The sequence below is a fragment of the Schistocerca nitens genome, chromosome 1, assembly GCF_023898315.1.
Source record: "Schistocerca nitens isolate TAMUIC-IGC-003100 chromosome 1, iqSchNite1.1, whole genome shotgun sequence".
Classification (NCBI taxonomy): Eukaryota; Metazoa; Arthropoda; class Insecta; order Orthoptera; family Acrididae; genus Schistocerca; species Schistocerca nitens.
The window spans coordinates 192667809-192739897 of record NC_064614.1 but is presented as its reverse complement, the minus strand read 5'-3'; positions in this window follow the sequence as shown (position 1 = coordinate 192739897).

Genomic DNA, 72089 nt, shown 5'->3' with positions numbered 1-72089 from the left:
TTTAGCATTTGTGAGGAGGCAAATGCGCCTATAGCATCTGTCAATATGATAATTCAGTTCACCTTATGCACCGAGAAAGGTGGCGTATCACAGGTTCTACTTGCTGGAGACTCTGTGGCGGTACAGGCGATGCTTGGCAGTTACTTGTAGCGCAGGACCACGCAACAAAAATTATTGTTCGTTATCGTCTACGGGAAAGCAATGTAATACGTTCAGGTCAGAAACTGAAAACCGTTCTCAGGCGAACGAGGTTAGCGCACCGAAAGTAGCAAATGACAATGTGCTACTGCAGTTGTTACAGAGGATGGATAGAGATAATAAGGAGAGAGGTAGGGAGAATAAGGAAAGATTTGAAGCAACTAAGGAAAGACTGGAGGCAATGGATAAGGGAAATAAAGAGGCAATGAGTAAGCTACACACAGTTATCGATGAGCGTCTGCCCGCAGGTAATAATCGGTTAGATGAGGGGGAGAAGAATCTGGGGGCGTTGAAGCAAGTATGTGACGCCGTGAAAGAAAAAGCCAGTAATTTGGAGGTACGAATAAGTGCAATAGAGAGCGATATTACAGAACGTAGGGACGTGTTGCCGGATGTGCGAATCAAAGAAGTAGTGGTCAGAATGAATACGATTAGTGTAGAGGTAGAAAAGATCAGTATAAGAGGCGAGACAGGCTCTGACAGTACGCAGCGAGAGGTTTATACCAACCAGGGGGAGATACAATCGCTATTACAGCTTAAAGAGGCGCAATTAGAAATAAGTAGGAAACATAGTGAAGAACTAGCACAGTTGCAATTAGCGTGCTGTAGCGAAGGTGACACACCACCAGGTAGATTGCAGAGGGAGAGTGAGATAAATTCAAAAAACGAAAATAGGCAGAAAGAGGAAGACGAATTCAGAGAGTCAGAAGTACGGTTGTGTCGGATAAAACAGGTGGCAAACTCAACTGGGTATAGTCCAAGGTCGGAAAACATAAATGCGGAAGAAGAATGTAGGAGGCACTTCGTGTCGGTACAATCGTACACCTGTTTTCCGGATCCTGATAATTACCAACATCCATGCCTGTGGCTGTCTCAATTTCAAGATTCATTACCTTCATCGTGGGGACCGCTCCTCAAAATGAAGTTTGTGTGTAACCATTTGAGGGACGAGGCTAGAGCGAAAATGCAGGAAGTTATTAAAGATTGTAGTAGCTACAAGATATTTTGTGACAAGTTTTTAAATGAATTCTGGTTGAAAAGTAAGCAGGACCAGGTTAAGCAAAGCATATTGATGATGCCAAATTGTAACGAAGGTGGTATAAGAGATCCAGTGTCGTGCTATCAGGAAATGTTGAGACGAAATAGGTATTTGGATGTGCCATACGAAACTGGGGAGCTCATTAGGATCTGTATAACGAAGTTGCCAGTGAGATTGCGCAGAGATATAGTGATAGCAGGCAGAGGCTTAGACGATTCCGCGTCATTTCAGCACTTGTTACAAGAATTGGGTAATGAGAGCAATATCGTGAACGGAGACACGACTCATAGGTCAGACAGAGTCGAGGATAGGAACGGCAGAAACTATCAGAATGACAGGAGGGCATGGAATCCCGGCATTTCATTCTTGTCATAATGGATTGAAGGATAGGAATGCAAATACCATACTTCTGATCAGAGAATAAAACACCAGTAATGGCATCTGTTAGGCTGGTCTCTCAAAGCAAAAATTTGCAAATTTTTATTTCGAACAGTAAAGTAAAAGGACTGTTTCCTCAAAGAAACCAGTTGCTAAAATGTTAGGTAATAATGCCAATGAGTCCAGTTTAATTAGAGTGATTTGACTATTGCAGGTACTTAACACGTAATGTAAAAAGTAAACATTGTGATCTGTATGGAATAGGGTACGTTTATACTGCTGTTACAGGTAACATCAGTAATGTGATCGAAGTTTTTAAATTAGATGCCATCTGATCTATAGTATGTCATAGTCGTGGTGACAGTTATAATGAGGTGCTGTGTATGGTTGTTCGGAATCTGGTGTTAGTGAAAGAGGCCACTAGTACCAAAGTTTCTAACACTTGGGCTGTCCCATCTCTCCCAGCTTGTATATTCTCTGCACACATTTAATTTTCATGTAAGCTTAGATTTCTAACTAGCAAATTCTTTACTGTGTATAGTGGACCATTCAGAGTGAGGCGGATTGTCCATGAAAATGCTGTACTGATTGAGACGATCAAGGGAAAACAATCATGTAGGCTTCATCACATTTCTAACATCAAATTATGAAAAAGTGAAGGATAGATCGAAAGTAGGCAAGTTATGGTAGATAGTCAGTGTATTTATTTGTGGTGTGTAACGTTGTGCAGGGGCAAATCGAACATAAGAATTTTCAGGCGGGATGTCAGGAAGTATGACGGAATAGACTGGTCGAATGAGCCATGAACAGGAGTCGACAGAGTGGTGTATGTACGTATTTTTTGTCATATGAATAAGGATCAAGCAGAAACGACGTGATGATTAATGAGTGGATAAAGATGGTAGATAGAGAAGCGACGTGATAAATAGTAGTGCATAAAGGTGATATTTAAGGAGAGAAGCGACGTGAAGCAGTGTGATTGATAAAGAGAGATTCGACGTGATGAAACAGTGGTAAATAAAGGTGAGTAGAATTAATAATGTGGAGATGTCTTAGATGTATGTTACAGAGAGGCCTGTGTATGCTGCAATAGAGATTGATGGAGTAATGGACGGATGGAGAGCCGAAATACGAATGAAGAGATGAGGACAACTGCACAGTGTGAAAGGACATAAAGGGAGTATGAGACCCAGATGAAATGCCGCAATTCTAAGATGATATTTAGCAGGATGAATAATCGGTAAAGTGAATGCAGAGGTAAGCCGATGGAGAGAGGTGCCAGAGTGAAAGGACGAATTCGGAGACTGGAATGCTATCTCCGAAACAGCTTCATGTGTTATGTGGTTGAGTATAAGGCAGCAAAGGTATGGTATGTTGTCGTGAGAGTGGTGGTGTTATGAGTATAAGGGAGCAAAGGTATGGTATGTTGTCGTGAGTGTGGTGGTGTTAAGGTTAGCTGACTTCTAGACCTATTCTGTTAGTGTATTAATGGATTGAATGAGAAGGAAAATGTGATGTCTGGTGAGTGAGAGTTGTAGAGTAGTGTGATCAATGCGCACACTCCTGTAAAGGGGATGCTACCGATCGTTAACTAAAACATTATTGTGTATTGTTTGATTGGGATGAACCTCGATGTCAGGTCAGGATCTGACATGTGGATGGTACATACGTGTCCTAGAAATGTTGTTATATATAATAAAATGTAAAATATATAAAGAGATACTAATTTCAGTCTGTCACAAGCACAAAGGTGCATTGTATGTTGTAGATTTAGAGTCACGAGTTTCTAAAATGTTTATTGTGTTAGGATGTTAAAGTAGTTTACTATTTAACAACATGTGGTAGGTAATTGTGAGCTGTGTAGATTATTTCTTATTTTTTTGTTAGAACACTTTCAAGGGGTATTAATTTGAGTCTGTCACAAGCACAAAGGTTCACTGTATATTGTAGTTTTAGAATAAACAGTTTCTAATATTTTCACTGTGATAGGATGTTAGAGTAGCCTACTATTTGATATTGTAATTATGAGCAGTATAGAATGCTTATTACTCCTTTTGTTTTTTTTTTTTACACTTTCATGTTTTGTATGAGGGACGACAGGTGCAATCAATAGCACAAGTGTGGGCTGTATATAGAAAAGGGATAAATGTTGATGTTGTATGTGTAGAAAACTAGGGTGTATAATTTTATGTTTTTTAGAACAAAGATACTTTTATTACCAATGTGTCTAATAGATCATACATGTAATCAATGAGTATTTAAATACTGTAAGAATATCCTTTTGTCTATAATGTTGCGAGATGCACGGAAGGGTCTGACTGATTGGGTGTCGTAGCGCTGAGGGCTACACCGAACGCGCCCGAACCACATAAGCCAAGCAGACGTCGGCAACAGAGCCGGTGCGCTCCCCACTCCACTGCCGGTTAGGGTACACTCCACGCGCCCGCTACAGCAGGTCAACGGCCTGGGGCGACACGCACGTACCACTGGCCATTCATAAGTTCCGCTACCCTTACGACGGGGGAAAGTATCCCACGGAGGCAGCAGCGGGTGGTTTCTGCAGAAAAGATTTTGTCTTTAGCAGACAGGACGATTGCTTTGTTTTGTCTTGACCACTCAACGGTGGGATCCATAAACTTTTGGCAGTGACTTGTCAAGTGTGCTTTGTGAATTGCATGTGGAACGCTTGGTATACTTAAAGAGGACATTTGTCGTTTGGTGACTAATTATTGTATGAACGTAAGAAACTAAAGTGGGACATTGACATTTGCACTTGTAGTAGGAGACATTTCTTGAATTGGTGCGGGAATAAGTGCTGTTTGTTGGAATGTACGACTTTTAATTACACCATGAACTGAAAGGACAGAACCGTGGGTAATAGTAGTTGTAGGGCCATTTCTGGATGACCAGATTCGTGTGGATGGTACGCTGAGAGTGACTATGACATTTGTGTTTAATGTGAGATACAGTTTACTGTTCAGTGCGTGTTCAAAATGCCGATTTGAGTGACTTAAAGACTTTAGTCCGGGTAACCATGGGAGAGCTTTGACACCGAGACAGTGTTTCTAGGAAAACTATCAGCAACTTTTTGACCCCAAGAAAATCACAGAATGAAATGTTTCCGTGTGACTCGCAAGATAGGGAATAATGTATTTGTTCCTGTAATTGTGTAAATTTTTTTATGTTTCATTCCTGAAGGGACAGCAAGTGTAATTGTATGTCATTAACATTTGTGTTTAGAATAGTTAGTGTTTGTTTTTTGTTTGTTCAAGGGATATCAAGTTCACGTAGCATGTTTATTAGAATATTTGGTACAATGATGCTTTAATTATTAGCCAGTGGCGTAATACTAACGTAGCGGCTCTTGTAGCATTGATCAGTAAGGTTGTCACAGGGGAGAAGAGTTGGCATTGCACAACAAATATCGGAATTAATTGATGCATTTTGATGTCGTGGACAGTAATGATCTTGTTGGTGTGTTGACTGAAGCCACTTATTTTCATTATCACAGTGGTGATATTTCACATTAAAGTGTAACGAAGGCTAGTCGAAGTGCAAGTTCTTGTCGTCTAAATGTGTGAAGTAGAGAGGATATAAAATGTAGACTGGCAATGGCAAGGAAATCGTTTCTGAAGAAGAGAAATTTGTTAACATCGAGTATAGATTTAAGTGTCAGGAAGTCGTTTCTGAAAGTATTTGCATGGAGTGTAGCCATGTATGGAAGTGAAACATGGACGATAACCAGTTTGGACAAGAAGAGAATAGAAGCTTTCGAAATGTGGTGCTACAGAAGAATGCTGAAGATAAGGTGGGTAGATCACGTAACTAATGAGGAGGTATTGAATAGGATTGGGGAGAAGAGACGTTTGTGGCACAACTTGACTAGAAGAAGGGATCGGTTGGTAGGACATGTTTTGAGGCATCAAGGGATCACAAATTTAGCATTGGAGGGCAGCGTGAAGGGTAAAAATCGTAGAGGGAGACCAAGAGATCAATACACTAAGCGGATTCAGAAGGATGTAGGTTTCAGTAGGTACTGGGAGATGAAGAAGCTTGCACAGGATAGAGTAGCATGGAGAGCTGCATCAAACCAGTCTCAGGACTTAAGACGACAACAATATTTGAGTAAGGTAACATTAATTTCAATATTTTTCAAGTTATTAACTAAGGTGTACAGTTGTAATATAAATCACTAAAACGTTACAAATTAGGTTTAACATACAGATCATATATTTCAGCATCATATTTATTACATAATATAATAAAGCTGCACTAGTTTTCGTGCTTGTAATTGCAGTACTTTTGAAAGAGTACAGTACCGCCCGACATTGAAAATAGGTACAACATACTTCATTATTTTTGTCAGAACAACACATTTTTTTTGTAAAATAACTCAATTTCAATTAATACAGCGAAGCTGGATACCAGTGTGGGAAAGAATGACAATTTATTTATTTAATTGATCACATGTGCACTCCCACAAAGTAAATCCCTACATCCAGTTTGGTGAGATCTGTGAAATGAATGAATGTATGGTTGTCTGCTAACCGCAGATGGTGAATGTGAATATATGATCATCTTTGAGACGATCCTTTGGCCACCTTTGGTGGGACCAAAGAGATGAAATTTCCCTGAGCTTTGAGCGCCTGAAATGTGGCTGACCAATACGGTAGCAAGGTGCTCCCCCACTTCGACAGAGGTGTGAGAGGACCGGTAGAACGGCCATGTTTCAGGACTCTGCCGCTGGATCTTATGCTGTTAAGACCTTTTTTAGTTGTGCTCCGTAATGACAAAATAGTGGAGACATGGTATGCATGTGGAATATTTAAGAGTAGTTTGAAATAATAATTTCTCTATTTCAGGAACTTTTGTGGGGAGAATTAAGTGTCAGGCAGGTAATATTAATGGGATTGTAGTAATCTTCGGAAGTGACCAACGGTCACAATGAAACCACATGTAGTAATAAGTTGAAATACTTCCGTATGCTTAAGTTAAGTTGAATTACTAGCGTGTGTACAATAAGTTGAAATATTTAAGAAATAGCGTGTGTACCATAAGTTGAAATATTTAAGAAATGGCGTGTGCAGGACTTGAAATTAGAGACGAGTACTTCCACGTGGTGAGTACTGTGTGAGTCTCAAACTGTGTATGAGACAAAAGATAAAGAGAAGTACTCGTCCATGGTATCAGTTGAGGACTCGCGTGTGTGATGAATACGTTCTTAATATTACTTTGCGTGATATGATTCCGTGTGACGCTAGATTCAAACTCTGAGAGAGAAGCAAGGTGAGTCAGCCGTCTATCCAGCAACGCCACTTGGCTTGCATTGCACAGGAAGACGTGCAAATATCTCCAGAGTTCATAGTAGGAAAGTAGAATTACAAAGTGGGGCAGTGTCGTGTGAAACTGGGATAAATACTAATTGAAGTGGGAAAGCTGAAAGTGATAGTGTTGTGACTATTTAGTGTTTTGTATTTCATATTGCAGTGTGATGTATGTCATGTAATTTGGGTATGTGTGGTTTGCATGGGAGAGTAGCAAGGTAGTTTCAAAAGATTAGTGGGTTATGCTTGTTCCTTCTGTACTGCTCGGTCCGGAGGATAGTTTCGTGATGATGATTGTGAGAGTCGAAGTGTGAGAAATAATAAAAGATCCACCATCCTATCCAGAAAGTGCACTGTAGTGTTAAATAATTACGAGACCATAATATAGAGATTCACCAATGTAAAGCCATGCCCACTGGGCGGAATTTCTCATGTGTTATTGTTGTAGGTTATAGAATTTGTGTGTTTAGGTTAGAGAATTTATCGGAATAAATAAGATAGTGAAAAGAAAAAGATTGGTGGACTTTCCCTTCGAATTGTATGTTGTCATAATGTCCCGAATTTATAATGTGTGCGCCATTCATATTCAGTGCGGTGGCCTCGTGTTGACAAAAGCCGATAAATAAAAAAAAAAAAAGGAAAGAAAATGTGGTATTGCCAGTGCGTAGTGTACAGTCAGAGTTCTGTAAATTACTGATAGTCAGATGCGTGTTTCCGTTGCGTATTAATCATATAGGAGGATAACTTGTAACTTAAGTGTGAGTACTAGAGTTCATGTTACTCGATAAATAAGAATGAATCCACTCGCTTGGCAGACCACTCATCTTGCAGGCCTGACTGCTTGATGCCACAGTATGAGCAAGGCATGTGGGTGCCTCTCACTTTAAGGTAAAGGGAATTTTCAATCGCCACATTCGGAAGTGCATAGTTCTAATGAACATCGTAGAAGATGCTGGAAATGGCCACCGCCGACGTCGAAGCAGTGCTGAGCTGGTTTAATCACACTGAGACTTGCATAGCAGTTCTGCCTGAGCGATGACAGCAATAACATTTTCAGTGTTCTTCCAGCGTGTGAGGATTATTTGAGTACTCCTGACCCTGTAATGCGCCCCACAGGAAAAAAAAAAAAAACACGGGAAGGAAGATCTGGCGATCGATGTGGACAGGAGATTGCACTGCTTCTGCTGATTGTCCTCTCCTGATCGAACACCTCCCGTACTCGTGACAGGTCCGCAGCTCGTGGTCGTGCGGTAGCGTGCTTGCTTCCCGCACCCGGGTTCGATTACCGGCGGGATCAGGGATTTTATCTGCCTCGTGATGACTGGGTATTGTGTGATGTCCTTAGGTTAGTTAGGTTTAAGTCGTTCTAAGTTTTAGGGGACTGACGACCATAGCTGTTAAGTCCCATAGAGCCATTTGAACTTTTTTTTTTTTTTTTTTAACTCGTGACAATGTTGTCAAGGCGGTGTGTACTGTTGCTCCGTCTGCGGACACCAGACTTACATATCAAACACTAATCTTCAGAATATTCAATGGCTCTTAAGAGTACTGACGGGGATTTTGTGAAGCATAACGGCGCATGTTCTGTGAATTCACATACCCTGGCAAGAAGAACAAGCCTCATTTGAAGAAACTGAAAACTTGGGATCCAAAAATCCCGATTCGCTTTCACTTACAATCCGCTGGCAGAACTCAACACGCGAAAGTTCGAACTCACTGTTTTCAGCATTTTCTGTGACGCGCAGTTCCCCTGCTCATTAATGAGAGTCAGTCTTATAAACGTTTCCCGGGTTCGTTTTACCTTGTTCACCCTGAAGAAGTTAGAAACACGGGCCTCGGTTGATTGTTTTGGTAAAGGTAGTACAGTCTCAGACTTTCACGCCAGGTGCTGCTTGATTGTGCTGTTAAGCGGCTTGCTTACGAAAAGATTGTATTTCAATTTTATCATCTCTTTTTGTGTTGTAAAGCTGCTTGCTTACGAGAAGATTCAGTATATTTCAATTTACATGCTCGAACATCACCCAATTTCTCGAAAAGCATACCTTAATATGAGTTACCACACTAAAGGCAATGTGTTTCAGTATGGAGATGAGATATCAACAAAGTGACTGAAGATTATAGGTCAAGCTTTTAGACTGTTTTCGTATTACCTATTCGAGTGATCTGCCACTCTTTATTATGTGGATGGAAAAAAAGTTTAACAAACAAAAACTTTAGGTAAGTGAAAGTGAGCACTGACTAGAACCAATTGTGTAACGATATTTGGCCATGGTTGAGTGACTGAACAATAAGTGACTCCCCATTTCACAGGCAGAATCGCCTGTACGAAACGAAGAGTCACCACCCTACACCTTGGTTCCTGTGCAACTGCAACAAATAAACGGCTAAAACGGTGAAATTTCTAAGTTGCAGGTTGCCTACGTAACTTCTTCCAGAGGCAACAAAAATTTATTTTTCGATATTTAATGTAATTACTGACCGAATTTAAAAATTTAAAATGTTGTCATAATCTACTTATTAAGCATATACGTTAAGTTTTAAACTGTCTACATGTCTTTTGAGGACAAGGAGCAAAAATTACTCATACCATGTTCATGCAGTATTTGAGAATGAAAGAACTTAGCTAACACACAACAAACTTTACACACAACTTCCAGCGTTAAACAGCCTTTCTTTTGCTGAAACACCCGACAAGACACTGAAAGGAAAAATGTTCATCACTTACTACATTTTCGCAGTTGGTGCTGTAAAAGTTCAGCACAAGGCTTGACGTTTTAATTTAATGATTCTTTGCTATAAATCTATTCGCAACACATTTTGCAGACAGTATACACATATACCACTGAATGTACCTGCAATGAAATATATGCAGGGTGTAACTAAATTCCCTTTACAGACGTTGAGGACTTGTAGTGGGGACCAAGTCAGTCAGCTTTAGCGTAGGAACTCATGTCCGGAAACGAACTGTTTTCCCACATCACGCAAAATACCACAACACACCCTGTTCCCTGACTCCTGCTTGTCGTCTGGATCCATTTACAAGTAGGGTTCGATGTGACGACCACCGACGTCAACACAAATGCCTTATCTCTGTACCGTGTTATGAGAAACACGATTATCAGTGCCTGGTCCTCCAGCATCCACCGGCGCCATAACCTGAGCTAGTAAGTTTTAATCGGACGCCACAGGGGTCTCGAAAATCAAGGATTTTATGTGATCCACATGTAGTAGTCTAGCCAGTTCAAGCCGGCAGAACGTGCAGGCTAAGCAATCGGAGTACCATGACTTATCTACTGTTACCCAAAAAATGAGCTGGTGTGCCATAGTGCTGGAACCACATGCCCATGCAGTACGCCTTCAAGGAATTGCAAACACATCACCCGTGCGATGTGGTGGAAGAAGGTACGGCCCAATCACACGCCCATCCAAAACCCTACCCATTCGTTCAGACTGTATCGTTCCTGAAACCCATGGCGGCGCGCAGTATACGGGTTTCCATCATCCCACACATAACTCTTGTGGAAAAGAGAAAGCTTCGCTGGCGAATTGGGCACATGAAGCAAAATCCTGTGATTGCACTGCGTATACTTTCTGCGGGTGGTACTGGTGTAGATGCATCTCATGCAGAACACGCCAGACAGTTTGGTGATGCACACCCAGTCTACCTGCTATGTTTCTGGTATACGTCATTGCGTCTTCTTCCACTACATGGAGTACAGCCTCTTCAAACTCGGGTGTGCGGCGCCGCAGTGTAGCACACAGTCGGCCCTGTTGGTAGTGTGTGTACCTGCTGGTACACCATAGGAAAGAGGGAGTGTGGCGGAGTGAAACACGATCCGCTTACAATTGATGAGCAGCCCTTCTATTGCACCGAGTTTCTCCGTACAATCGTCGGCGTATTATACAAACGTGTAGTTCACCATGGCCAACACCAACACACTAAAAACGAAACGTACATACAGTTTGCATCCTGTACTTTAGCGAATTATTACTACTGTATGGTAGTACAGTATGAACAAAGATCCAAAACGGAAAAGCAGGTTCAAACATTTCTGAGTATATCACAAACTTACATGAATGGCATGTAAAGAAGCCCGTAGCGAGCATGAGACATCAGGTGATCGATGAATGACGTACAAAATATCCTAGTCAGCGGCCCAGAGAGTGCAGGAGATTTGAATGACTGTTGTGGTATTTTGCGTGTAGCGAGGAACCAGTACATTTCCGGACATAAGTTCCTTTGCTAAACTTAACCGTCTTAGTATCCACTAGAAGTGCTCAACGAGTGTGAACGGAATTTAGCTACACCGAGTATAACAGTGCAAGAGCTATTATGTCATAAACAATAAGATGCGTGAGAAACTAGCTTTTCTTAAAACGGAGTAAAAATTACCTACACTAGACTCATCCAAGGTTTGAATATGAGGGCACTTAGCGCCTTCCAAAATGCTGTTAACATAATTTTTAACCTTTTGTAAACTTTTTCCTACTAACATTTTTCACGTCTGTTATTCAACGCATTAACTCATTTGTAAAGTAATCTGATGTTTGTTTTGAAACATATATGGGAGTTCGATTCAATAAAGAACCAGGGGTAGAGGATGACTCTTATTTCTCTAGACCATGATGTATGACGTCCATAGGGCATCCTGTTGTTGTTGTTGTTGCTGTTATCTTTAGTCTGAAGAGTGGTATGATGCAGCTCTCCATGCTATTCTACCCTGTGCAATTTCTCAGCAACTACTGCAGCCCACATCTTTTTGAATCTAATCTGCTTACTGTATTCATCTCTTGGTCTTCCTCTACGATTTTTTCTCCCAGCACTTCCCTCCTAAAGTCGTGATCCCTTGATGTCTCAGAATGTGTTCTCTCAACTGATCCCTTCTCTTAGTAAAGTTGCGCCACAAATTTCTTCTCTTCCCAGTTCTATTCAGTACCTCCTCATATTTTACGTGGTCTAACCACCATTTAATCGTCAGCATTGTTCTGTTGCACCACATTTCAAAGGCTTCTATTTTATTCTTGTCTAAATTGAATATCGTCCACGTTTCACTTCCATACATGGCTACATTCAAGACAAATACGTCCACGAAAGAGTTCCTGACAGTTAATTCTACCTTAGATGTTAACAACTTTCTCTTCTTCAGAAACGCTTTCCTTGCCATTGCCTGTCTAAATTTCACACCGTCTCTACTTCGGCTACCAACAGTTACTTTGCTGCTGAAATAACGAAACTGATCTACTGCTTAAACTGTCTCGTTTCCTAATCTAATTCCATCAGTATCAATAGACTTAATTTGACTACATTTCGTCTTGCGTTTGTTGATGTGCATCTTACATCCATCTTTCAAGACACTGTCCGCTCTGTTCAACTGCTCTTCCAAGTCGTTTGCTGTCTCTGACAGAAATACAGTGTCATAGGAAAACCACATGGTTTTTATTCCTTCTCCCTGAACTTTAACTGCTACTCAGAATTTTCCTTTAGTTTCCTTTACTGCTTGCTCAGTGTACCGATTGAATAACATCGGGGGTAGGTTACAGTACTGCCACAATCTCTTCTCAACCACTGCTTCCCTTTCATGGCCCACGAATGCCGTCTGGTTTCTGTACAAGTTGTAAATAGTCTTTCGCTCCCTTTATTTTACCCCTGCTACCTTTAGAAGCTGAAAGAGAGTATTCCAATCAACCATTGTCAAAAGCTTTCTCGAAGTCTACAAATGCTATTAAGAGACTCTTGGCTCTCCTACTCCAACCTACTCCCAGGGCCTTGATTCGAGTTCAGTCTTTCAATGCTCTGTCAAATTCTTTTCGTAGTATCATATCTCCCATCTCATCTTCATCCACGTCCTCTTCCATTTCTATAATACTGCCTCCAAGTTCAGCTCCCTTGTATAGACTCTCTACATAATCCTTCCATCTTCCAGATTTCCCTTCTTTGCTTAGGACTGGTTTCCATTTGAGCTCTTGATATACGTACGGCAGCATCTCTTTACTATCAAGGTCTTTAATTTGTGTGTAGACGGTATCTATCGTTCCCAAAGTGCAATATGCTTCAAAGTCCTTGCTTCTGTCGTCCAGCCATCTTGCTTAGCCATTTTTCTCTCCCTATCAATCTCAATTTTTAGACATTTGTATTCCCTTCCGCCTGCTTCATTTGTTGCATTTTTATATTTTCTACTTTCATCGATTAAGTATAATATCTCCAATGTTATCCAAGGATTTCTGCTAGGCCTTGTCTTTTTACCTATTCGATCCTCTGGTGTCTTCAGCTTTTAAGTTACCCATTCGTCTTCTGCTGTATTCCTTTCCCCTGGGCCGGCCGGGCGGCCGAGCGGTTCTAGGCACTACAGTCTGGAACCGCGCGACCGCTACGGTCGCAGGTTCGAATCCTGCCTCGGGCATGGATGAGTGTGATGTCCTTAGGTTAGTTAGGTTTAAGTAGTTATAAGTTCTAGGGGACTGATGACCTCAGAAGTTTAGTCCCATAGTGCTCAGAGCCATTTGAACCATTTGAACCTTTCCCCTGTTCTAGTCAACAAGCATACAGATCCAAAACACAACTTGGTAATTTCGGTTGCAGAATGCAGATCGGAGTTCAAGGAGTTTCACAAACAGCTCGCACCTTACGGCGCTGGCAGTGAAAGCGCCAGATGGTAATTTACGGCCGGAGGAGTGTCCGCGGCGGGTTGCGGTGAGCCGGCGAGATAATCCGGCAAACACGCGGCCGTGTGTGCGCTGCCGGCGGCGCGGAGCTGAGGGCCGCCTGATAGCCTTATCGCCGCCAGCGGGGCCCGGCGGGCGCGGCGCGAGAGCTGCCCAGATAAATCAGGCGGGCGCAAACAGCGCGGATAGGACGCCTTAAGAGAGCCTTCCGTCTTATCTGCGGCCGCGCCGGTTAACACGCGAGCAGCGCCGCCTTATCCTGCGCGGCAGCCGCGCACCGGGTCGGCCCGTATCGGCGGCGACGACGCCCACGCAGTTTACACACGGGGAGCAGCTCTCCGGGTCTAACAGCCTAGATGCCGCGGTGTCACATTGATGATAGGCCGAAGCGCTGAGGGACGCAAACCAACCATTTTACGGTTCTCATTCGATAAATTTAAACCACCTTCGGGCACACTACATTGTCAGGACTCGTAACGTAGGAAAAGCTAAATGTTTTCACTAAAAAGGGTATTAGACAGAGATGTTGCCTTTCTCCGCTGCTGTTCAATCTGTACTCGGTGGTGAATATTTGCAAAACACGACTCTTCTGTAGCAATAACAGAAAGATAGATGAATGACGGTGGGAAACGTCTGAAAGTACAGTAAGATAGACATTAGACCTCTTTCTTGGTATTTAACCAGTCTGTGTTGTCTTCTGATTCTTCATTCATTCTACACTACTGGCCATTAAAATTGTTACACCACGAAGATGACATATTACACACGCGAATTTTAAGCAACAGGAAGAAGATGCTGTTATATGCAAACGCTTACCTTTTCAGAGCATTCACACAAGGTTGGCGTCGGTGGCGACACCTACAACGTGCTAACATGAGGAAAGTTACCAAACGATTTCTCATACACAAACAGCAGCTGACCGGCGTTGTCTGGTGAAACGTTGTTGTGATGCCTCGTGTAAGGAGGAGAAATACGTACCATCACGTTTCCGACTTTGATAAAGGTCGGACTGTAGCCTATCGCGATTGCGGTTTATCGTATCGCGACATTGCTGCTCGCGTTGGTCGAGATCCAATGACTGTCAGCAGATTATGGAATCGGTGGGTTCAGGAGGGTAATACGGAACGCCGTGCTGGATACCAAAGGCCCCGTTTCACTAGCAGTCGAGATGACAGGCATGTTATCCGCATAGCTGCCACGTCCCGATCCCTGAGTCAACAGATGGGGACATTTGCAAGAGAACAACCATCTGCACGAACAGTTCGACGACGTTTGCAGCAGCATGGACTATCAGCTCGGAGACCATGGCTGCGGTTACCCTTGACGCTGCATCACAGACAGGAGCGCCTGCGATGGTGTACTCAACGACGAACTTGGATGCACGAATGGCAAAACGTCATTTTTTCGGACGAATCCAGGTTCTGTTTACAGCATCATGGTGGTCGCATCCGTGTTTGGCGACATCGCGGTGAACACATATTGGAAGCGTGTATTCGCCATCGCCATACTGGCGTATCACCCGGCGTGATGGTATGGGGTGCCATTGGTTACACGTCCCGGTCACCTCTTGTTCGCATTGACGGCACTTTGAACAGTGAACGTTACATTTCAGATGTGTTACGACCCGTGGCTCTACCCATCATTCGATCCCTACGAAACCCTACATTTCAGCAGGATAATGCACGACCACATGTTGCAGGTCCTGTACGGGCCTTTCTGGATACAGAAAATGTTCGACTGCGGCCCTGGCCAGCACATTCTCCAGATCCCTCACCAACTGAAAACGTCTGGTCAATGGTGGCCGAGCAACTGGCTCGTCACAATACGCCAACCATTACTCTTGATGAACTGTGATATCGTGTTGAAGCTGCATGGGCAGCTGTACCTGTACACGGCATTCAAGCTCTGTTTGACTGAATGCCAGGCATATCAAGGCCGTTATTACGGCCAGAGGTGGTTGTTCAGGGTACTGATTTCTCAGGATCTACGCACCCAAATTGCGTGAAAATGTAATCACATGTCAGTTCTAGTACAGTATATTTGTCCAATGAATCCCCGTTTATCATCTGCATTTCTTCTTGGTGTAGCAATTTTAATGGCCAGTAGTGTATCTTGCACCACCTGTGTGTCTCGGAGATGAATGCATTGTAAAGTAAGTCTGAGCGTATTTTCTAGGGCTGAAGGGGAGCATGTCCTAATGCACGTTTACATTTTTAGAATATTACTGCGTGGACAGAGAGTAACCTGTACAACTCGTTCGGGAAGTAGACAACGGGCGTTTTTACTAACTGGTCAAGACGAGCGAAGCTTCCGTTACCCGTTCACGGCCGTGCGCGGCGTGCGAACGGAAACCGCTTTGAAAGAGCACTTGCGGCTCGGAGACTAGATAAAACAGAAGTGGATAAGCTCCAGTCCTCTTTTAAGATTATCTAGGTATTCGAATTCTTACTTCAGTGCGTTAATACTTTGTTTAATCATTTTTATTTCAGTGTTCAAATATTAGTCGAGGTTTCGGTGTTAAGTTCTGTTCAAATGAGGCACTTAGGGGAACTTTGGGTTTTATGTAAGATTGCTTTGTGTAGCGGACCGTACAGCCACGTGTAGTCACCGTACAAAAGAAGTTATTGCAATAAACCCATTCAAAGTTCTTAGGTGTAATGAATGCGAAGTAATGCGTTTCACCCGAGTCCATAATTCGTAGTCTGTTTGTGTTACCGAAAAGAGGAATTCACGGTCATCGTGCCTTTGTACGATCCTTGATTAACCTGTGCCACAGCTCGGATTAACTGACCAAGGACAGATTAGTAATACAGAGTTGACCTATCCGAGTTGTGCACACAGTACGAGCTGTTATACATTTTGTATCGGAACTTCAGGTGGTATCTTTGTGATAGTGTGGTAATGAAAGTCCAGGTATCCTTCAGTCCATCCGCCGGCATCCACAGTACCAATGGTGACATAGAATCCTCCCTCATGTTTGTCAGTTAATTGCGCACAACCGAAGGATATGTTTAAATAGCGATTTTTTGAGATATTACGATATTTTCGGGAACTTTCCATATTTTGGCAGGGTTGTACTAGGAATGAAGGGATACACTTTAAATTCTCTGAGGCTGTAGATACTGCGATAATGAATAGCTCAGTGAGCAGTTACGTTAAAGAGGAATGAACATCTATAACAAGGGCAATCACAGAAGTTGGAGACAAAAACTTAGGTGGAAGGAAGGTAACTGCGAAAAAGCCATACATAACGGACGAAATACTTCAATTGACAGACGAAAGAAAGAAGCACAAGAATTCTATAGGAAATTCAAGAATACAGAAATATAAGCCACTTAGGAATGAAATAATGGATGGAAGCTAAGCCAAAATGATTAATTATGACTGATGTTAAAGGTTGCCAGAAGAGTTTCTGTGAAATTTGGAAGGTAGGAGACGAGGTACTGGCAGAACTGAAGCTGTGACGACGGGTCGTGAGTCGTGCTTGGGTAGCTCAGATGGTAGAGCGAAAGGCAAGAGTCCCGATTCGAGTCTAGGCCAGACACCTATGTTTAATCTGCCAGGAAGTTTCATATCAGCGCAAACTCCGCTGCAGAATGAAAATTTCATTCTGGATGACTGATGTTTCTTCCCTTCAGGTGATGGTGTTACACCAGACGCACTGAAAACGTACTATCCAACGCCACCCAGACAGATCATCCATTACCTACAATGCGGTGATGGTGCTTCTCGTAAAATTCTGTGAAACTGGCTCTGTCGCGGACCAATGGAAAGCTGGACCATCACAAACAGCTATGGGCAAAAAAAAAGTTGTTCTGGCATTGTTAAGTAACAGATCAGAGCGCAGTATTCGCCCATCTCGCCCATCTCGCCCGAAACTGCGGCCAGAGATAGATTTGTTGATGCCAGAGATCGTGTTTCAGTACATGAGAATGCGTGAAATGGATACCAACAGCCGTACAATGCACTGGACAAAGGGTCGAACATATCGTATAGACTTTGTGTTACCACTAGCATTTGACAGCTCTGTACAGCACGTGTCATAGCTCGAGAGTGAATAAAGCTATTCTCAAATGAAAGACCCCTTTCTTCTCTCGTGTAATTAAAAAAAAAGTGTGTGAAATCTTATGGGACTTAACTGCTAAGGTCATCAGTCCCTAAGCTTACACACTACTTAACCAAAATTATCGTAAGGACAAACACACGCACCCATGACCGAGGGAGGACTCGAACCTCCGCCGGGACCAGCCGCACAGTCCATGACTGCAGCGCCCTATACCGCTCGGATAATCCCGCGCGGCTTGTAATTCAATATGCCCATTTACAACATAAGAGTTATAACCAAAATGGTTGTTTCCAAAATGACTGTTATGTTGCTAACATGACATTTCACACAACTTCACTTTAAACTTCTGTTGACCTCTCATTTCTGCTTCAGAGTGGCATGGGCCGCCCTATACTTTGAGGAAGTAACAACGTAAATAAAACGCAGGTGAACAGATATCCATTATAACACTCGCTGTTACATTACTACCCCCAGCGACAGTGAGAAAAAATTACAAGACCTGTCCAGTGAAATGAATGAGAGCAGAATACGGACTGAGAATAAACAAAAACGAAAGTAATGAGAACTAGCAGAAATAAAATTAGCGATAAAATTAACATGAGAATTGAGGACCACGAAGGAGACTAGGTAAAGGAATTCTGCTACCTTGGAAGTAAAACTACGCATAACGGACGAAGCGAGGAGGATAGAAGAAGCAAGCTGTCTGAGGCAATCAGTTCATCCCTCTCCAAAAGAAGTCAACTCGTTTCAAACACAGGCCTTAACGTGAGGTAGAAATTACTGCGAACCTTTTATAAAAGGACTCATGGAGTATGGGAAAACCGAAAACAATAGAATAGAGGCCTTTGAGATGTGGTGCTAGAGAAGTATGCTAAAAATTAAGTGTACTGATAGTAGAAAATTTGAAGAGGATCCTTGCAGAATGATCTAGGAAAGGAGAATGTGGAAAGTACCGACTAGAAGAAGGCGCGGCAAGAATGAACACGTATAGCGACAGCAGAGAGTAACTTTCACGGAATGGGAGGAGCTATAGAGGATGAAAATTGTAGGGGAAGACAGAGATCGGATTGTATCCAACAAGTAATTGAAGACATTTGGTATAAGTACAACTCTGACATACTGCGCTTAATCGTTCCGTGACATAAATGCTCGCGTTGGTCGGCGTCCCACAACTGTCATGCTGGTATGGAATCGATTACATTGCAGGGTCTACGTGGCCCCATGCGCCTAGCGCCCTAGAGGACAGACGTTGTTCTCTCGGACTGCCACGTCATGTACACTATGTGATCAAAAGCATCAGGACAGCTGGCTGAAAATGACTTACAAGTTCGTGTCGCCCTCGATCGGTAATTCTGGAATTCAATATGGTGCTGACCCCCACTTAGACTTGATGACAGCTTCCACTCTCGCAAGCATACGTTCGGTCAGGTGCTGGAAGGTTTCTTAGGAAATGGCACCCCAGTCTTCACGGACTGCTGCACTGGGGAGAGGTACCTATGTAGGTCGGTGAGGCCTGGCACTGATTCGCAATTCCAAAACATCCCAAAGGTATTCTGTAGGATTCAGGTCAGGACTCTGAGCAGGCCAGTCCATAGGGATGTTACTGTCGTGTGACCACTCCGCCACAGGTCATGCATTATGAACAGGTGTTCTATCGTGTTGAAAGATGCAATCGCCATCCCCGAATTGCTCTTCAACAGTGGGAAGCAAGAAGGTGCTTAAAACATCTGTGTAGGCCTGTACTGTGATTGTGCCACGTAAAACAACAAAGGGTGCAAGCCCTCTCCGTGAAAAACACGACCACGCCATAAACCATCCCCTTCGAATTTCACAGTTGGCACTATACACACTGGCAGATGACGTTTACTGGGCATTCGCCATACCCACACCCTGCCATTGGATAGCCACATTGTGTACCGTGATTCGTCACTCCACACAACGTTTTTCCACTATTCAATCGTCCAATGTTTACGCTCCTTACACCAAGAGAGGCGTCGTTTGGCATTTACCGGCGTGATGTGTGGCTTATGAGCAGCCGCTCGAATGAAATCCAAGTTTTCTCACCTCCCACCTAACTGTCATAGTACATTTAGTGGATCCTGTAGCAGTTTGTGTGATGGTCTGGATAGATGTCTGCCTTCTACACATTACGACCCTTGTCAACTGTCGGTGATCTCTGTCAGTCAACAGACGAGGTCGGCCTGTACGCTTTTGTGCTGTACGTGTCCCCTCATGTTTCCACTTTACTATTACATCGGAAACAGTGGACTGAGGGTTGTTTAGGAGTGTATAAATCTCGAGTACAGACGTATGAACAAGTGACACCCAATCACCTGACCACGTTCGAAGTCCCTGAGTTCCGCGGGAACGATACACTCTGCTCTCTCACGATGTCTAATGACTACTGAGGTCGCTGATATGGAGTACCTCGCAGTAGATCGCAGCACAATGCACCTAATATGAGAAACATATGTGTCCGAATATGTTTGATCAAATAGAGTACGTTGAGCGAACAAATAGTTCCATAGTGCTACCAGCAATCCAGCTAACATAATGTCTGGGTGTAGAGTGTAAAAAGAAGTGGGGTGGAATGGTCGACCAGCTCTTCATAAACCACACATTGCTGTTGTAAAGAGAGACGCCACTGGACTGGAAACGAATGATTTGCAGTGACCAATCACAATATAGACTGTGCCAATCCGATGAAAGGCAGAAACAAAACTACAACTTCAGCCAAGATCGCCATTGTACAGCATCCTTTAAAATGACCGGTTTCAGCAAACATCTTCAAGCACAGTGGGATCAGATGTTAAGGGGTGTAATACATTTAACATAAACATGTACTATACCATGGAATATAACGTACCATCTGCAGTACATATAACTGAATCTTCGCCAAGTGAATCTTATAGTATCATATCACTTAACGATATTTCGTGAACACGGAACAACAGTATATCAGCAAGCCAAACATAAAATAGCTATTACATAAAACAACGTGCATACTGCACTGACTAACAAGCTCATATTCGTACATTATGAGAACCTCGGGTAAACACCATAGACATTACAGCCAGCCACCAGGTGGTACTATATAAGTAGTTAAAAATAAAAATACATCTCGAAATATAAAGACAAACCAACGATCCAAGAATGTTACGCTGCAGACGTACAACAAATAAATAATCCATATCAGAGTATGTTACACTTACGTTGTTATAATAACCGTAAATTAATATTACACAAAATTACTCCACGTTTATGCTAAATTTTATTAAACCCCTTTATATCTGATCCCAATGCGCTTGAAGTGTTGATCTATGCCTTACGGATCTGATGACGGCAAGGTGATTTGCTGAAACCGACCATCACAATAAATGCTCTACATTAGCGATATTGGCTGTCTGAAGTTGTACTTCTGTTCCTGCATTAATCTTGGATTTGGTGAACTCTTTAAGAACATTTCCTGTCATCATGTGTAGCGCCATCAGTGAAGCGGAGGCGCTGTTACGTTATGGCGGTGATTTGCGTGGTTAGGGAATGGTCATCTTATTGCACTGAAGAAAATGCTAAATATGGAAGGATATGAACATATTCTACAGCAGTGTGTACTGCGAACAGCAGAGGATTTGTACCTAGAATATGACTGTTTGTATCGGCATGACTATGTACTCAGTCATAAGGCAACATCGGTGAGACAATTGTTTGCAGACATAACTTTCCTGAAATCCACTGGGAGGCCTAGAGTCACGATGTGAGCCCAATAGAACATGTTTGTGGCGAGTTAACGTCGACTGCGCTCTAGACCCTACGACAGAGCAGGTTCATTCCAACAATCCTACTGTGTATGCACTCCTATTTCATAGATAAAGATCTATATAATATGTTGCTAATTTTATTTTCGAAATTCCGTTGTTAAAGTTCCTACATTAAGCACATATCAGGCAAATTATCAGAATGGTAGAAACAAATTCCCTCCTCAAAACTATGTTCTTCAGATCATTCCATTTGTTGCCTTGCTTGCAATGAGCTAATTATTTTCGTCAGGATTGATGGCAATCGAAACGTATTCTAATTATAAAATTTCGTACATCTATCCATAGGGAATATGTTATGAACTAATAGGTAAATTCGGAAGGAACGGCCACTTCGGAATTAATGAACTATTTTCTCTTTTTTCAGTGAAGTATTTACAGTAATACAAACTTAATTAGTTTGGAAGTTATTGTTAGTTAAAGATTTCACCGGGTCCGAACTCTCAGTGCCAGTTATATACAAATTACTGTAGATTTCCGGTGCTTGAATTGGTATACTTCTGCTCGTCTGATTTCCTGATTTCTTTTCTTTCTTTTTTTTTTTTTTTTTTAATCTATTGAAATCCATATCAACGAGCAAGAGACCTCCGTTCAAAATGTCTAAATTTTAAGTAACTAAATTTTAACATACAAGAGGAATTCCGTGACCATAAATCCAGGATTCCCACTGCGTGGACACAAATTAATACTGCATACTTTAACAGATGCTGCTCATTAAATATAATATACAGACAAAATATAATGACAAAATCAATGGCCAATAAAAGATGAACTTTCTCACCGTATTCGGCAGGTATAGTTAGTGTGTTCTGTAGTCCAGCCTCGGGAACATTTTGAGTTGCATCTCCCTTAGTGTAAACTGGGCTGAGAGGACATGTTTTATGGAAATGAGTAATAGACAATCATAATGTGTGTTTTGGGTCATCTGAAGAATATTTGTGACTAACAACATTTCCGTGACTTTTTCTACTCAGTTGCGTGAGAAACAACACATGCTCACTTCATATGTTCTGTTCAAGTTTTAGTTTTTGAAGAAATAGGAACTATTATATGGGAAAAAGCACCACCACAACTGTATCTTGCGAATGTCTGTATTCGGTCACTTGACTAGTTTCGACAGCACATTACCGCCATCCTCAGGCCCCACCACTGCCAAAAGAGTGTTTGATTTCCTTGGCCGATGAGGGCTAGCTTTCATCAGGAGTCTATAGTCGACACCGTGTTGTCTCCAGTACCCAATATAGACAACACGATTTTGCGTAGTAACAAGGATCCCACAGCAAATGCGCCAAGGAAATCAAATACACTTTTGGCACTGTTGGGGCCTTAGGATGGCGGTAATGTGCCGCCGAAACTAGTCGTATGATGGAATAAAGACGTTCTCAGGGTACAGCTGTGGTTGTACTTTTTCTTATATATATCATCAGCTAAAGTTCCTCGTCCATGTAATACGACAGATGTCCATAAAATAAGAACTATTATGCTCCGCGTATGTCTGTACTAGCTATCTGTGCGTAAACAAGAGACTGCAAGAGACCTGCCCATCATTGGTAGTATCTTACAAACGTAATGGAAGATTGCTAAAAATCCAGTTTTGAACTTAAAAAGAAGTTCCTGGCAATTCATTTTAAGGGTAAGTCCCACAATAGCACTTACAGGTGGTGATCCAGTGAAACTGCGCAGCTAATAACGCTTTTTCATAAAAAGTAGGACTAATTAACGTAACAACCTTACCTTTTTGTGGTTTCGGCTCTTGGGGAAGGATGAGTTGCCATTCCTCCATAGACCTCAGACATCCCATTAAACGGGTCCTTCACTGAGTTAAAGCCGTCATAAAGGCGAAAGGTGCTATTTCTACTACCGGATCAGTTCCACACGCATATCTTATGTAGTGTAATTTCGTTGTGTTCGAGAAGTCAGTTTGTCAGGAACATAATAGAACTCTATTTTGATTCAATGACTGATAGCTGTTTTTATTTTAGTTGTTAATGGCTCTGAGCACTATGCGACTTAACTTCTGAGGTCATCAATCGCCTAGAACTTAGAACTAATTAAACCTAACTAACCTAAGGACATCACACACATCCATGCCCGAGGCAGGATTCGAACCTGCGACCGTACCGGTCGCTCGGCTCCAGACGGTAGCGCCTAGTACCGCACGGCCACTCCGGCCGGCTTTTAGTTGTTACTGACTAGTGTCAACCAGTGAAGGGAAAGCCAATACAGAGACGTAGTATTATGATTCTGAGATACCCGGTGGCAGCCAGGTCAGCCCGACGCGTTATATGGGTTTTATAATCACTACTACGATGTGTTCAAATACCTTGAAACATCATAATGAAGATGAAAACGGCAGAAGAGGCCTATGTTCAGAGATGAAATATTGTCTTGGAATGCTTCATTAATCTGGTAAGGCATTGCTTAAGGTGCGTAACGTGCATTAATGAATCCGGAAACTTTAGATCAGATAGTGTACTTTCGAGACCATAAATCACGTTTTCAAAGATTTGTGCTTCAATTCCACCATCAGCTCCTTCAGTTTGTATGAAACCTTTTGAATCACTTTGTGCATACCTATTTGGAAACTCACCTGCAGCATGACCACCAAAAATTTACGAAGTGACTGGAGTACGCGACTAACATGTAGCAAGTCATGTCTGTCTGACGACTGAAGACGTTCGTTCTTCGATGAAAGCGTCGTGCGACTGCCGCTCTCACGAGACCTTTAGCAGGCCAGCTGTGCGCGACTCGCAGCTCTGCCTAGTGCTGTGCGCAGCCCACGTCGGCGAGAGCGTCCTGGCGCCCTAGTGGCAGAGGCACGTCGCATCGCCGGCTTGCCGAAGGAAAGGCAGCCGCCAGTGTGGCTTCTCTGCTGTCCTCTCCCCTTCCCCCTCCCCCCCCCCCACCCTCTTCAACACTGCAGGGCTGTCCACTAATCCTGGGCGGCTTAGCCCGAGGTGCCCTCCTCAGAAGCCACTCGGCAGTGAAGCGCTACATTACTGGCTAGGAGCTAAACACCTATGGTCCATAGAACGCTAACACAACAGTACTGGCGAGCCCCTGCAACACAGTTATTACTGGAAACCCAGATGTGCGACTAGCCGAAAAACAGGCAACCGCAGGGAAACCATACTGTACACAGCACGCAAACAAGCCACACACACCCCCTACACCGTCTGTGAGCCGATCTATGACCGATCGCCCACTAATCTACAACGACCTTGAACTGTTGCAGGGACGCAGCAACTGCAGCAAGCGCCGCAACAAGCTCCAACAACGACAAAGGTAACCATGCACGATACCTCGAACTAACACAACCACACCTTGCATGCACTGTCGCAGATAGCAAGCCGCTACTGCCCTTAATACCCGTCCTACTGTCGCAGAGGTTTTTTTTCCCTTGGCTCTTGCCTTGGCACTTTTTTTCCTCTGCCCTCACAACCGCTACCCTTCAATCGTTTTCGACCACTTCTATCTCCTGATGGACCATGTTAATGAGTAATCTTACCCAGACGCATGGACAACATCACAGCCCGCATCCTGTGACGCCTGATTAAAAAACTAACATGTTTACGGAGGTGACAGTAGAACTTTTGGTTTGGTCACCACGTTGGTGTGGGCGTGGAGGGGCCCCATCCTTTGTGTTTGCGTGCGGGAAGCTACTGAAAGCGCCACCGCGATGACAACGCTTTACGTCAGCAGTGTCGAAGCCGACTGCCTCGTCCTTCACTGCGACGGCTGTAGCACACGCACGTCTCACGTAGCTCTATACAGTGTTGCACGGACGTGGAAATAACAGGGATAAAGGGCCCCTGTTGCGCAAAATGTGACTTAAAAGTACGCACTGAGGGCTGACTTCGAACAGTTAGGAGTATAACTATTTGACCTTCTACACTTTCGTACACTTTAGTCGCTACAACAAACAATTCGAAATGATGGATATTTAACCTTCATATAAACTGAGCTACCCCCATGAACCATAGACCTTGCCGTTGGTGGGGAGGCTTGCGTGCCTCAGCGATACAGATAGCCGTACCGTAGGTGCAACCACAACGGAGGGGTATCTGTTGAGAGGCCAGACAAACGTGTGGTTCTTGAAGAGGGGCAGCAGCCTTTTCAGTAGTTGCAGGGGCAACAGTCTGGATGATTGACTGATCTGGCCTTGTAACACTAACCAAAACGTCCTTGGTGTGCTGGTACTGCGAACGGCTGAAAGCAAGGGGAAACTACGGCCGTAATTTTTCCCGAGGGCATGCAGCTTTACTGTATGGTTAAATGATGATGGCGTCCTCTTGGGTAAAATATTCCGGAGGTAAAATAGTCCCCCATTCGGATCTCCGGGCGGGGACTATTCAGGAGGACGTCGTCATCAGGAGAAAGTAAACTGGCGTTCTACGGATCGGACTGTGAAATGTCAGATCCCTTAATCGGGCAAGTAGGTTAGAAAATTTAAAAAGGGAAATGGATAGGTTAAAGTTGGATATAGTGGGAATTAGTGAAGTTCGGTGGCAGGAGGAACAAGACTTTTGGTCAGGTGAATACAGGGTTATAAACACAAAATCAAATAGGGGTAATGCAGGAATAGGTTTAATAAAGAATAGGAAAATAGGAATGCGGGTAAGCTACTACAAACAGCATAGTGAACGGATTATTGTGGCCAAGATAGATACGAAGCCCACACCTACGACAGTAGTACAAGTCTATACGCCTACTAGCTCTGCAGATGACGAAGAAATTGAAGAAATGATGAAATAAAAGAAATTATTCAGATAGTGAGGAAAATTTAATAGTCATGGGTGACTGGAATTAAGTAGTAGGAGAAGGGAGAGAAGGAAACGTAGTAGGCGAATATGGATTGGGGGGAAGAAATGAAAGAGGAAGCCGCCTGGTAGAATTTTGCACAGAGCACAACTTAATCATAGCTAACACTTGGTTCAAGAATCATAAAAGATGGTTGTATACTTGCAAGAAGCCTGGAGATACTGACAGGTTTCAGATAGATTATAAAATGGTAAGACAGAGATTTAGGAACCAGGTTTTAAATTGTAAGACATTTCCAGGGGCAGATGTGGACTCTGACCACAATCTGTTGGTTATGAACTGTAGATTAAAACTGAAGAAACTGCAAAAAGGTGGGAATTTAAGGAGATGGGACCTGGATAAACTGACTAAACCAGAGGTTGTACAGAGTTTCAGGGAGAGCATAAGGGAACAATTGACAGGAATAGCTGAAAGAAATACAGTAGAAAAAGAATGGGTAGCTTTGAGGAATGAAGTAGTGAAGGCAGCAGAGGATCAAGTAGGTAAAAAGACGAGGGCTAGTAGAAATCCTTGGGTAACAGAAGAAATATTGAATTTAATTGATGAAAGGAGAAAATATAAAAATGCAGTAAATGAAGCAGGCAAAAAGGAATACAAACGTCTCAAAAATCAGATCGACAGGAACTGCAAAATGGCTAAGCAGGCATGGCTAGAGGACAAATGTAAGGATGTAGAGACTTATCTCACTAGGGGTAAGATAGATATTGCCTACAGAAAAATTAAAGAGACCTTTGGAGGAAAGAGGACCACTTGTATGAATATCAAGGGCTCAGATGGAAACCCAGTTCTGAGCAAAGAAGGGAAAGCAGAAAGGTGGAAGGAGTAGATAGAGGGACTATACAAGGGCGATGTACTTGAGGGCAATGTTATAGAAATGGAAGAGGATATAGATGAAGATAGAATGGGAGATATGATACTGCGAGAAGAGTTCAACAGAGCACTGAAAGACCTGAGTCGAAACAAGGCCCCGGGAGTAGACAACATTCCAGTAGAACTACTGACAGCCTTGGGAGAGCCAGTCCTGACAAAGCTCTACCATCTGGTGAACAAAACGTATGAGACAGGCGAAATACCCTCAGACTTCAAGAAGAATATAATAATTCCAATTCCAAAGAAAGCAGGCTTTGACAGATGTGAAAATTAACGAAGTATCAGTTTAATAAGTCACGGCTGCAAAATACTAACGCGAATCCTTTATAGGCGAATGGAAAAACTGGTAAAAGCCGACCTCGGGGAGGATCAGTTTGGATTCCATAGAAATATGGGAACACGTGAGGCAATACTGACCTTACGACTTATTTTAGATGCTAGATTAAGGAATGGCAAACCTACATTTCTAGCATTTGTAGACTTAGAGAAAGCTTTTGACAATGTTAACTGGAACACTCTCTTTCAAATTCTGAAGGTAGCACAGGTAGAATACAGGGAGCGAAAGGCTGTTTACAATTTGTACAAAAGCCGGTCGCGGTGATCTAGCGGTTCTGGCGCTGCAGTCCGGAACCGCGAGACTGCTACGGTCGCAGGTTCGAATCCTGCCTCGGGCATGGGTGTGTGTGATGTCCTTAGGTTAGTTAGGTTTAAGTAGTTCTAAGTTCTAGGGGACTTATGACCTAAGATGTTGAGTCCCATAGTGCTCAGAGCCATTTGAACCATTTGAATTTGTACAAAAAGCAGATGGCAGTTATAAGAGTCGAGGGACATGAAAGGGAAGCAGTGGTTGGGAAGGGAGTAAGACAGGGTTGTAGCCTCTCCCCGATGTTATTCAATCTGTATATTGAGCAAGCAGTAAAGGAAACAAAAGAAAAATTCGGAGTAGGTATTAAAATCCATGGAGAAGAAGTAAAAACTTTGAGGTTCGCCGATGACATTGTAATTCTGTCAGAGACAGCAAAGGACTTGGATGAGCAGTTGAACGGAATGGACAGTGTCTTGAAAGGAGGATATAAGATGAACATCAACAAAAGCGAAACGAGGATAATGGAATGTAGTCGAATTAAGTCGAGTGATGCTGCGGGAATTAGATTGGGAAATGAGACACTTAAAGTAGTAAAGGAGTTTTGCTATTTGGGGAGCAAAATAAATGATGATGGTCGAAGTAGAGAGGATATAAAATGTAGACTGGCAATGGGAAGGAAAGCGTTTCTGAAGTAGAGAAATTTGTTAACAACGAGTATAGATTTAAGTTTCAGGAAGTCGTTTCTGAAAGTATTTGTATGGAGTGTAGCCACGCATGGAAGTGAAACATTGATGATAAATAGTTTGGACGAAAAGAGAATAGAAGCTTTCGAAATGTGGTGCTACAGAAGAATGCTGAAGATTAGATGGGTAGATCACATAACTAATGAGGAGGTACTGAATAGAATTGGGGAGAAGAGGAGTTTGTGGCACAACTTGACTAGAAGTAGGCATCGGTTGGTAGGACATGTTCTGAGGCATCAAGGGAGCACCAATTTAGTATTGGAGGGCAGCGTGGAGGTTAAAAATCGTAGAGGGAGACCAAGAGATGAATCCACTAAGCAGATTCAGAAGGATGTAGGCTGCAGTACGTACTGGGAGATGAAGAAGCTTGCACAGGATAGAGTAGCTTTGAGAGCTGCATGTAACCAGTCTCAGGACTGAAGACCGCAACAACAACATAAACTGAGCTAAACGGCACAGATGAAAACTACAATATCCTTTCTAAGTGATTTAAGAATATCTGCGAAGAGTAAAAATGTAACCACCAATACTTCTTGCATGAATGTTTTTTTTTTTTTTCCTCGTTTGTTCAAAATGGTTCTAATGGTTCTGAGGTCATCAGTCCCCTAGAACTTAGAACTACTTAAACCTAACTAACCTATCACACACATCCATGCCTGAGGTAGGATTCGAACCTGCGACCGTAGCGGTCGCTCGGTTCCAGACTGTAGCGCCTAGAACCGCTCTGCCACTCTGGCCGGCCCTCGTTCGTAGTTCCTGAGTCAAATATTTCTCATACAAATTTTAAGTTCTTTTCTTTCTTGATGGTATTCGTCGTTTCCCCACTCTCGGTTATGCGAGGTAGTATACACTATGTGATCAAAAGTACCCGGAGACCTGGCTGGAAATGACTTACAAGTTCGTGGCGCCCTCCATCGGTAACGTTGGAATTCAATATGGTGTTCTCCCTCCCTCAGCCTTGACAATAGCTTCCACCCCCGCAGGAATATGTTCCATTAGGCACTGGAGAGGTTCTTGTGAAATGGCAGCCCATTCCTCAGGGAGTGCTGCACTGAGGAGGTATCGATATCGATCGGTGAGGCCTGGCACGAAGTCAGCGTTCCAAAACATCCCAAATGTGTTCTACAGGATTGACGTCAGGACTCTGTGCAGGCTAGTCCATTACAGGAATGTTGTTGTCGTGTAACCACTCCGCCACAGGCCGTGGGCTATGAACAGGTGCTCGACCGTGTTGAAAGATGCTATCGCCATCCCCGAATTGCTCTTCAACAGTGGGAAGCAAGAAGGTGCTTAATACATCAATTTAGGCCTGTGCTGTGATACGGCCATGCAAAAGACCAAGAGTTGCAAGCTCCCTCCACGAAAAACGCGACCACACCATAACACCACCGCCTCCGAATTTTACTGTTGGCACTACACACCCTCGCAGATGACGTTCACCGGGCATTCGCCATACCAACACCCCGCCATCGGATCGCCACATTGTGTACCGTGATTCGTCACTCCACACAACATTTTCCCACAGTTCAATCGTCCAATGTTTACGCTCCTTACACCAAGCGAGGCGTCGTTTGGCACTTACCGGCGTGATGTGTGGCCTATGAGCAGCCGCTCCACCATGAAATCCAAGTTTTCTCACCACCCGCCTAAGTGTCATAGTACTTGCAGTGGTTTCTGATGTAGTTTGGAATTCCTGTGTGATGGTCTGGATAGATGTCTGTCTATTACACCTTACGACCCTCTTCAACTGTGGACGGTTTCTGTCAGTCAACAGATGAGATTGGCCAGTACGCTTTTGTGCTGTACGTGCCCCTTCACGTTTCCACTTCACTAATGCATCGGAAGCAGTGCACCTAGGAATGTTTAGGTGGGTGGAAATCTCGCTTACAGACGTGTGACACAAGTGACACCCAACCACCTGACCACGTCGGAAGTCCGTGAGTTCCTCGGAGCCCCCCATTGTGCTCCCTTGCGATGTCTGATGACTACTGAGGCCGAGTACCTGGCAGTAGGTGGCAGCACAATGCGCCTAAGATGAAAAAAAGTATGTTTTAGGGGGTGTCCGGATACTTTTGATCACATAGTGGAGGTTATATCCCCTGAGACAACAACAAAAGTCTTAATTAGACCATCATCAGTGGTCATTGTAACAATGTGATTTTTCTTACAAATATTTTTGCCAAAATCGTAAATGATTTTAATTTTTTAAATTGCTACTAGTGATTGGTATGATATTACAAGTATTACTCACTATTTTTTGTTCGATATTTCATTCTTAATGTTCTTCTAGACATTGGTGTTCAATTTTATTACCCTGCACTTCACTGAAAAAGAATATATTTTCGTTTTCATGTTGTGTCGATCCACGCACGAGATATGTGCTTTGTTGTGTTGCTGATGGTCTGCGATCGTCTTCCCACAGCCACAAAAGTAAAAGACGATAGCATCCCGCAGCATCATGAGGTGTGTATGTATCGTCCAAAGTAAAGCCCGTGCAAGACTGTATACACTTTGTTGCATATTTCCGTCGAATTTAAAATTGCGGACACGACAGAACAAGTGGTAACACCAGGTTTTCTGGAAATCTCTGGAGGCATTAAGTGGGAAAATCAGAAGCGGAAACAGTTACTATGTTTCGATGGGTATGAGGGGAAGAAGGATTCAACTGGACATTGGCTGTTTCTGGCATGTCCCTCAAATTACAGAGCAGACGAGACCATTAATAAAGAGTCCTTGATGCGATAGCGCCTAGTTGTTGCAAAATAATTGATGAATTAGCGGGACGGACTGAAATTTCCTCGAGTTCATGTCAACGCATTTTGTCTAATGACTTAAAGACCAAACATGGTGCACAGAAATCTGTTTTGTGTATACTTCACGATGAACAGTGATATTGTGCCAAGAATTGAATCTAAATTTTCATCATAAACCGTTACAGGCGACAAGATGTGGTAGTAGGGCTGTAACGTAGAAATCAAGCAACGATTAGCCTATGTGACACTGATGCACTACCCTTGCAGGAAAAGAAATAAAATTACCGAGAACCACTGTGAAAATATGGTGACAGTGAAGAGTCCATCATGAATTTGTTCCTCAAGGCATCACAGTAAATCAGCATTCCAACTGTAAGTGCTAAAACGGTTCTGTGAGGTATTCCAGACAAAATGCACGGCGAGCAGATGATTTACTCCATTACCATGATAATACTCCCGGTCAAGCACTGTCGAGAATCAGACCCTTACTGGCCGTGAACTTGATGATAACAGTTTCACACTCACTCGACTATCTACATTTCGACTTGAGCAATTTTTTTGTGTTCATTAGAATTAAAATGGATATTCAAGCGAATTTCAGGAGTAGTTGAGGAGAAACGGAAACCTCTGGAGGCATTAAGTGGCATAATTTTGGACGAACTTGACAAGTGTGTCATTTAACGGACGAGAAATGTATAATTCAACAATTCCCGTTAATTTGGGAACTATAAAAGTCATTGTAAAGTGCTTCCAAAAAATTTTATTTTCATTCTTGCGTCTCATTATATGCGCCATTTAGTCCCAAGCGCAAGTAGGAACAATATCAGCTTCTATATGCGATTCAGTTAGACAGTTGTTGTTGTTGTTGTTGTTGTGGTCTTCAGTCCTGAGACTGGTTTGATGCAGCTCTCCATGCTACTCTATCCTGTGCAAGCTTCTTCATCTCCCAGTACCTACTGCAACCTACATCCTTCCGAATCTGCTTAGTGTATTCATCTCTCGGTCTCCCTCTGCGATTTTTACCCTCCACGCTGCCCTCCAATGCTAAATTTGTGATCCCTTGATGCCTCAAAACATGTCCTACCAACCGATCCCTTCTTCTAGTCAAGTTGTGCCACAAACTTCTCTTCTCCCCAATCCTATTCAATACCTCCTCATTAGTTATGTGATCTACCCATCTAATCTTCAGCATTCTTCTGTAGCACCACATTTCAAAAGCTTCTATTCTCTTCTTGTCCAAACTAGTTATCGTCCATGTTTCACTTCCATACATGGCTACACTCCATACAAATACTTTCAGAAACGACTTCCTGACACTTAAGTCAACACTCCACGTTAACAAATTTCTCTTCTTCAGAAACGATTTCCTTGCCATTGCCAGTCTACGTTTTATATCCTCTCTGTTTCGACCATCATCAGTTATTTTACTCCCTAAATAGCAAAACTCCTTTACAACTTTAAGTGTCTCATCTCCTAATCTAATTCCCTCAGCATCACCCGATTTAATTTCACTACATTCCATTATCCTCGTTTTGCTTTTGTTGATGTTCATCTTATATCCTCCTTTCAAGACACTGTCCATTCCGTTCAACTGCTCATCCAAGTCCTTTGCTGTCTCTGACAGAATTACAATGTCATCGGCGAACCTCAAAGTTTTTACTTCTTCTCCATGAATTTTAATACCTACTCCGAATTTTTCTTTTGCTTCCTTTACTGCTTGCTCAATATACAGATTGAATAACATCGGGGAGAGGCTACAACCCTGTCTCACTCCTTTCTCAACCACTGCTTCCCTTTCATGCCCCTCGACTCTTATAACTGCCATCTGGTTTTTGTACAAATTGTAAATAGCCTTTCGCTCCCTGTATTTTACCCCTACCACCTTCAGAATTTGAAAGAGAGTATTCCATTTAACATTGTCAAAAGCTTTCTCTAAGTCTACAAATGCTAGAAACGTAGGTTTGCCTTTTCTTAATCTTTCTTATAAGATAAGTCGTAAGGTTAGTATTGCCTCACGTGTTCCAACATTTCTACGGAATCCAAACTGATCTTCCCCGAGGTCCGCTTCTACCAGTTTTGCCATTCGTCTGTAAAGAATTCGCGTTAGTATTTTGCAGCTGTGACTTATTAAACTGATAGTTTGGTAATTTTCACATCTGTCAACACCTGCTTTCTTTGGGATTGGAATTATTATATTCTTCTTGAAGTCTGTGGGTATTTCGCCTGTCTCATACATCTTGCTCACCAGATGGTAGAGTTTTGTCAGGACTGCTCTCCCAAGGCCGTCAGTAGTTCTAATGGAATGTTGTCTACTCGCGGGGCCTTGTTTCGACTCAGGTCTTTCAGTGCTCTGTCAAACTCTTCACGCAGTATCTTATCTCCCATTTCATCTTCATCTACATCCTCTTCCATTTCCATAATATTGTCCTCAAGCACATCGCCCTTGTATAAACCCTCTATATACTCCTTCCACCTTTCTGTCTTCCCTTCTTTGCTTAGAACTGGGTTTCCATCTGAGTTCTTGATATTCATACAAGTGGTTTTCTCTCCAAAGGTCTCTTTAATTTTCCTGTGGGCAATATCTATCTTACCCCTAGTGAGACAAGCCTCTACATCCTTACATTTGTCCTCTAGCCATGCCTGCTTAGCCATTTTGCGCTTCCTGTCGATCTCATTTTTGAGACGTTTGTATTCCTTTTTGCCTGCTTCATTTACTGCATTTTTATATTTTCTCCTTTCATCAATTAAATTCAATATTTCTTCTGTTACCCAAGGATTTCTATTAGGCCTCGTCTTTTTAGCTACTTGATCGTCTGCTGCCTTCACTACTTCTTCTACTATATTTCTTTCCCTCATTCCTGTCAATTGTTCCCTTATGCTCTCCCAGAAACTCTCTACAACCTCTGGTTCTTTCAGTTTATCCAGGTCCCATCTCGTTAAATTCCCACCTTTTTGCAGTTTCTTCAGTTTCAATCTGCAGTTCATAACCAATAGATTGTGGCCAGAATCCACATCTGCCCCTGGAAATGTCTTACAATTTAAAACCTGGTTCCTAAATCTCTGTCTTACCATTATATAATCTATCTGATACCTTTTAGTATCTCCAGGATTCTTCCAGGTATACAGCCTTCTTTTATGATTCTTGAACCAAGTGTTAGCTATGATTAAGTCATGTTCTGTGCAAAATTCTACAAGGCGGCTTCCTCTTTCATTTCTTCTCCCCAATCCATATTCTCCTACTATGTTTCCTTCTCTCCCTTTTCCTACTGACGAATTCCAGTCACCCATGACTATTAAATTTTCGTCTCCCTTCACTACCTGAATAATTTCTTTTATCTCGTCATACTTTTCATCTATTTCGTCTTCGTCTGCAGAGCTAGTTGGCATATAAACTTGTACTACTGTAGTAGGCATGGGCGTTGTGTCTATCTTGGCCACAATAATGCGTTCACTATTCTGTTTGTAGTAGCTAACCCGCACTCCTATTTTTTTATTCATTATTAAACCTACTCCTGCATTACCCCTATTTGATTTTGTATTTATAACCCTGTATTCACCTGACCAAAAGTCTTGTTCCTCCTCCCACCGAACTTCACTAATTCCCACTATATCTAACTTTAACCTATCCATTTTCCTTTTTAAATTTTCTAACCTACCTGCCCGATTAAGGGATCTGACATTCCACGCTCCGATCCGTAGAACGCCAGTTTTCTTTCTCCTGATAACGACGTCCTCTTGAGTAGTCCCCGCCCGGAGATCCGAATGGGGGACTATTTTACCTCCGGAATATTTTATCCAAGAGGACGCCATCATCATTTAATCACAGTAAAGCTGCATTTCCTCGGGAAAAATTACGGCTGTAGTTTCCCCTTGCTTTCAGCCGTTCACAGTACCAGCACAGCAAGGCCGTTTTGGTTAATGTTACAAGGCCATATCAGTCTATCATCCAGACTGTTGCCCCTGCAGCTACTGAAAAGGCTGCTGCCCCTCTTCAGGAACCACATGTTTGTCTGGCCTGTCAACAGATACCCCTCCGTTGTGGTTGCACCTACGGTACGGCCATCTGTATCGCTGAGGCACGCAAGCCTCCCCACCAACGGCAAGGTCCATGGTTCATGGGGGGTCAGTTAGACTACGCTTATCTAAATGTTCTGTACAGGTGTCATATTGTGTTGACTGCAGAATAGCTGCAGCTTTTTTAATAGAAATTGTTGATTTTTCTTAAGGGGGATTTAGTGAAATATTTGGCGTCTTTCATCAAACTTTCGTCAATAGAGTTGGCCCGTTGCCTTTCTTACAATCTCTTGAACGTCAAACCAGTCTCCATCTGGACTGAACTCTGCATTCAGTTAAGCCCCACTTTAGTACAACCTTTCACACACATCGTGAATTCAGTTGACATTCCATAGTATGTGGCCTAGTATTTCTATTGGCTATTTGTGCTGTCTAGAAGAAGAGAGAAAAAAACTTCGTGCTGTAAGATTTCTTTATTTGAATCCGTAGACAGCATTGGGATTAGCCCGCTTTCATTTGAACAAAATAATAATATTTAAAACCGTTACTATCACGGGAACAACGTGAAAGTATCTATTTAATGTGGGAAAGATGTTTCTTGCATGGACTCCCTTGCATAAAATGTACTCATTCTTCTTGCCACATCGAATCAGAGCAAAATTTGAGATTTCGGTGATAACATCCATAACAAACACAACTCACAGTTAAATCCAAACGAAAATAATGAAGTTTATCACTGAAATTGCAAGGTTTTTCTGCCTTATTTCACAGGACAAGAAGACCGAGAGAATTTTATACAACAGTATTTAATAAGCGTTTTGTAAATAAAAATCGCCTTTTCTTAGTGCAGTTTATTTCTTCCGGACGCGTTTCGCCTTTTATTTTAAGGTATCTTCAGTGAGCAATAGAGTGATACAGTTTTGTTTTGATATGTGATATTTGTATACTAGGAAACAGCGCAAAACTGTTTATATCACATACCAAAACAAAACTGTATCGTTTTAGATCCCACTGAAGACGCCTTAAAATAAAGGATGGAACACTTCTGGAAGCAATAAAATAAACTGCAGCAATAAAATACGTTTTTATTTATAAAATAAATATTTCTGTGCTTGCTGCGGATGATGGTCACGCAAAGAAACTCGATAACATTTAGTAATCAACTGATCGCGGGTGTTTGGCTTGGTAACTGTAGTCAACGTTCAGAGCTAGTGAAAGTATACGAATTTATTTCGATCAGTTACATTAGGGACTGTCTTCAGAAATCGTACACATTAACTGCCAGTTAACCTGATTTTCCTGAAAGAATTCTGTGTACTAATAAGTAATTTTATCTCATTAAAAAATCTTGGCAATCTTTCACGGCTTATAGTTTCAAATAACAGAGCAAAGTCAATAATTACGACACTGACCAATATTTTCGTAAGTAAATATCGTTTTTTAACCGCCAATGTGATCGCAGAGCTAAAAATCGTCTTTAATAACGCGGAAGATGAGGGCTTTTTTTTACCGGAAACTGCTTTGGATATCTTTCCCTAGCTTTGGGCTGGGAGCAACAGTGCATTTAATATTTCGTTTGGTGCTTTTTTGGAAATGTTTGTCTCCTGACTGATTACGTTTCTTCGCTGGTATTCAATGCTGTGTTGGTTTATTTTAATGAACTTAACTAGATTATAACCGCAGACAGGGTTCACTAGTGCCATGGTAACTCCTTTTATTGTCGCCAAATAGATATAAGATTAAATCCTTTGATATTTATAAGAGTAAATTTTTCAGAATCGAGTGCCCCACGTTAGGTAACCACAAATAACAGATAAAATCAGCAAAAGCTTACTATATCAGTTGTAAATTTATATGTCTGGTAATACTCTGATAATGAGGATTATATACGTGAATTGGTAGCTACTGTAAATCAGAATAAAAAGTGGTATGAAAATCAAAACAAGAGGAAATAAAAAATCAACCAAAAAGAAAATCTGCGGCGTGTCAGTTCGTTGAAAAGAAAAAAAAAAAGGTGTGGTGTTTGAGCATCTTGATTATCGAGTACCAAAACAGATGAATTAGAGATACCGAGACAGAATTTTGTTGTGAGCATAGGCTTCCCCAGCCGTCGGCATCTTCAGTAAAATGTTGTCATTTATTTGAACACACAGCTGTGTTTTTTATAAAACCCACATAATGCAATGAACTGTCTCGGAATAGCAATTGCAACCTATGTAAATTAATTAGTGAATGTATTCCAATCTCTGTCTTTCTCTACAGGTTTTACCCTATCAGCTCCCTCCAGTTACCGTGAAAGTTATTCCCTGGTGTCTTAACGGATAACCTAACATCCTGTCCCTTCTTCTTGATACGCTGTGCGAAGTGCAAAAAAGTTACCAAAATTCCCGACAAACAAGTCTGAATGTGGGAACGGGGCGACACTGGTTTCCCGTTTCCTTAAACACACGTGATGACTGGGTGTTGTGTGCTGTCCTTAGGTTAGTTAGGTTTAAGTAGTTCTAAGTTCTAGGGGACTGATGACCATAGATGTTAAGTCCCATAGAGCTCAGAGCCAACCTTAAACACAATGTCGTTGGCGGATATGTCTTTACCTTAAGCTTGGAGCCAGGGGACGGACTTCCAGATCCGTGATTGGAGGACCACTTACGTCCTTTCTGGAACTGGCTAGAGAAGATTGTGTGGTGTGCCTTTCTGAGGTCTGAAGGAATGCTACCAAAAGTTGGGAGAGGCTATTCTGATCTCTGCGTATGTACGTGTTTTCCTTGACTTCGGCCTTCTGCCAAGTCTTCGAAGTTTCACTTCGAATTTACGCGCATTCGCGGCGAGTTATGAGGAAAATAATGAGATCTGCGATTCACAATCACACCACATCGGCTCAGCCCAACAACAATTAGCAGCGGACGCAGTTCGGCATACCCCGACTTGTCAGTAACCTCCTCAATCGCAGTCACGGTAAGATCGCATTTGTAATACACACTCTCGGATTCAGAAATCGCAATATACTGAAGGAAGAGGAGCTCATTTCTATTTTTTTTAGTCTTCCTAATAAGATCTACGCGCTTCAGGCATTGGTACACAACTTTTTTTTCAATCTGATTCGTGCTTCAAAGGGGATTCTTTCGTAACCACTTACGTTTTGCTTCGTAGTCGAATTAACTCATTGGACTTAACGCCTAGTGACGTTCCCATCTGATTATTGCTTTATTCATTGATCGGTCCTGTGTGTCTGTTCGAATTCATACTCTTTCCGTGTGATTATATAATTCTGCAACTATGGATGAAAACGTCCTTCATGTGTCTGGGCACCATCTGAGTCATAATTGTCCAGCGTCATGCTGGTGGCGACCCTAACAACCACTCATTTTATTATCATTTTATATTTTAATTATGTAAATTCATTCGCAGATTGTTTAATGACCTCGACGTTTATGTGTCCCGAGTGATTTTTACACACTATTTGAATTAATATCATTTTACCAGATCAAACTTTGTCATTCAGCAAGTAAATTATTCTACCGAAATGCCCCGGCCCTCCGACCGAAAGCAGTACGCGAGGTTCCTGACGAGTGCAGGAACTTATCAATGTTTTGCGATGTGCACGGTAATTGATTTTTTTCAAATAGTCTATTAGCTGCATGGGAGTATGAGAACCACCTTCGTTAGCGCTGAACTTCCTAAGGCTGCCCAGGACAGGCGGACTGACATTCTAGGTGTGCAAGAGCCTTGCGCCATTTGTGAAATTTGGGTCAGAGGATCTACAGTTATTGTCATTGTTATTATTATTATTATTATTATTATTATTATTAAGACCTGTCACGTACTATTACGTTCCCATGTAACGGTAAAGGGACTCTTTAAGTCAAGGGTTTCCACAAGGCAATCCACAAAGGTAAAAGGAAAATGCATATAAAAATGGAAATTTATTTTGTGATAGGAGAATAAATTGATAACTTCAGGTACCTGCAATCAAGATGCTTGTAATCAAGAGGTAAAAACAAGGAAATTTGCGGAAGAAATGTTATATAGAAGAAGGAGTATTTCCTGCGGTATTTTAAATAAACAGCTGAAGAATAGCTAAGTAGAATATTTGTAAGGAGTATTGCCATATTTTGTGCTGAAACATGTGCACTGTGGTGGATAGAGCAGAAATGCTCTGAGCACTTTGAGGTTTTGATGTGGAGAAAAATGGAAGGTGTTAAATGGACTGATAAAATATGGAATTAAAGTATGTTACATAGGGCGAATGAGAAAGGACAAATACTGGAAATAAGAGGATCAAAAGAAAGGACACAAGATGAATGTGGACTGCCTGATAAACGATCCGCTAGAAGGAGTACTGAATGGGTAGAGGACCAGAGAAAGAAGAAGATACTAGCTAACTGATGACATAAAGATAAATGCATCACACATAGCTAAGAAAACTGTGAGGACCAGATAATATTGAAGCTGCAGTGATGGACCTCTCTTAGAGGCAGAATGCATAGCCTCCATTATCGTCATTACGCCCCCATTTTTTACAGTTAGATGTAATGTTATAGTCCTATGTCATATTAACAGATTTTAAATTGGGGAAGCACAGAAACCTGGCATTGCTTGGATATTTATTTAGATCTGTGCCATAAATTTGGTACATGTGGAAATTTTGTTCGACTTATGAAGACTGTCTGCATACAACGTTTGAAGTAGTGTAATTGGGGATATAAACGAAGAGTTAGTTTGTTTCACTAACACAGGTGTCACACAGAGATAGTGCGAGAAGGAACTGGCACTTAAGGTCCACGCCTGGATCACACAACGTGTGACCTAGTGCTTTGTCTATGGTCGCGGCTCAGCGTAAGCTCGCCGGGAACTGTACATGTTTAAAGTGAAACGGTAAATTTTTAGTAATAAGCGGGATTCAGGGTACAGAAAAGTGCTCGCCTGCGCCACTTTCTGTCAGAATTTATGCTTCTCTCGTGTTACGTGGGACAACCCCTGTGAGTGAACGGTTCCGAGCAGCAAGGTAACGCATGACGCTCTTGATCACAGTTATGTTGCACCCGGCTTTCAGGAGTTTCCAGGAGCGAGTTAAAGCCTAAAGTTCTCTAGCAGCAGCAAGTCGCGCCTCACGATCTTTATTGGATTTTCGAGACCGCATAGTCCTCAGTCTTTCAGCTGTTCTGGGGTATTCAGAAAGACTCGACTGTTTTCTAGGCATTTTTATTCATAAACAAAACGAAATGAAAATGTAATGAGTATGCGCCCAAATCACAAAGCAAACTTAATAAATTGTACAATGACGTAGATGTAGAATAAAATATTGTATAAATGTAACGCCGCACGGGATTAGCCGTGCGGTCTGGGGCGCTGCAGTCATGGACTGTGCGGCTGGTCACGGCGGAGGTTCGAGTCCTCCCTCGGGCATGGGTGTGTGTGTTTGTCCTTAGGGTAATTTAGGTTAAGTAGTGTGTAAGCTTAGGGACTGATGACCTTAGCAGTTAAGTTCCATAAGATTTCACACACATTTGAACATTTTTTTATAAATGCAACGTCAACATGAACACTTGAAACTTGCACATGCGCCGAAACAAGCTTGTCGTAAAGCTATGCAATGAAACAGAAATAAACAATTTGCAGCTAATCTTGTCAAAAGTATGAAGAAGATATCATATTATGACCTTATGCGAGCTAAGGGCACAGCAGAGAAGCTACTTAATAAACTGGTTTTTTCCAGCAAAGAACATGAATAACACCTACCAAATGAAGCAAAGCAACATCATTAACTTTTTAATATACAAAGCTAGGTCAGTAAATCACTAAATCCTAGCCAAGTAAATTCAACGTTAATCTGTATTTGCAAAGGTAATATTGCAGCGCTTGATTCTCTCATCTACATAAACCTTCGAAAATACATTAGTCACTGAGTTAAAAAGCTAACAGCACCATCTATTGGTTCTTTGGAATTCTAGGAAAGTAAAAGCGCCATCAGTTGGTTCCTTGGTGCACTATGCTGACATGCTCTGCTAGATATACGAAATGTTATGTAGTTTGGTGTAAGGACACTCGTGTCGGAATCCTACAAAATAAAAAGAAATAAAAAAGATGCTAAGCTGAGCAGACAATTTTAGTTCAAATTAACAGCAATAGCAGACCTCGGTCGCAAAAAAGGAGTCTTTTGACACAGGTTTCGGCACTGCTATGAGGATCTTCATCAGATATCAACCTCATAAATTGGCCTGTAACATAACTACAAAATTACAGGAAAGGAAAAAAAATTAAGTGTAAATACTAGCTAGTAGTACAAAAAAGAAACAGTACTTACATGTCACGTATTAAACCAAAAATCAAGCGATAAAGCTTTAGTCACAACATTTGTAAAACATAATACATAAAAGAAAAGTTACTATGGGCTGCTCACATCCCTCGAGCTACGGTAGCATCAGACTGTAGCGCCCGCGGTAGCAATTGCGGCCAGGTGAACGTCACACCAAGAGTGCCGTTAAGTAGTCGCAAATACAAACAGCCTAGTTAAGATTCAAAATGTAGACAGACGAATGTTACGATGAACATTATTTTGTAAGTGAAGTAAAAGCCAATAATTTTATCTGACAGCAGCAAACACAGTAACAAATTGTCTACATAAGAGCTTATAAATACGGTTTAAAGGTTGAAAACGCCATTTTAGAAATACAAAGGAAGCTGAATAATTCAGAGAGCAGAAATGAAAGGTATATCATGAAATGCAGTTAATATAAACTTTTTTTAAAATAACTGAAAAGCCACGATCGCTTCAATCGTTTATTAGATGACCGGTTTCAGCACTCTGAAGGTGCCATCATCAGATCTGAAACGTGGATTAACATTTATAAAACCATATGGACATCATGGCATATGAGGCAGACCATCTGATAAAACCATGCCATGACGTCCATATGGTTTTATAAATGTTAATCCACGTTTCAGATCTGATGATGGCACCTTCAGAGTGCTGAAACCGGTCATCTAATAAACGATTGAAGCGATCGTGGCTTTTCAATTATTTTAAAAACAGAGTGATTGCCCCACGACACACCATGTGTTCACTGCATAATATAAACTTTTAAAAAACAAAAAAAACCATGAGTCGACTTAGATAGAAAAAATATTTCGGTAACTGGACGTGGGAACCCGAAGTCAAATATCAAGTAACGGTATTATATCATTCAAGAAGCTTTTATTACGTAATTGTAGCTGCTCGTTACGAATGAGACCATTATTAAGAGAAACATGTTCAAAAATGTCTAATTCGTCGAAAACATCTAATCTGCGGCCTTTCTTCTCAGTGTTCAAAATGCTGATATCGTGAACAGCTTTGGGTGCGTGACCTGTAATCAGAAGGTGGTCGGCGAAAGACGAATTCTGGGTGTTAGTGCCATTTTTTATTAAAATATGGTCTTTGTATCTGACTGTAAAGGCACGTCCTGTTTGTCCTATGTGGTAAGAAGAGCAAGTGTCGCACAAAATCTTATAGAAACCAGAGTTTTTCAAAGGGAAACAGGTCGATTTTAAATTGTGAATACATTTTTTTCCAAACTGTCATTGCTTGCAAAGGCGACATTACAGTTGTATTTATTACGAAGAGGGCGCTGAATCTGATGGAAGATGGGTCCCAAGAAAGGAATCGAAAAGAACTGCTTCTTTTGGTTGGACTCAATGATAGAGGTGCGGAGTGCAGTAACTATTTTAACAGTTTTGTTTTTAAGGATGCCATCAACTGCGGCAGGTTCGTATTCGTTATTAACTAGTATAGTTTTGATCAAATTTCTTCCTCGAATTTTTCTTTCGAGAGCGAAATAGAAGTAGCTCTGTGAATAGCAGACTCAAAGAAAGCGTTTTTATGAGATTGAGGATACATCGAAGAAGCAGGTACGATGTGAGCGGTATATGTTTCTTTACGAAAAACATTAAAAGAGATTTTATTTTCTTCTACTGTTAGCGTCAAGTCAAGAAAGTTCAGTTGGCGGCCCTCGTTTTCGAGTTCACTGGTGAAGGATATTTTCTCGTGAAGTTCATTAAAAAAATTGATAAAACTGTCAGTACCATCAACAGGTCCTTTGTAGATGACTAAAATATCATCGACGTATCTGAAATAGGAGCGAATACCCAGCGCTGTAGATGAGAGTTGAAGGATTTCTCTTCCAGAAAGTTAATGAACGTGTCAGCAAGCATATCAGCCAAAGGATTTCCCATGGAGACAGAGGGCTGCTATTGCTGTTAATTTTACTTTGTAAACAGTCACTGACCACGCAGACATGTTCAAAACTTTAAGATTTTAGGTAATATTTTAAATTGATATATCATTCTTTTAAAGTTCCGATTTTGATAAAAAAATCCTATACGTTGCCCCAAGCTACGCTCAAGTTACCTGTGAAACGCCATGAAAATTCGTCAAATAGTGTCGGAGATTAGCGTATTCAGACAGACAGACACGACGGTTTTACGTACTTGTTATTAGCATAGGTATAAATGGTGTTTCCTTAGGAGCGTATAAAAACTAAACAGAACATAGCGGACGCTCCACTGAACAATTTGAGGTAGGGACCCTAGGGTCGGAGAAGCCAGTTTAAGGAGATAATAGGAATAAAAGCGCTTAACTTCGGTGATGTGACGGGAACCGGTGCTACCACTGCACCACTGCGGCAAGGCCGTTGGCTTGTATGACGATTACCATGCAAAAAATGGCACATCTGGTAACAAAAATACATTTTTAACACCATTGCACAAATATAAATACAATGTTGTCTTGACTTTTTTGACTGATGAATGCAGATTTTCAAATAATTGAATATCATAACAGATAAAGGTAATCATATTCATATTCACAAAAATTCCGATTGGAAAAACAATGATATAAAGGCAAAAAATGAAACAAAAGAAAAAGTTAATACGCTGATTAAATTGACGTGACAAAGGCATAGAAATAAAAAATTACATTTAAACCAATTAATTGAATAAAAATAATGACCGAAGTAATTTCGATAACGATTTAAAAATAAAACAAAATTTCTACACCTGACGAAAATCGGGTCGACAACTTCCTGCATGTGAAGCTGCTAACCTATCTATTGCACCTCACAAGCGTCCTCTGCAAAACACTTTTTTTTTTGCGAAAGTGTCACACAAGATACTGAATTTTTCTTGCGACACTTAATCGCCACCGAGGGCCCACCAGGGTGAATTGGTGCTGTGTGTGATACGTGGGACCAACCTACATCACCGAATAGAAAGTTTCAAAAGTCGGTCGCAACACGGGGGCTGGGGGGGGGGGGGCAGCCTCTCCCTGTTCGACGTAAGAAAGCACTGTACTCCAGTGCACTGTTTAAATTAATACTTGTCTGTGAATCTAGTAACAGCCATCATGTTAAAGTAGATCTTTCACCTAAAAAGTTTAAAATTCTGGACAAAGGTTTAAAATTTTTTCCTGATTTTAGTAGATCATGCCTGGTACTTGTACCAAATATGCAGCAAGCTCGGTGTTTAATGAACAGCCTCGGTGTCTGCATCGAGTGCTACTGCAGCAGAGGTCTGTGCTTGATAGAGGACGGCGAATGGGAGCGCAGGCGCACATTCGGTCGGCGCGAGGGAACAGATTCCGGGGCTCTGCTGTGGCACGCGGCGCAGGCAGCACAGCCGCCCGGGTGCGCACCGCAGCCCGGCGATAAATTCTGTCCGGCTGCGCCCGCCGCGGCCCGAACAATTGGCGGCGCTTCGCTTCGCGGCGAGCATCTGAGACTGCGGGCGGCAAGTTGTCATCTTTATTTGCGGCTGGCGGGTCCCGCGGTCCCCGGGGGCCGATGGGTCGGGGCGGCGCTGCGAGCTTTTACTGCCGGCGGCGCCGAGGTTTAGGCGGCTGCCTGCCTGCCAAATGATACACAGTGGCTGGCGGCGCCGGATCGCCCACGCGAGCGGACGTGCTCCGGCGCGTTATTGAAATACAACCAATACCCGCCTGATGGCTCGTGGGATTCGGTGCAGCACTCCCTAAAAATATTTCCTCTTACAGCGGCGGCCGAGTTCTAGAAAGTGAGGAGAACAGACGCTGCAGCAGTGCACCCACGTGGGAACGTGCGCCTCACGAATAACAAGGTTTTTCCTCCAGAGAGCTTCTAGTCGTACTGCGGCATTACTTCCACGCGGAGATTCTCCCCACCCGCGCACAGGCTCCCAGCACTCTGTATTTGCACAGATTGTCTCCTGCGAAGCTTCTATGCTTCCACTGTCTTTGTTGCTGGAAAGATATACTTAAATGTACGAAAGCGTTTCCGAGACACTCAGCAAACTCCAGGACTTGGAAGAGCAGTTGAACGGAATGGACAGTGTCTTGAAAGGAGGATATATGATGAACATCAACAGAAGCAAAACGGGGATAATGGAATGTAGTCGAATTAAGTCGGGTGATGCTGCGGGAATTAGATTAGGAAATGAGACACTTAAAGTAGTGAAGGAGTTTTGCTATTTTGGGAGCAAAATAACTGATGATGGTCGAAGTAGAGAGGATATAAAATGTAGACTGGCAATGGGAAGGAAAGCGTTTCTGAAGAAGAGAAATTTGTTAACATCGAGTATTGATTTAAGTGTTGAGAAGTACTTTGTGAAAGTATATGTATGGAGTGAAGCCATGTATGGAAGTGAAACATGGACAATAAATAGTTTAGACAAGAAGAGAATAGAAGCTTTCGAAATGTGGTGCTACAGAAGAATGCTGAAGATTAGATAGGTAGATCACATAACTAATGAGGAGGTAGTGAATAGAATTGGGCAGAAGAGGAGTTTGTGGGGTGTCCGGACATTTGCCACACCGGACATTTGCCACACCGGACATTTGCCACGGTTTTACCTGCTCCGAAGAGTCGGGTCCCTTGTTCTCCCCCCCCCCCCCCCCACCTCCTCCTCCTCCTCCTCCTCCTCCTCCTCACCCGGCCGCCCAGTTTGCTTTCGAAGTTCCGAACGTGACATCAGTATGCTCATTACAAAGGTTACGCGTATCTTAAACAGAGGGAATCTAAAGAAGATGTTGTTAAATGGATGTGTTTACCCCGAAATGCGGATCATTGCAAGGGAAAGCTGCTTCCGAGGAACGCAGAAGTGTTGAGCGCATTAGAACATCTCTGTGGACCACTTGACGATGCAGCTCTGAAAGTGAGAAAGCAAGTGGAAAGGGCGGAGAGAAGGTCTCGAGAAGAAACTACACAGTTATCGGAGATATACGCGAATGAAATGGGAAATCTACATAATACAGTTTGTGACTTTGTTACAGTGATGCCTAATTCAGAATCTATGAAGAGAACCATGCGTCGTCGACGGAGTCAAGAGCGGGGGAACCAACAACAGCCTAAGAACTCTTATGAAATTGATCTTCAAGAAGATCTATTAAAAATGGGCAGTAGTTTTCTTCTGGAAGACGATCGATTAGAGGCGAGAATAATGATTTTTAGTGGAAGCAAAGGAAAAGAAATTTTAAAAACATATGCCCATTTTTTTATGGATGGAACATTTAAGAGATGCAGCAAGCAGTTTGTACAGACCTTCACCATACACGTAGACTTAGGAGGCCCGATTAAAGAAACAAACATTCTTCCTATTGTACACTCCTGGAAATTGAAATAAGAACACCGTGAATTCATTGTCCCAGGAAGGGGAAACTTTATTGACACATTCCTGGGGTCAGATACGTCACATGATCACACTGACAGAACCACAGGCACATAGACACAGGCAACAGAGCATGCACAATGTCGGCACTAGTACAGTGTATATCCACCTTTCGCAGCAATGCAGGCTGCTATTCTCCCATGGAGACGATCGTAGAGATGCCGGATGTAGTCCTGTGGAACGGCTTGCCATGCCATTTCCACCTGGCGCCTCAGTTGGACCAGCGTTCGTGCTGGACGTGCAGACAGCGTGAGACGACGCTTCATCCAGTCCCAAACATGCTCAATGGGGGACAGATCCGGAGATCTTGCTGGCCAGGGTAGTTGACTTACACCTTCTAGAGCACGTTGGGTGGCACGGGATACATGCGGACGTGCATTGTCCTGTTGGAACAGCAAGTTCCCTTGCCGGTCTAGGAATGGTAGAACGATGGGTTCGATGACGGTTTGGATGTACCGTGCACTATTCAGTGTCCCCTCGACGATCACCAGTGGTGTACGGCCAGTGTAGGAGATCGCTCCCCACACCATGATGCCGGGTGTTGGCCCTGTGTGCCTCGGTCGTATGCAGTCCTGATTGTGGCGCTCACCTGCACGGCGTCAAACACGCATACGACTATCATTGGCACCAAGGCAGAAGCGACTCTCATCGCTGAAGACGACACGTCTCCATTCGTCCCTCCATTCACGCCTGTCGCGACACCACCACTGGAGGCGGGCTGCACGATGTTGGGGCGTGAGCGGAAGACGGCCTAACGGTGTGCGGGACCGTAGCCCAGCTTCATGGAGACGGTTGCGAATGGTCCTCGCCGATACCCCAGGAGCAACAGTGTCCCTAATTTGCTGGGAAGTGGCGGTGCGGTCCCCTAAGGCACTGCGTAGGATCCTACGGTCTTGGCGTGCATCCGTGCGTCGCTGCGGTCCGGTCCCAGGTCGACGGGCACGTGCACCTTCCGCCGACCACTGGCGACAACATCGATGTACTGTGGAGACCTCACGCCCCACGTGTTGAGCAATTCGGCGGTACGTCCACCCGGCCTCCCGCATGCCCACTATACGCCCTCGCTCAAAGTCCGTCAACTGCACATACGGTTCACGTCCACGCTGTCGCGGCATGCTACCAGTGTTAAAGACTGCGATGGAGCTCCGTATGCCACGGCAAACTGGCTGACACTGACGGTGGATGGATTGAGATTCATGCAGAAGCTCCTGATAACGGAAGGTTCTTTCATTTTTTTGACTACTTTGTGGATAACTGGGTAGAGAATGAGGATATCGCAATAGAAATGTGGGACTGTTACGGAAAATGGCACCGAACCACGAATGCTGTCGAAGGGTGGCAAAACAAAATAAATAGTATTATTGGAAACCCTCACCCTAGAATCAACTATTTGGTGGAGTGGTTGAAAAAGGAAGCAGAGCTCACAAACTGCATGTACATGAAACTGGAAATGAATCTTGAAGGTAAGAAGAGGAAGAAGAAGTACTTGGAGCTGGACGACAGGATAGAGAGAATCGTAAAGAATTATGAAGAGACTGGCAACATTAGGCCTTGCTTGAAAGCCATTGCCCATATTCAGAAACTGGACTAAAATACGTTAAAAATGTATTAAAAGCTATGAAGACCATTGAGTCCTCGCAGATTACTAAGATAAAATTATTAAAACATTGAAGCAGCATTATCGGAGCTAATATTAAGTTGTAATTGTAAATAGAGTGTACATTAGTTCAGCGTGTTTAGGCTGATTTTACACACGCCAGAATGGTAGATGGTCATTTATCATTTTCATGGTCGAAAGCCTGTGCAAAGTGTGATGCGAATCAGCCTTTAATGTAAAAATTAAAAAGCGTTTCAAGCCTCACAAAAGTATCCCTATTGTTGTCACGTTAAGATAACTTTTTTCTACCTTCCAATATTATTACCATACTATTAAATAATTGCGAGTTCTAAAATAATTTTCTGAAGCTTCAGAATCGCAACGATCACCTAAAATATCATGGTTTGTTAAACTGATAGTATACGCTTTTGTGAAAGAAAAATCGACATCCCAAAACTGATCTGATCCTAAAGTTGACAATTTTGGCTCCTCGAATATTTTTTATTTAAGTTTAGCTGCAAACATTTATAGTAGATGTGAATATACTTAAGTACATTTAAATATAGTCCTTTAAAAATTAAAATTTCTTACCAAATTGTTGATTATCTTTAAACAGGTCAGAAAAGCAAGGAGCTTACTACTGAAAATTAATTGTTATTAAAGAACATCAGAATCAAATGTATTAGACCTACTTTTCTTATACATTAGAGACTTTTTGAAAAGATATTTGATCATTTCCTCTGTCGCTGACAGTGTAATTTCAGATGCCTTGCAACACCAGGGATATCTACTCCTAAATTATGTTTCCAGCTGTTCTCATTTCGAATTCTGGAATATTTACTTCGTCTTCTTTGGTGAAGGAATTTCGGAAAATGCATTTACTAACTCCACTTTAGTGGCACTGTCTACAGTAACATTACCATCGCTGTCGCGCAATAAAGGTACTTACTGAGCCTTTCCGCTGGTTTACTTAACATGGGACCAGTATCTCTTTGGATTTTCCGCCACATTTCTAGAGCGAGTTTCGTTGTGGAAGCTATTAAATGCATCTCGCATTGAAATCCGCACCAAATTTCGAGCCTCAGTAAAACTTCACCAATCTTGGAGATTTTGCGTTCGTCTAAATTATACGTGCCTTTTGCGGTGCTCCTGCAACAGCTTTCTGTCGTGTTTTGTGTACCATGGGGGATCAGTTCCGTCTCTTATTAATTCATTTGTTATGAATATCTCGAGTGCTGTTGGTACTATTTCTTTGAACTTAAGCCAAATATGATCTTAATTTACATAGTTTGGAACGATTGGAGACTACCTCTTGGAAATACGTCACCCGAATGTTTAGCTGTTTTTATAAATAGATATATTTCGCGTTTAGTTTTGGTGAATTTCTTTGTTACGGAAGTGAGCCTCGCTACGACTGCGTGTTCACGAATTCCTGTATCCGTCGTGATGCTCAGGATTATTTGTGGCTAAGAGTTCAAGTGTGTTTTCGTAACCATTTACAAATGGTTCAAATGGCTCTGAGCACTATGGGACTTAACATCTGTGGTCATCAGTCCCCTAGAACTTAGAACTGCTTAAACGTAACTAACCTTAGGACATCACACACATCCATGCCCGAGGCGGGATTCGAACCTGCGACCGTAGCAGTCGCGCGGTTCCGGACTGAGTGCCTAGAACCGCGAGACCACCACCGCCGGCGTAACCATTTACAATTTGAATGGCCTCGTCAACTAATTGTAAAAAATAATTTTAAAAAAGCATTTAGAACAATTACGGAAGTTGTTTTCTATTTACAATAGGGTATGAATATGTATTTTTGTCGGTCCGCAGCTCGTGGTCGTGCGGTAGCGTTCTCGCTTCCCGCGCCCGGGTTCCCGGGTTCGATTCCCGGCGGGGTCAGGGATTTTCTCTGCCTCGTGATGCCTGGGTGTTGTGTGATGTCCTTAGGTTAGTTAGGTTTAAGTAGTTCTAAGTGACTGATGACCATAGATGTTAAGTCCCATAGTGCTCAGAGCCATTTCGTATTTTTTTCAACACGCGGCAGGTGATTGAAGTAACTGCCAACTATAATTGTATGAGTAGGGTACCTATTTGTGATGAGACTCAAGTTTTCCTTTCTTTGAACTGTTCAGCAAGTGTTTCCTGTGAGACAGTTGGTCGGTAAAAGGAGCCAGTTATTAATTTATTCCGGTTGTCGAATATAACCTCTGCCCATACTAAGTCACAGGAACTATCTGCTTCAAAATCGATTGTGAGCTTACATTATTTTTCCTTAAGTTGTCCTTCTTGTTTCTGTTGTAGTGCAGATAATTACAATTACGGCTTTTCCCTCCAGAACCTAAGATGCTTTCTCTGTGACCCTGTGAATACCAGAGCTAAACAATGTAGAACAACAATATACGTTACAAGCGAAGCATTCTGTATTACTTCATTTCCTTATTTCTAACATTTTAAAATTGTAAGTCGACTTTAGATGACATGTCAATCATAGATGTTCTTATCTCGATTTAGTGAACGTATTTTCAGTTACGTTTTGAACATTGTCCCGCTACACTTCATTAACTAATGTTTTTAGAGAGTAAATTAATATGGAGTACGTCGTTCTTCTTTTGAAACATTCACAAACCCATTTATTCTTTCCCTATTGTCTTTTGGGTATGCAGTTGTAGTAATTAAAGTAGGCACAAATGCAGTGATCAGAAAGAAATGATTAGCGTACATTCGCATTCTCGTTTCATCGTGAAAGGAAGCTACCGTATAGACAGAGGAATCTATATTTATACTTGGCAGAACTAATTACATACTGACATAATCGTCGGTATTGCTTTCGTTTCCCAAAAGTTATAAATATTTCGGTTTCGGAAAAGAAGCTCTGTATTTGGCCAAGATGTCGAGGAAGAAGGTCCCTTACGTACTGGTTATATCGAGTAAGATGTGGAGACGGCGGTTTGAAAGCGGACAGAGGTAGTGCGGGGAAGGGCGTCCCTTACCTGAGGGATCGCTACTCAAGCTACCTGGCGAAGGGGCAAGTGTGGCAAATGTCCGGTGTGGCAAATGTCCGGTGTGGCAAATGTCCGGCATTCGTTTGTGGCACGACTAGAAGAAGGAGTCGGTTGGTAGGACAGGTTCTGAGGCATCAAGGGACCAGAAATTTAGCACTGGAGGGCAGCGTGGAGGGTAAAAATCGTAGAGGGAGACCAAGAGATGAATACACTAAACAGATTCAGAAGGATGTAGGTTGCAGAAAGTACTGGGAGATGAAGAAGTTTGCAGAGGATAGGGTAGCATGGAGAGCTGCATCAAACCAGTCTCAGGACTGAAGACCACCACAACAACAACAACAACATCTACATCTACATGGATACTCTGCAAATCACATTTAAGTGCCTGGCAGAGGGTTCATCTAACCACCTGCACAATTCTCCATTATTCCAATCTCGTATAGCGCGCGGAAAGAATGAACACCTATATCTTTCCGTACGAGCTCTGATTTCCCTTATTTTATCCTGGTGATCGTTCCTCCCTATGTAGGTCGGTGTCAAAAAAATATTTCCGCATTCGGAGGAGAAAGTTGGTCATTGGAATGTCGTGAGAAGATTCCGTCGCAACGAAAAACGACTTTCTTTTAATGATGTCCAGCCCAAATCCTGTATCATTTCTGTGACACTCTCTCACATATTTCGCAATAATACAAAACATGCTGCCTTTCTTTGTCCTTTTTCGATGCACTCGGTCAGTCCTATCTGGTAAGGATCCCACACCGTGCGGCAGTATTCTAAAAGAGGACAGACAAGCGTAGTGTAGGCAGTCTCCGTAGTAGACCTGTCACATTTTCTGAGTGTCCTGCCAATAAAACGCAGTCTTTGGTTAGCCTTCCCCACAACATTTTCTGTGTGTTCTTTCCCATTTAAATTGTTCGTGATTGAAATACCTAGGTATTTAGTTGAATTTACGCCTTTTAGATTAGACTGATTTATTGCGTAACCGAAGTTTAACGAGTTCCTTTTAGCACTCACACTTTTCGTTATTTAGGGTCAACTGCCACTTTCCGCACTATTCAGATATTTCTTCTAAATCGTTGTGCAGTTTGTTTTGGCCTCCTGATGACTTTATTAGTCGATAAACGACAGCGTCATCTGCAAACAACCGAAGACGGCTGCTCAGATTGTCTCCAAAATCGTTAATATAGATAAGGAACAGCGAAGGACCTATAACACTACCTTTTGGGAACGCCAGAAATCACTTCTGTTTTACTGGATGACCTTCCGTCAATTACTACGAACTGTGACCTCTCTGACAGGAAATCACAAATCCACATATAACTGAGACGATATTCCATAAGCACGCAGTTTCTCTACGAGCCGCTTGTGTGTTACAGTGTCAAAAGCCTTCCAGAAATCCAGAAATACGGAATCGATCTGAAATCCCTTGTCAATACCACTCAACACTTCATGTGAATAGCCGGCCAGAGTGGCCGATCGTTTCTAGGCGCTACAGTCTGGGACCGCGCGTCCGCTACGGTCAAAGGTTCGTATCCTGCCTATGGCACGGATGTGTGTCATGTCCTTAGGTTAGTTAGATTTAAGTAGTTCTAAGTTCTAGGGGACTGATGACCTCAGAATTTAAGTCCCATAGAGCCATTTGAACCATTTTTTTCATGTGAATAAAGAGTTAGGAACGATGTTTTCTAAACCCATGTTGACTGTGTGCCACTGGCCGTTTTCTTCGAGGTCATTCATAATGATCGAACACAATATATGTTCTAAAATCCTGCTGCAATTCGACGTTAACGATATGAGCCTGTAATTTAGTGAATTACTTCTACTACCTTTCTCGAATAATGGTGTGACCTGTGCAACTTTCCAGTCTTTGGGTACGGATCTTTCGTCGAGCGAACGGTTGAATATGATTGTTAAGTATGGAGCTAATGCATCAGCATACTCCGACAGGAACCGAATCATAAAACAAATACGGTACATGGTAATTACTATTACAAAAAAATGAAATAAAGGATTATGAAGCAAAACTGCTCTGATCAAATACTTGCGACTTCAGTTGCACCCTGTATCACAAGATGATTTTCTTTTGTGCAAGACGCAGTGCACAGGTGCCAATGCAGAAAATTCTCCGTGGTCTATGGTTCTCTGCAGTCACAGCTGGTGGTACCCACATGGAGGGTCCATTTCTGGAGGTTACTCCTTAATCTTCTAAATATAGAGCGAAGACAGATGAGTCGCTTCCACACGACCCAATTCTGTTTATGCTCATGGGCGAGGGTTTCCGAAGGGAGAGGGCAGGCAGAAGTGTAGACAATTGGAGTGATCCACGATCGTTTTATACATCTACGTCTACACGAGCAATCTGCAATCCACAAGTAAGTGCATGGCAGAGGGTTCGTCTAACCACCTTCAAGCTATTTCTCTACCGTTCCATTGTCGAACTGCTCGCGGGGAAAACAAACACTTCAGTATTTCCGTGCGGACTCTGATTTTTGTTATTTGATTATGATGATCATTTCACCTTATGTAGGTGCACGCCAACAAAATATTTTCGCATTAGGTGGAGAAAAGTGTGAATCATATTCGTGACACTCTCTCCACTGTTTCGTATAATAAAAAAACGAGCTCCCTTCTTTGAAATTTTTCTATGTCCTCCATCAATCATAACTGTGCGGATCCCATACCTTGCAGCAGTACTCCAGAAGAGGGCGGACAAGCGTAGCGCAAGCAGTCTCTTCAGTAGACCTGTTCCATTTTCTAAGTGTTGTGGTTATAAATCAGTCATTGGTTCGCTTTCCCCACGACGTTATCTGCGTGATCATTCCAGTTAAAGTTATTCGTGATCGTAATCCCTAACTACTTACTAGAATTCACAGCCTTTATATTTGTGTGATTCATCGCGTAACCGAAATTTAGCGGATTACTTTTACTGCTGATATGGATGACTTCACATTTTTCATTATTTAGACTCAATTGTCATTTTTCCCACTATTCCGATATCTAAATAATTTTGGAATTGGGTTTGATCATCCGGGGACTTTACAAGACGGTAAATGACAGAATCATCTATAAACAGTCTAAAACGACCGCTCACATTGTTTCCTAAATCGTTAATATAGATCAGGAACAGCAGAGACCCTACAACACTTCCTTGGGGAACGCTAGATATTGTAATGTTGTTGCATTAATTTGTTCTGATTGGGGTGCTGATATTCAAGATAATACGAGGTGCATTCAAGTTCTAAGGCCTCCGATTTTTTTTCTAATTAACTACTCACCCAAAATCGATGAAACTGGCGTTACTTCTCGACGTAATCGCCCTGCAGACGTACACATTTTTCGCAACGCTGACGCCATGATTCCATGGCAGCGGCGCAGGCTTCTTTAGGAGTCTGTTTTGACCACTGGAAAATCCCTGAGGCAATAGCAGCATGGCTGGTGAATGTGCGGCCACGGAGAGTGTCTTTCATTGTTGGAAAAAGCCAAAAGTCACTAGGAGCCAGGTCAGGTCAGTAGGGAGCATGAGGAATCACTTCAAAGTTGTTATCACGAAGAAACTGTTGTGTAACGTTAGCTCGATGTGCGGGTGCGTTGTCTTGGTGAAACAACACACGCGCAGCCCTTCCCGGACGTTTTTGTTGCAGTGCAGGAAGGAATTTGTTCATCAAAACATTCTCGTAGGATGCACCTGTTACCGAAGTGCCCTTTGGAAAGCAATGGGTAAGGATTACGCCCTCGCTGTCCCAGAACATGGACACCATCATTTTTTCAGCACTGGCGGTCACCCGAAATTTTTTTGCTGGCGGTGAATCTGTGTGCTTCCATTGAGCTGACTGGCGCTTTGTTTCTGGATTGAAAAATGGCATCCACGTCTCATCCATTGTCACAACCGACGAAAAGAAAGTCCAATTCATGCTGTCGTTGCGCGTCAATATTGCTTGGCAACATGCCACACGGGCAGCCGTGTGGTCGTCCATCAGCATTCGTGGCACCCACCTGGATGACACTTTTCGCATTTTCAGGTCGTCATGCAGGATTGTGTGCACAGAACCCACAGATATGTCAACTCTGGAGGCGATCTGTTCAACAGTCATTCGGCGATCCCCCAAAACAATTCTCTCCACTTTCTCGATCATGTCGTCAGACCGGCTTGTGTGAGCCCGAGGTTGTTTCGGTTTGTAGTCACAGGATGTTCTGCCTTCATTACACTGTCGCACCCACGAACGCACTTTCGAAACATCCATAACTCCATCACCACATGTCTCAGTCAACTGTCGAAGAATTTCAATTGGTTTCACACCACGCAAATTCAGAAAACGAATGATTGCACGCTGTTCAAGTAAGGAAAACGTCGCCATTTTAAGTATTTAAAACAGTTCTCATTCTCGCTGCTGGCAGTAAACTTCCATCTGCTGTACGGTGCTGCCATCTCTGGGACGTATTGACAATGAACGCGGCCTCATTTTAAAACAATGCGCATGTTTCTATCCCTTTCCAGTCCAGAGAAAAAAAATCGGAGGCCTTAGAACTTGAATGCACCTCGTAAAAGTGGGTTAAAAGCTCTGAGCTATCTGAGGAAGTTAACCTTGCATTACTGCGCAACTGTTTCATCAGGTATCCAGTCTAGCTTACCAAATTCCCAACCAGACTAACATTAATTATAATCTTTTAGTACTCATGTTATGATAACCGGTGATGTATATATAAGACAAAAAAATGGTTCAAATGGCTCTGAGCACTATGGGACTTGACATCTGTGGTCATCAGTCCCCTAGAACTTAGAACTACTTAAACCTAAGTAACCTAAGGACATCACACACATCCATGCCCGAGGCGGGATTCGAACCTGCGACTGTAACAGTCTCGCAGTTCCGGACTGAGCGCCTCGAACCGCGAGACCACCGCGGCCGGCTATGTATAAGACAATTTAAATAGAAAGAAATAAATCAGTTTATATTTGGACATTTATTTTAACATTGATCATTGTTCCGTTAAAATTTCAGCATATCAAACTTGATTTATAACTAAACTGGTACCTTATTTAGGATTGTGAAAATGTGAGTTTGTAATCTTACGGAACACATCAAATAGGGAGCCAAGATTGGGAGACTACATACAACACTGTATTCATAAAGTAACACACGAAGAACATTGAAACAAATGCAAGAGGAAATTAACCACAACAAACCGATTCAATTTTCACCCAAAGAAAATACGTTCATAGTCCAATCCTGACCGTCATGTAATTACCACACACTGGTATACTAAATTCACACTAACTCTCTGTGAAATCTTCCCGAAAAGAATAGCTGAGGGCTACTTTGATGATTACACCACATGCTTCACGTGGTCAACTTGGTTTACACAAAGAGTGTAACTCCACAATAATTTTGATAACTAAAATAAATTAGATCGAAAAGCAATTTACAAAAGAAAAACCTCGAACTGGTTACTATCGTCTTACCTGATGGGTCAAACAATTGTATAAGCATGTGGTACTGGTCTCACAAAGTATACCCCACGTGGGTTGAACATAAAGAAAAGTTGCTATATTGCAAAATATTGTCAAGACGAGACGTTATAATCTCACGCACCTTCGCATTTAAGATTGATGATCTTAGTTAGAGTTACTGATCAACACGTGGTTCCACTTAACTCACAAAGTAGTGACAAAGCAACTACCGGAAGATATTCTGAACTTCACACTCAAAATACACTGTGTTGCAATTTAAGATAACATTAGATATTTTAGATCGGAACCTGAAATAAAGCTGATTAAATTTTCAGTTAGGCTGAACTTAAGAAATCCATTGTCCTACGGACTTAGCAGACACGAGCTTAGCCGGAGATCTTACCACTTCAGACACTCGCCGCGGACAGACTGGCTAGGCCCCTACTGAGGGTGCTTAACAGATTCAAATGGAAGTGACCAGAGAGGCAGCTTCCTATACCGACATGACAAGGGATGGACAGGACCATACTAAGAATAGAAACCTCTCTGGTTTTAGAAAGCGTAGCTACCTGTTCCGACGTTGGTTCTACAGTTCTCTAACAGACAGGCTTGTCTGCTACCATCAAGCATGCAACTATAAATACATTTGCTCATTCATCCTCTCACACAGAAGGGTAGGGGGATGACAGTATCTTATCATATACAATATATAAAACAAAGCAGATGTAGGTTCCGTATGAGACTGTGTGACATGAATTACATATAAACTGTGTTTTAAAGTGTAGTAGTGTGACAGATCGTTCTTGATTATGTGTAAAAGTAACACGTTTCACTGCTCAGTCTCCTCCCAGATAGTCAGAAACACCACAGTAAATTTAGAAGAGGAATTTATGCCGTAAATGACAACATAGTTAAGAAATTAACATGAAAGGAATCCAACAGAGACCTGTCAATATTACTTCTGGTTTACTCGATGACTTTCCATCAGTTACAACCAACTGCGACCTTTCTGACAGGAACTCACGAATTCACTCGCATAACTGAGACGTGCTGCGTAGGTACGCACTTTGATTAGAAGTCCCTTGTCAGCAATGATGTCAAAAGCCTTCTCGAAATCTTAAAATATGAAATCAATAAGACATCCTCTATCGATAGCACATTTACTTCGTGAGCATAAAGAGCTAGTAACGTTTCGCAATAATGATATTTTCTGAACCCATGTTGGTTATTTGTCAATAAATCATTTATTTCGAGGTAATTCATAATGTTCGAGCACAGTGTATGTTCCAAAATCCTACTTCAAATCGACGTTAGTAATATGGGCCTGTAATTCAGCGGATTACTATTATTTCTTTTCTTGATTATTGGTGTGACTTGCGCAACTTTCAGTCTTTAAGTACGGACCTTTAGACACGCGAGCTGTTATATATGATTGCCATATGCTGAAATATTGTAACACCATACTGTGAAATGAACGTAAGTGGTACACAGTCTGGTCTGGAGCACTTTATTAAATAATTTAAGCTCCTTCGCTATACCGAAAATATCTACTAAGCAACTCATGGCGGCAGTTGTTCTTGATTCGAATTCTGGAACATCTACTTCGTCTTCTATGGTGAAGGAATTTCGGAGCACAGTAAGCAATAACTTATCTTTAGTGGTACTGTCATCAGTAACATTACCATTGCTATCGTACAGTGAAGGTATTGATTACTCCTTGCCAATGCTGCACTTAACATACGACTGTGTTTTTTGCCAGATTTCGAGACAGAGTTTATCTGTGGGAACTATTAAAAGCATCTCGCACTGAGGATCTTGCTGTAGCTGTTGTTTGCAAGAATTTCCTTGAGACAGAGAAGTTACTATCCACGCATCAGCACGGCTTTAGAAAGCATCGCTCCTGCGAAACGCAACTCGCCCATTTTTCACATGATATCTTGCGAACCATGGATGAAGGGTATCAGACGGATGCCATATTCCTTGACTTCCGGAAAGCGTTTGACTCGGTGCCCCGCTGTAGACTCCTAACTAAGGTACGAGCATATGGGATTGCTTCCCAAGTATATGAGTGGCTCGAAGACATTTTAAATAATAGAAACCAGTACGTTGTCCTCGATGGTGAATGTTCATCGGAGGTGAGGGTATCATCTGGAGTGCCCCAGGGAAGTGTGGTAGGTCCGCTGTTGTTTTCTATCTACACAAATGATCTTTTGGATAAGGTGGATAGCAATGTGCGGCTGTTTGCTGATGATGCTGTGGTGTACAGGAAGGTGTCGTCGTTGAGTGACTGTAGGGAGATACAAGATGATTTGGACAGGATTTGTGATTGGTGTAAAGAACGGCAGCTAACTCTAAATATAGATAAATGTAAATTAATGCAGATGAATAGGAAAAAGAATCCCGTAATGTTTGAATACTCCATTAGAAGTGTAGCGCTTGACACAGTCACGTCGATTAAATATTTGGGCGTAACATTGCAGAGCGATATGAAGTGGGACAAGCATGTAATGGCAGTTGTGGGGAAGGCGGATAGTCGTCTTCGGTTCATTGGTAAAATTTTGGGAAGATGTGGTTCATCTGTAAAGGAGACGACTTATAAAACACTAATACGACCTATTCTTGAGCACCGCTCGAGCGTTTGGGATCCCTATCAGGTCGGATTGAGGAAGGACATAGAAGCAATTCAGAGGCGGGCTGCTAGATTTGTTACTGGTAGGTTTGATCATCACGCGAGTGTTACGGAAATGCTTCAGGAGCTCGGGTGGAAGTCTCTAGAGGAAAGGGGGCGTTCTTTTCGTGAATCGCTACTGAGGAAATTTAGAGAACCAGCATTTGAGGCTGACTGTAGTACAATTTTACTACCACCAACTTACATTTCGCGGAAAGACCACAAAGATAAGATAAGAGAGATTAGGGCTCGTACAGAGGCATATAGGCAGTCATTTTTCCCTCGTTCTGTTTGGGAGTGGAACAGGGAGAGAAGATGCTAGTTGTGGTACGAGGTACCCTCCGCCACGCACCGTATGGTGGGTTGCGGAGTATGTATGTAGATGTAGATGAATACTCAAGTTGTCTTGACTAAACTTCTTTTGGACCTTAAGCTTGGAACTGTTGGGACAGGCCCATGTAGTGGATGATTTGTTTGATGAAGCTGGTTTGTTCTCTTCGCGTTGGTAGCTACTTCACGACGAATGTCTGGTGACGCAATGCCAGCGAGTTGGTAGAGCTTTACAAGTGGCGTGGATTCAGGCAATCTGTAATAAGCCTACATGTTTAGTTTAGCACTTCTACATCTACATCTACATTCTACATTTATGCTCCGCAAGCCACCCAACGGTGTGTGGCGGAGGGCACTTTATGTGCCACTGTCATTACCTCCCTTTTCTGTTCCAATCGCGTACGGTTCGCGGGAAGAACGACTGTCTGAAAGCCTCCGTGCGCGCTCGAATCTCTCTAATTTTACATTCGTGATCTCCTCGGGAGGTATAAGTAGGGGGAAGCAATATATTCGATACCTCACCCAGAAACGCACCCTCTCGAATTCTTGCGAGCAAGCTACACCGCGATGCAGAGCGCCTCTCTTGCAGAGTCTGCCACTTGAGTTTGCTAAACAGCTCCGTAACGCTATCACGGTTACCAAATAACCCTGTGACGAAACGCGCCGCTCTTCTTTGGATCTTCTCTATCTCCTCCGTCAACCCGATCTGGTACGGATCCCACACTGATGAGCAATACTCAAGTATAGGTCGAACGAGTGTTTTGTAAGCCACCTCCTTTGTTGATGGACTACATTTTCGAAGGACTCTCCCAATGAATCTCAACCTGGTACCCGCCTTACCAACAATTAATTTTATATGATCATTCCACTTCAAATCGTTCCGCACGCATACTCCCAGATATTTTACAGAAGTAACTGCTACCAGTGTTTGTTCCGCTATCATATAATCATACAATTAAGGATCCTTCTTTCTATGTATTCGCAATACATTACTTTTGCTTGGGTGCCTTTGTATCAGACTGGGCACGCATATTCTGTAACACTGTAACTATCTTTAGTAGGTGGAAGCAGCCGCCTTGAGTTTCCAACTGTGCCTGGAGGGTGTGGCACGCCAACATGAGATAGTCTAAGAAGATTTTTACATATGACAATGCATGTTTTCAGCTAGGTATTTACTTTTGACGGTGCCTAATGGCACAGAAGCCTTAAGGTGTGATGTACTACAGGACGATATAAATATTTTTATATGGTTATCAGTACGTGTAGTATTGAATCTTATTGATACGTTTCCTTGTTTTACACCATTTGGTGTAGGACAACATAGTCCCGAAATACGTAGTGCTAAAAGGATCACACATTTGACAATGAGCAGTGTAACGTCCTCAGTACCGATTTATGACACCTTTGTACGGTGGCGACGCAAAAGATAAACTATAACACGTTGCAGTGGCATCATTCTCAGGGTTTGTGGTCAGGAGCCTCACGTGCTACCAGTGATCTTGCGAGGGATGTTATTTCTGGCTTCACCTTCATTCTTGCAGTCTCGCAATGCTGCTGCCAGATACTACGGATGAATCATATGTACTATCATACCCTATGCCATTTGATGTCAACTTTGCGATATGCCTAACTGCGCTCAAGATGAACGCACATGGTGGTTTTTTAGCTTGGCTTGGACAAAGTTGGTTGTCAGGGTAATAGGCGCTCAGCTCCTTAACGCGTCTGTCAGGTGGGCTTCAAAAGCTTCAAAAGATTTCCCTTCACTCGCAAGTTCCAGATCATCGGCATAGAGCAAACTCCTGTTCGCCGGTAGTGGTTCATCATTAGTATAGATGTTAAATATCACTTCTGGATGAACACTTCCTTAAAGGCAGTCCTTTTTTTGACATTTCCATCAACTACGTCAACCCAGGGTCTTCACACAGAATCTCCTATTTTGCAGTAAATTTCGAGTAAGTTTGGTGAAACTATAATCTTCTGTTACCCCCTGTGAGAGCACGGTGATTGTCAGTGTCACAAGCGGCCGTCAAGTCAATAAAAGCTGCTCCTGTAACTCGTCGGGCTTCAAAGTAATCCACAATAAATTTATCGAGATTGAGAATTTGAGATGTGCAGCTTTTGCCGGGTCTAACACTTATTTTACCTTGCATTAGAACTGGCTCTGCAATGAAAATAAAAGGATTCAGCTGTTGTTGTGGTCTCCAGTCCTAAGACTGATTTGATGCAGCTCTTCATCCTACTCTGTCTTGTGCAAGCCTCTTCATCTCCTAGTAAATACTGCAATCTGCATTCTTCTGAATCCTCTTGGTCTTTTACCCCCCCAACCGCTTCCTCCAGTACTGGTGATCCCTTGATACCTCGGAATGTGTCCTACCAACCGATCCCTTCTTCTAACCAGGTTTTGCCACAAATTTCGCTTCTCCCCAATTCTAAGCAGTACCACCTCATTAGTTACGTGATCTACCCATTTAATCTTGAGCATTATTCTGTAGCACCACATTTCAAAACCTTCTCTTCTCTTCTTGTCTAAACTGTTTATCGTCCATGTTTCACTTCCATGCTTGGCTACACTCCATACAAATACTTTCAGAAATGACTGCTGACACTTAAATCTATACTCGATGTTAACAAATTTCTCTTCTCCAGAAAAGCTTTTCTTTCCATTGCCAGTCCACATATTATATCCTCCCTACTTCGACCGTCATTTTATTTTGCTTCACAAATAGCAAAATTCATCTACTACTTTAACTGTCACATTTCCTAATCTAATTCCCTCAGCATCACTTTAATTCGACTATATTCCATTATCCTCGTTTTGCTTTTGTTGATGGTCATATATACTCTTTTCAAGACACTGTCCATTTCGTTCAACTGCTCTTCCAATTCCTTTGCTGTCTCTGACGGAACTACAATGTCATCGGCGAACCTCAAAGTTTATATTTCTTCTCCGTGGACTTTAATTCCAACTTCAAATATTCCTTTTCTTTCATTTACTGCCTACTCAACATACAGATTGATTGACATCGGGGTAGGCTACAACCCTGTCTCACTCTTTTCTCAAACACTCCTTCCGTTTTGTGCCTCCCGACTCTTATAACTGCCATCTGGTTTCTGTATTAATTATAAATAGCCTTCCACTCATTGCATTTTACCCCTGCCACCTTTTGAAAGACAGTATTCCAGTCAACATTATAAAAAGCTTTCTCTTAGTCTATAAATGGTATGAACGCAGGTTTGCCTTTCCTTAACCTATCTTGTACGAGAAGTCGGAGGGTAAGTATTGTCTCGCGTGTTCCAACATTTCTCCTGAACCCATACTGATCTTCCCCGAGGTCGGCTTCTACCAGTTTTCCATTCTTGTGTAAAGGATTCGTGTAAGTATTTTGCAACCGTGACTTATTAAACTGATAGTTCGGTAATTACCCCACCTGTCAGCACCAGGTTTGGATATGGAATTATTATATCCTTCTTGAAGTCTGAGGGTATTTCGCCTGTCTCATACATCTTTCTCTCAAGATGCAGGAGTTTTGTCATGGCTGGCTCGCCCATGGCTATCAATACCTCTAACGGAATATTGTCTACTCCTGGGGCCTTGTTTCGGCTTAAGTCTTTCAGTCCTTTGTCAAACACTTCACGTAGTATCATATCTCCCTTCTCATCTCCATCTACGTCCTATTGCATTACTATAATAATGTCCCCATGCGCATCGCCCTTTTGTAGCACCTCTATATGCTACTTCCACCTTTCTGCTTTTGCTTAGGACTGGTTTTCCATCTGAGCTCTTAATATTCATACAGGTGTTCTCTTTTCTCCAACGGTCTCTTTAATTTTCCTGTAGACAGCACCTACCTTACCTTTACTGAAATATGCTTCTACATCCTTACATTTGTCCTCTAGCTACTCCTGCTTAGCCATTTTGAACTTCCTGCTGATCTCATTTTTTAGATGGTTGTATTCCGTTTCGCCTCCTTCATTTGTTGCATTTCTATATTCTCTCCTTTCATCGTTTAATTCAATTTTTATTGTGTTACAGAAGAATTTCTACTAGCCCTCGTCTTTTTATCTACTTGATCCTCTGCCGCCTTCAGTATTTCATCTTTCAAAGCTATCCATTCTTCTTCTACTTTGTTCATTTCCCCTGTCCTTGACAACTGTTCCCTAATGCTCCCTCTGAAACTCTTTGCAACCTTTGGTTCTTTCAGTTTATCTAGGTCCCATCTCCACCAAATCTAGCCTTTCTGCAGTTTCTTCCTTTTCATACTATCGAATTCCAGTCCCCCATTACTATCAAATTTTCGTCTCCCTTAATTATTTGACTAACTTTTTTTTATCTCATCATACATTTCCTCAATCTCCTCCTTATCTGAGGAGCTAGTTGGCATCTAATTTTATACTGCTGTGGTGGGTGTGGGTTTCGTGTCTATCTTGGCTACAATAACGCGTTCACTATGCTGTTCATAGTAGCTTATCTCGTTCCTGTATTTATTCATTATTAAACCTACTTCTGCATTACCCCTACTTGATTTTGCATGTAGAATCCTGTATTCACCGAACTTCACTAATTGCCACTATATCTAACTTTAACCTATCCTTTTTCCTTTCTAAATTTTCCTAATCTACCTGCCCCATTAAAGGGTCTGACATTCCACGCTCCGATCCATAGGACACCAGTTTTGTTTCTCCTGATAACGACGACAACCCTGGTAGCTCCCACCCGGAGATCTGAATGGAGGATTATTTTACCCCCGGAATATTTTACCCAAGAAGATGCCATCATCATTAACCATACAGTAGAGCTGCATGCCCGCGAGAAAAATTACGGCTTTAATGCCCCCTTGCTTTCAGCCTTTCGCAGTACCAGCACAGGAAGGCGTTTTGGTTGATGTTACAAGGCCAGATCAGTCAATCATCCAGACTGTTGCCCCTGCAACTACTGAAAAGGCTGCTGCTCCTCTTCAGGAACCACACGTTTGTCTGGCCTATCAATAGACACCCTTCCGTTGTGGTTGCACCTATGATACGGCTATCTGTATCGCTGAGGCACGCAAGCCTCCCCACCAAAGGTAAGGTCCATGGTCCATGAGGGAGGATTCAGCTATACTCGCTCAAAGATTTTGAGCAGATGATACAACGAGGATTTTACGCTGTAGTTTTCTGGCTCAATTGAAAATTTTCGAAATTTTAAGATCGCATTTCCTCCGCGTTTTGGGGAAATTACTGCTTTTATACCATTGCTGAAAAGCGTCAAAATCCACTCTCTCGCTTTCTCAACGAAGTGTTTCATTAGCTCCACTCTGATGTTGTCTACGCCTGTTGGTCTGACGGCCTTACCACTATTTGTTGCTGCTCTCAGTTCTTCCTTTGTAATCTGACTTCCGTGTGGCATGGTTTCGTTTTCCTTTATTTGCAAACTGACGATCCACATGGTTAGCAGTTACACTGGCACGTCTCCTTCTGGCTGAAACGCCCCTTTCGTCTGTTCGCAGAGCTTCTCTACTGTCTGTCCCTCGAAGTCCCATTCACGACAGAGGCCAAAATCCGTGAACGGTAACCGAAACGCGGCGCGTGAAACAAACGACGCTACTTACTGTTTCGAAGCTTCACTCGTAAACATATATTGGCGGAACTGGAATAATACTTCGAATTGCTGTACGATAAAATCGGCACTGATACCGTTAAAATGTTACTATGTCGACAACACGAAAAATTATCAAGTATAACGCATTATAGGAGCAGTTCAGGAGCTTTCCCATCTAAATAAGACGACCATGTTGTTCTGGGTGAAGGTGCATAGCGGATCAAAGGGTAATGAATTAGATACTGTAGCCAAGAAAGCTGTGCGCATTGGTTCAGTGAAATATGATAAACTGCCACCTTGCTATCTCCTACATACCATCGGGATTAGAAACAGGGGCCGATGGAACGAAAATCTCCAAAATTAAAGAAAGACATCATGCCACAGTGACACCTTGTCTCCCATCGCGTCCTTGGTACGAAAATTGCAGTTACAGCAGATACTTTGTAGTGACAATGTCGCCACTACGGTTCAGTCAAGAGAGACTCTGGAAGCATCCTCCTGCCTCAATAAGACTGCATCTCCTTCATATAAATCTGCCAGTTAGGTAGATGGTAATCATTTCTTCAGCTGCGACATAATATACTAACAAACAATGAAACTAATTCAGCGTCTGATGTCGTCTGGTAGTAGTTTACCAAAAAGCATTCAAACACTTTCAGCGATAGAAGATATACACTGTGTGATCAAAAGTATTCGGACACCCCGAAAAACATATGTTTTTCATATTAGGTGCATTGTGCTGCCACCTACTGCCAGGTGCTCCATATCATCGAACTCAGTAGTCATTAGACATCGTGAGAGAGCAGAATGGGACGCTCCGCGGAACTCACGGACTTCGAACGTGGTTAGGGGATAGGGTGGCACTTGTGTCATACGTCGGTACGCGAAATAACGACACTCCTAAACATCCCTAGGTCCACTGTTTCCGATGTAATAGTGAAGTGCAAACGTGGAGGGACACGTACGGCACAAAAGCGTACCGGCCGACCTCGTGTGTTGACTGACAGAGACCACCGACAGCTGAAGAGGGTCGTAATGTGTAATAGGCAGACATTTATCCAGACCATCACACAGGAATTCCAAACTATATCAGTATCCACTGCAAGTACTATGACAGGCGGGAGGTGAGAAAACTTGGATTTCATGGTCGAGCGGCTGCTAATAAACCACACATCACGTCAGTAAATGCAAAACGACGCCACGACCGGTGTAAGGAGCGTAAACGTTGGACGATAGAACAGTGGAAAGACGTTGCGTGGAGTGACAAATCACGGTACACAATGTGACGATCCGATGGCAGGGTGTGGGTATGGCGAATGGCAGCGAGTGTAGTGCCAACAGTAAAATTCGGAGGCGGTGGTGTTACGGTGCGGTCGTGTTTTTCATGTTGTTTTGCGTGAAAATCTCACAGCACAGGCCTACATTGATGTTTTAATCACTTTCTTGCTTCCCACTGTTGAAGAGCAATTCAGGGATGGCGATTGCATCTTTCAACACGATCGAGCACCTGTCCATAATGCACAGACTGTGGCGGAGTGATTACACGACCATAACATCCCTGTAACGGACTAGCCTGCACAGAGTCACGACCAGAATCCTATAGAACACCATTGCGATGTTTTGGAACGCCGACTTCGTGCCAGGCCTCACCGACCGACATCGATACTCTTCTCAGTGCAGCACTTGGTGAAAAATGGGCTGCCATTCCCCAAGAAACCCTCCAGCACCTGACTGAACGTATGCCTGCGAGTTTGGAAGCTGCCATCAAGGCTAAGGGTGGGGCAACACCATACTGAATTCCAGCATTGCCGATGGAGGGCGCCTCGAACTTGTAACTCTTTTTAGCCCGGTAACCGGATTCTTTTGATGGCATAGTCTAGAAGTGTTAACTTTTACACGATATTATAACAGACGAGACAGGTGAAATATTCTCAGGCTTCAAAAAAAAATAATAACTCCAATACCAAATAACGTAGGTGCTGACAGCTGTGAATATTATCGAATTATCAGTTTTATTTGCAAAAGACTAACACGAATTCTTTACAGAAGAATGGGATAGATGGTAGAACTCGATTTCCGGAAAGACCAGTTTCGATTCCGGATAAATGCAGGAATACGCGAGACAGTACTGACACTACGATTTCTCGTAGAAGATAGGTTAAGGAAAGGCAAAGCTACGTTTATATCATTTGTAGACTTACAGAAGGTTTTTGACAATGAGAAGCGTTGCGCATCACGGAGAGATGTACTATTGACATTTCAAGAGAGCGATTTTCTGGAAGAGTTGGACAACATTACTTCCTCCCACAGACATTTCGCGAAATGACTACGATGAGAAAATTCGAGACTTTACAGCTAGCATATAGGCTTACCGACAATCATTCTTCTCACGCACCATTCGCGAGTGAAACAAGGAAAGGGAGGGCTTATCAGTTAGTCGTCCTAGTAGTATCTTCAGACATACACCGTTAGATGGCTTGCTGAGTGTGATACAGATATAGACTGGAATACTCTCTTCGAAATTATGAAGGTAGGAAGCAGCGTTAAAATACAGGGAGCGAAGGCCTACTTGGGCAGAAAGCAGACAGCAGTTATAAGAGTCGAGGGGCACGAAAAGGTAGCAGTGGTTGAGAAGGGAATAAGACAGAGTTGTAGCCTATCCCCGACGGCATTCTGTCCGTGCACTGAGCAAGCAGTAAAGGAAACTAGGGAAAAATTTGAAGTAGAAATTAAAGTTCAGAGAGAAGAAATAAACACTTGACGTTTGCCGATGACATTGCAACTCTGTCAGAGACAGCAAAGGTCTTCAAAGAACGGAATGGACAGTGTCTTGAAAGAAGGATAGTGGATTGTAGTCCAATTAAATCAGGTGATGCTGAGAGAATTAGATTAGGAAACGAGACACTTAGAGTAGTATATAAGTTCTGCAGTTTGGGCAGTAAAATAATAGACGATGGCCGAAGCAGAGAGGATATCAAATGTAAACTAGTAATGGCAAGAAAAGCATTTCTGAAGAAGAGAACTGAAGAAGAGAAATTTGGTAACATCGAATATAGATGTAAGTGCTAGGAAGACTTTCTGAAGGTACACTCCTGGAAATGGAAAAAAGAACACATTGACACCGGTGTGTCAGACCCACCATACTTGCTCCGGACACTGCGAGAGGGCTGTACAAGCAATGATCACACGCACGGCACAGCGGACACACCAGGACCCGCGGTGTTGGCCGTCGAATGGCGCTAGCTGAGCAGCATTTGTGCACCGCCGCCGTCAGTGTCCGCCAGTTTGCCGTGGCATACGGAGCTCCATCGCAGTCTTTAACACTGGTAGCATGCCGCGACAGCGTGGACGTGAACCGTATGTGCAGTTGACGGACTTTGAGCGAGGGCGTATAGTGGGCATGCGGGAGGCCGGGTGGACGTACCGCCGAATTGCTCAACACGTGGGGCGTGAGGTCTCCACAGTACATCGATGTTGTCGCCAGTGGTCGGCGGAAGGTGCACGTGCCCGTCGACCTGGGACCGGACCGCAGCGACGCACGGATGCACGCCAAGACCGTAGGATCCTACGCAGTGCCGTAGGGGACCGCACCGTCACTTCCCAGCAAATTAGGGACACTGTTGCTCCTGGGGTATCGGCGAGGACCATTCGCAACCGTCTCCATGAAGCTGGGCTACGGTCCCGCACACCGTTAGGCCGTCTTCCGCTCACGTCCCAACATCGTGCAGCCCGCCTCCAGTGGTGTCGCGACAGGCGTGAATGGAGGGACGAATGGAGACGTGTCGTCTTCAGCGATGAGAGTCGCTTCTGCCTTGGTGCCAATGATGGTCGTATGCGTGTTTGGCACCGTGCAGGTGAGCGCCACAATCAGGACTGCATACGACCGAGGCACACAGGGCCAACACCCGGCATCATGGTGTGGGGAGCGATCTCCTACACTGGCCGTACACCACTGGTGATCGTCGAGGGGACACTGAATAGTGCACGGTACATCCAAACCGTCATCGAACCCATCGTTCTACCATTCCTAGACCGGCAAGGGAACTTGCTGTTCCAACAGGACAATGCACGTCCGCATGTATCCCGTGCCACCCAACGTGCTCTAGAAGGTGTAAGTCAACTACCCTGGCCAGCAAGATCTCCGGATCTGTCCCCCATTGAGCATGTTTGGGACTGGATGAAGCGTCGTCTCACGCGGTCTGCACGTCCAGCACGAACGCTGGTCCAACTGAGGCGCCAGGTGGAAATGGCATGGCAAGCCGTTCCACAGGACTACACCCAGCATCTCTACGATCGTCTCCATGGGAGAATAGCAGCCTGCATTGCTGCGAAAGGTGGATATACACTGTACTAGTGCCGACATTGTGCATGCTCTGTTGCCTGTGTCTATGTGCCTGTGGTTCTGTCAGTGTGATCATGTGATGTATCTGACCCCAGGAATGTGTCAATAAAGTTTCCCCTTCCTGGGACAATGAATTCACGGTGTTCTTATTTCAATTTCCAGGAGTGTATTTGTCTGGAATGCAGCCGTCTTTGGAAGTGTAACATGGAAGATGAGAATAAAATCATTTGGAATGTGGTGGTACAGAAGAACGCCGAGAACTGGATGAGTAGATCGCATACATGATGAGGAGGTACGGAACAGAACTGGGGAAACAAGACCTTTGTGGCACATCTTGAGTAAAAGAAGGGATCTGTGACTGCGCATGTTCTGAGCCACTAAGGGATCACGAATTTAGTACTGGTGGAAAAAGTGGGGAGCGAAAAATCGTAGAGGGATACAAGAGATGAATACAGTAGGCAGATTCAGAAGGATGTAGCTTGTAGTCGTTACTCGGCTTGCAAGGGATAGAGCAGCATGGAGAGCTGCACCAAACCAGCCTTCGGACTAAAGACCACACCGACAGAGATATTAAGTATACAGGAAAAGAGTTTTTTTTAATTTTTGACGTTGTAATATAGTAAAGGAATGTATTTCAGTGCTCTTACATCGTTAACTTAATTTAATGTTAATTGAATATAACGAATAATTGTTAGCTTTAATGGTTCAGGATATGACACATTTAAATATTTGGTTGATGTCCGAAAGCTGCTAATAAATTTGAAAAACTCCTCACCACACCAAAGTAAACAGTTAAAATCCCGTGCCTATCCAACTATTACCAGGAAGTTACCGAGATCCTATCACTGGACTAATGGTTCACAAACCGCCTTTTACAGCCTACTAATTACTTCTGTCGATAAACCCCAATACGAAAAGGAAAATAAAAATTGAATAAAAATTTAATACCAGTAGGATAAAAACAACACACAAAACACCACACTCAAATATTCCGCAGAAAGAAAGTAATTTATTTGCTTCATAAAACATTGGCAAGACCGCTTCATTCATTGCTCACCACTTCCTGGTAGCTGCTGCATTCACGAACTGATACAAGGTATCTGACAGAGCAGCACGTTCACGCCCACTGAATCTCATCACTCAGCCACGCAACCGGACATGCGTCAATCACAATTTGATGACCGAGGAAGCGAACGCACAGAGGGCATAAGAATCCCCCACATGATGGCGCTCTCGACTGAAGATATATAGCTAAAGAGTGGAAGGTTGTGCAGGTCACACCAATACACAAGGAAGGAAAATAAAGTAATTCGATGAAATACAGACCAGTAAAACTGAAATTATTTCGTAGTAGGAATGTGACACATACACTGTGTTCCAGCATTATGAGATACCTTGAAGAAAACTACCTGTTGACACAATATGCACGGATTAAGAAAATACATTTTGTATCCCGCCTGGGAAGCGGCGCGTGGGTAAGGAACAGGAACAGAAAAAGGTACTAATTTCTCGGTACTGCAGATACAGTTAAGGCACCTTTACGAGCGGATAACATATTGAAAGGTCTCTGTTGGATTCCTTTCATGTTGGTTTCTTAAATCTGTTGTCATTTACGGCATAAATTCCTCTTCTAAATTTACTGTGGCGTTTCTGACTATCTGGGAGGAGACTGAGTAGTGAAACGTGTTACTTTTACACATAAACAAGAACGATCTGTCACACTACTACACTTTAAAGCACAGTTTATGTGTAATTCATATATGTAATTCATGTCACACGGTCTCATACGGAACATACATACATCCGCTTTCTTTTATATACTGTATATGATAAGATACTGTCATCCCCCTTCCCTTCTGTGTGAGAGGATGAATAAGCAAATGTATTTCTAGTTGCATGCTGGATGGTAGCAGACAAGCCTGTCTGCTAGAGAACAGTAGGACCAACGTCGGAACAGGTAGCTACGCTTTCTAAAAGCAAAGAGGTTTCTATGCTTAGTATGGTCCTGTCCGTCCCTTGTCATGTTGGTATAGGAAGCTGCCTCTCTGGCCACTTCCGTTTGTATTTGTGAGCCGCCCTCAGGAAGGTACCAGGGCAGTCTGTCCGCGGCGAGCGTCTGAAGTGGTAAGATCTCCGCCTAAGCGCGTCTCTGCTAAGTCCGTAGGACAATGAATTTCTTA